This window comes from Aythya marila (genome assembly GCF_965140915.1).
Source record: "Aythya marila genome assembly, chromosome: 10".
In the NCBI taxonomy this organism is placed as follows: domain Eukaryota; kingdom Metazoa; phylum Chordata; class Aves; order Anseriformes; family Anatidae; genus Aythya; species Aythya marila.
This window is the reverse complement of record NC_139051.1, coordinates 810,540-880,850: the sequence shown is the minus strand read 5'-3', so window position 1 is coordinate 880,850 and position 70,311 is coordinate 810,540. Positions and strand designations below refer to the sequence as shown.

At 49.9% G+C, this 70,311-nt stretch overlaps 2 protein-coding genes across 3 annotated transcripts in view; one reads left to right on the top strand and one right to left on the bottom strand.

Annotated features, from left to right (window-relative positions):
• Positions 1-21,034: 21,034 nt before the first annotated feature.
• On the top strand, positions 21,035-48,286 carry LMCD1 (LIM and cysteine rich domains 1). Its single transcript, XM_082768394.1, has 6 exons — positions 21,035-21,080; positions 34,702-34,790; positions 35,550-35,805; positions 39,685-40,020; positions 45,651-45,866; positions 46,087-48,286. The coding sequence occupies exons 2-6, from the start codon at positions 34,702-34,704 to the stop codon at positions 46,243-46,245; spliced, it is 1,056 nt and encodes a 351-aa protein (XP_082624520.1). The 5' UTR covers positions 21,035-21,080; the 3' UTR covers positions 46,246-48,286.
• Positions 48,287-65,050: 16,764 nt separating this feature from the next.
• SSUH2 (ssu-2 homolog) overlaps positions 65,051-70,311 on the bottom strand; it is a 12,086-nt gene continuing 6,825 nt past the window's right edge. For both annotated transcript variants that reach the window (XM_082768485.1, XM_082768486.1), the window contains 4 exons: positions 70,099-70,191; positions 69,026-69,131; positions 68,232-68,339; positions 65,051-66,532 (listed from right to left, as the gene is read on the bottom strand). In XM_082768485.1, coding sequence (XP_082624611.1) covers positions 66,386-66,532; positions 68,232-68,339; positions 69,026-69,131; positions 70,099-70,191 — 454 coding nt within the window. In that variant the 3' untranslated portion in view covers positions 65,051-66,385. The remainder of the gene's footprint in view (positions 66,533-68,231; positions 68,340-69,025; positions 69,132-70,098; positions 70,192-70,311) is intronic.

Genomic DNA, 70,311 nt, shown 5'->3' with positions numbered 1-70,311 from the left:
AAATGTTGTTACATTTTTGTTCTCTGTAACACAAACAGCTTTTGTGTGTGTGTGTGTGTGTTTTTTTGTTTTGTTTTTTGCTTTAAAAGTAGCATGTAATTAATCATGGATAAGCATATGTTGCTGACTTCTATCAAGGCACTTGATTTATTTTTTTGCTTCCTTAAAGGCAAACACTGTTTATGCCAAATTATAGCAAAAGTTTATGTTATAAAGCATGCAAAGTAACTAGATAAATCTGTAAAATTAATAATATATCTGCCCATGTTTTGACATTGCCAACTTACAGCTTGAGCTAATTTCTGCTGAGGTTAGTGGACACTTCACCCACTGAAAACAACAGAAGAATTACTGCTGCCTCCACTGGAACAAACAAAACCCCAGTCCCAGCATATGTGGTAGCTGCTGTATATCAGGAATATCACAAATCAGCGTGAAATTGAAGCAGTTACACTGAAACTGTAATTTCTTATCCATGGTTTTCCTCGTATATTTGAGTTGCATGTCAGGGCAGGTGGAATCCTGCTCGCAGCAGCAGAGGAGCAGTGCCGGCTGTGTGTGATGACAAACTGACAACCTCAGCTGAACCATATAGAGGAAAACATCAGTTGTACAGCCCTGTAGAGACCATGAGTGCACAGATAAACCCCTTTCACCCACACCTGTGCCTCAGGGACATCCTGGAGTTAAAGTACATGGACTGCTGGCATCGACAATGCACGCAGTCTAAAACAAAGTAGAAATATGTATGTAAAAGTTCAATATATAATGTGGACTTCTGATTTCTTAACATTTTCTCTCTTGAGGTCTTGGCACAGCTCTGCTAGGTACCCGCAGGAGCTCTGTGGAGTGCTGTGCCCCAGCAGCCCGAGGGGACGCGTGGCTTGGGTCATTTCCCCTCCGACACATGGGGCATAAATCAGGAGGGGGACGTCTGCGTCCAGCTGGAACGCCGCTGCGAGAACATTTCTCCTCTCTTCTATTTTTAAGGGACAGAGATTGTTCTCTAAGGAGTGAACAAGAAATATGTAAAGAATCATCCAGGCTCACTTACGGAATATTTTTTCATTACTATCTAAGGCGAGGTCTCTGTATGATGTTGTCAGATAGTCAGATTTTCCATCTTCTGAGCCAGACCTTTCACTACTTTCTCAATCAAAATTCCAATTGATCTGTCATTGCTCATTTTAAGTAAATACAATCAGATTAAGGCCAGGTTTCTAATATGAGTGAAAGCTCTTTGGAGGATGGGTTACCATGTGCAATGCTTGCCCGTGTTTTGCTGGAGAAATGCTCCTGCTGATGGCAAGTCCTGGTTCTGCTTTCAGAATGTGACTGGTGCAAAGAAGCGCTGAGGGAACGTCTCTGCGGCACACAGTGTGCCAGCCCTGGGGACCCCCCCATTCGCCCCAAGGCACAGCACCCCGGGGAGGGGGCTTGTCACAGCCTTGGTAGTTTACTCGTCTTCTCTGCGTTCTTCAGTTCTTTCAAAAATGAGGGCAATACAAGCTCACACAAGTTCTCCAGACAATGCAATCTGTTTTGACACGCATGGCATGACAGGGTGATATAAAGCCTTTCCCTTACTGCAGAGCTGTCAGTTCTCTTCTGCAACCTGTGATTATTTTTACGGAGTATATTTTAATATACATGTTATGCACCCCAAATGCTTAGAGATCACCTGCATGCCACTCTGCCGCAGGCATTTCCAGGCTGTGGCACCCAAACCCCCTGTACCTGGTCACCTGTGATCCTGGTGTGCCCCTACATCTGCCCGGAGGTTTGCATAACTGGAATTAAAAATGTACGAGGAGCAGCCCTGGCATGAATGTTAATCACCAGTGGTTCATCCTGAGAAACATGCTGCAAATCCCTTTGAGCCCTGCCTGTTTCAAAGAATAAGAGAGGATTAGGGAGAGACTTGCTCAGCTCAGTTTGTTTTTACTGGAGCAAAGTTCCCCACTGGCTGCCGGCAGCCGAGGAAGTGAGCATCACATTTACATACACAGTCTTCCATGGGGAAAAAATCCCTGATATCGCAGCACAAAGTCGTAACACACCAGATGGCACTTGCTGCTGGCTGCACAGCCTGTGCTGCTCGCTGGGGGCTGCCAGCAGTTGGGGCTGAGCCGTGGAGCCCCCAGGCCAGCAGCACAGGTACCAGTGTGGGCAGCTGCCCGGCCCCCAGCTGCTGCAACAGGGGGTGTTGGGTGCCAAAGCCACCACAGAAACATTCCCACTGAGAAGGAGTAAAGGGCTCGGGTGTTTTCACCTGAAAGATGACTTCTGGTGGCTTTTGAAGAGGTGCAGATGCAACCAGAAGCCCTCATCCCCCAGAGGAAGCACACTGGGTCAGATCTCAATGAGAGTTTTGCCTTTGTCTTCAGGGCCACGGGACTTCACCTGCAGGAGATGGTGTGGGAAAAAAAAATAAATAAATAAATAAATAAAAATAAATAAAAAACATGTATTTTAAATAAGGCCTTTATTTTCAGACAAGCCCAAGGGTCAGAGAATTTTGCTGAAGGCTCTGACAGAAAGAATCTCACTTTTGTTTTTGGCATCCACACAGAGGAGTCCACGTCTCTGACAGAATGGCTTAAAAATCAATGTAGGAAGATTTTTTACAAGAAACTGTAGCCTGGAGCCCCCCGACATCAGGACCAGTGAGCAACGAGTGCAGGTGCACAGAGACCTTGGTCACCCTCCACTCCTCCAAGCTCCCACTCGTGGGGCCAGGTGGCGAGGAAGCAGCCAGAAGAAAGACCCAGACCCAGCTGGTCCCTTCCATAGCCTACACACCTCTCTTCCATCCAGAGAACAAAAGAATTAATATTTCTTTTCTTCCTGGTCCACGAGGCTTATAGGCAGCTTGCTTTCTGCTTATGACACCACTGAATTGAAACCAATAATAGAGCAAAGGCCACACGAGGTGAACCAGCGTGTTGTGGTCTTGAGCCCTTACGTGTCTGATCCAGTGAACTGTGGCCCTGTTGTAATTGAGATGGAGGAATTTTAACACCAGCTGAGGAAAGACCTAAAAAATTACAGATACCGGGCTAGATTTAGCTGGGATGCTGACACAGCACCATGGGGTCCTCCTGGGCAGGACAAGTGATGGGTGGGCCTAGGGTCCCACCAGCTTCCCTCGCCTCCCAGACAGAAATGGCTCCCCAAAATATTTGGCTATGTGATTTCATGTTTGCTCAGAGGTATTTTATACACACTTCTCATGAATATTTAGCAATTTACTTGGACATTTTTGTAAATCAATTTTAACCAAGTGGGGAATATTTTCATAAAACTAATTTTGAACTTGCAAATCCAAACGTTCATGCTGGAAGCCTCATTAGGAGAATTACAAGTAATATGCCATTAATGTGTCCAACAAAAAGAAATTAATTCTGCAGATGAACTACAAATGAACTTCAGATCAAGAATTGTCTGCAAAAATCACACTGTGATGAATAGAAGAATAGTGAATACTGGCAACGCAGGGCGAGAAAATGAGGTAGAATTTATTGAATAAATTACTTCTGTTTTTGCTGGAGTTGTGATCAAGAGATTGTTGGGCTGAGTCTGCTATTAGAACTTGTTCTATTACCGTAGGAATGAACAGTTTTTGTTTTCATTTCTTGACCTAGCATTTTCAGCTATGATTAATTTATTTTTCAAGATAGTAAGGATGGGACAGGGATAGATGGGACTGAGAGCAACATCAGGCTAAAACCAGATAGCAAAAATTAAGATTATTAATTAAAAAAAATGAGATCCAGCAGTGTGTTTTTGATATCCTGATATGTGCCTCACTCAGGTGCAGCGGGACAGCCCCTGCCCTTCCATAACTGCCTCCCTGTGTCCCCCCACCCGTGGGTTGTGGCTGGTGCCCTTTCTTCACTCAGAGACTTCAAGTGATAGAGCATCTCCTTCATTGCTTCACTCAGTGAGGAGGTGAGGAGTTTCTTGTTGAAATGCTGAAAAGCTGAGACGTGTGTGCGCTGCCCACCAGAGAAGGGAGCCCTCACCAACAGCCATCCCCAGTGGGTTCCAGCACACAGCTCTGTTTTGCCTCAGACACCACCAGGAACGTGGGAGCACAGACCTCTGCACAGGGACTCACCACGCCACTTCTGTTCCTGTCAGTGGCAAAAGAACAACGTTTGGCTCAGGAGCCCGCTCTGTGCCCCATTGGGGTGTGTTTTCGCTGGGAGGTCGGCACATCCCTTCCTCGGTGGCAGGGCTGCAGCCAGGGGCAGGAAGCCTCACTGCGGATGCAGGAACACCAGACAGCTCAAAGTGGGCACGAACCCTCTGCAATCAAGAGGAAGATTTTGTCTACAATTTTAATTGCTATCACGTGTTTCCCTGCATTTCTTGCACAACTCTCTAGATGGCGGGTGCTACCTTGCCTAATGGAGTTATTACAGAGTATTTCCTTATTACTTGGGTGTGTGCCCCTTGGTTCTAATTTACACCTAAAGGATGAGCATCAACGGATAGATGTTGTCATTTGATCCATACAGAGGAGTACATCGCCATCCATATCTCTTCCTCCTTTGGCCAGACACCCTGAAGAAGGGGTGCTCCCCACTGGCAGCATGCAGGTGGCGAAGCCAGCCCTGTTTGCAGCTCACGGAGACGCAGCTGAACAGCCCAGCTTTGGGGTTTGTTCGCCTCTTTCTCTTCAGCTGTTGAGGGAGTTCCTGACCATAGTGTTATTCCGCATCGCTGCAAACTTGACTCTTGTGTATCTGGTGATCACCCTACAAATAAGTAACCAGATGTTGTCCTTTCAATTATGCAGTTAAAAAAGAAAAAAAAAAAAAAAGGAAAAAAAAAAAAAAAACACTTTGGTGTTCGATAAAGAGACGGGTGAAAAATAGCTCCAGTTGAAGTTAGTGATGATCCTGCTTTGCTCAGAAGAGTTTGCTAGCCTACAAATGCTTTCATAGATTCCAGTAAGCTGCAATTTGCATATGAACTTTTGTCCAATTTCTGATTTCTCAAGATTTATAGAAAAACAGTATTTCTGAAATACAGAAACAAATCTGATAAATGGTTCTTAGCGGACTGGCGAACAAATCACAAATGACATTATCACAGTTCGTACTAAATACCGGCTTGTTTGACCACCTCAGCAGAATTATTCAGGGGTGAAGGAATTGTACGTCCATGACTGGACTCACAGATTTATGGTCAGTGTCTTTAAGTGATGAAGGAGGACAGGGATGTGTGTAGCAGTGCTGATACTTTTCTGAATCCACTACAATCAGCTGCCTTTTGTTTATTACTGAAGACTACCTCCTTGCATTTCTGCTCTGTACAAAGCGTGTATATACACACAGACATATCTGTGACCTTCACAGACATCACATCAACAAAGAGCAAGGTTCAGTGAAAAACAAAAAAATGAAGATAGTCATTTCAGATCTGGAGTAGATCAGTGTAGGGACCGCCTGTGTTCCCAATGGGGGTGAATCCCCTTGTCCTGTCCAGCCAGCATCACTGTGGGGGGTTGTGGGCTAGGAGCTCTGTGTGCTTGCGTTCATTAAAAAGCAAGGGAAATAATTAGTAATTAAAGAACAGGGAACTCTGAAATGGTCAAGAACATGTTTTTCAATCTTCCCACTTTTCAAAAAAAAATAAAAAATAAATAAATAAATCACTGCAAGTCTCTTTTTGACTTTGCAAATATAAACTAATATTCATGGATGAGGAGATTTCGAGCAAAACTTAGTTTGCTTGTGAACATTTCACACTGTTCTGACCACAACCTGTGCTTTTGCTCTCTTTGAGGGTTCCAGATATAGTTTGGGAGTGGCTGCAGTTCTTCTTTTAACCTAGAAAATACTTGAAAAATGATAATTTAATACATGGTTTAAGATTTTGGACTGTCTTCATATTTCTCATCTCTGAGTTTACTTAGCACTTAGGCTACCAAAATAAAATCATCCATTACATTTGAGATTTTTATTACCTCTTAATCTAATGTCCAAGAGCTGTTAAAAGAAACAGTGGATTACTGCAGGCAGCAGGATCTGAGCGCGTGCCGAGCAGTGCTGGGGTGAGGCTCAGCACGCTGTAAGTCACCAAGATCTCGTGGGGGCATCTCCTGAATATGGCCAGCAGCTCTGCTAGATTTTGAAATAAAGCAGACAGGTGATACCTTGAAAATAATGTGAAACCTTTACAGCCCAAGAGTCCCTTTCCATATCGCTGTGCAGGGCTTCTTCAGCACGGCAGTGCTGAGATGCCAAAGTCTTTTGCTAAAACTCTCCATTAGTGCGTATTTACTTCCAGAGAGCAAAATACATCATTATAAAATAAATCCCCATGCCCCAAGTGGTGGAGGGTTGCACAGGTAACAAAATTCCTTTGACAAAATCACCCTCCAGATGCCTGAAAGGCACCTGGGCCATGTTTTATGCCATGCATCATTTCAACTTTAACCTACTAAATCCCCACCAGAAATTATGAAATATCAGATGTATTAATGCATTAGTATGTATTAGTTGCTCTGAAACAGAGCTGGGATGCTTTATAACATACATTTACTGCTGTTATAATCTGTGTTATTCTCAGGGGACAGAGGACTTAAAAATATCAGCCAGTACAATACATGTGATCTTGAGGATAAATGTTAGAGATCACAGCCAGTGTGGCACTTGTTTTTGGGTTTTTGTAGGCCGGTGTTCAGTTCAAATCGGAACTAAACACCAAGGATGCCACTGGAGTAGGAAAGGAGTTAGCAGCAGGTGGTGTTGGCAGGTAACTTGCACTCACCATCCAGTGTGTTACCAACCTTATGGTTTTCTTTCTTTTAATTTTGTAACCAACTTGTTTCCCTTCTCTTGATCATGACTTTTAAACCTCAGCTTCGCAAGTGTGTTTTATAATTTAGGTAATTAGGTAGTGTGTATGTGCATATCCATATACACGCATGGTTTTATGCTTAGTTTGACTTTAAAAATAAAGACAGAGTTTCCAATGCTGCAAAATTCTACATGCATTTTAACATAGGTAATTAATGCCATGGAGATCACTGGAGGAAAACAAAATGCTTTCCTGAAGAAGACGGGGACAATCCATCTACATTACCAAGTCAAGATTAGGCAGAGATCTGTGTCATGTAAGTGGTCAGTTGAGAAACTTCCAAGTAAGTAAAAATTACTGTTTTTTCCAGTGTCCATTTTGTTTTCAGTACAGGTTTGCTTATGGGATTTTTCAGAGCCCTTCTGGAATACTCAGAGGTAGGGTGTAGATTAAATGGAGTAAGATAAACACAGGTTCCTTCAGTTCTTGTGTCAAAAACCTTTTTGTGTGGAACTCGGTGAATCTGGAAAGCCCGAGCAAACACACGCGCCAAGGGCCTCTGAGCAGCTGCCTTAGCCTTGCAGTGCTTGTTGCCTGCATTAATACTGCAATGATTTATCTCTTGGAGAAGTTAGGTTCTCGATGGATTGCAGAATGCATCTGGACCGGTCTAATGAGCACATTCTTCACCATCAGAGAGGCTGTGGAGGGCTTACAAATATTTTAGACATGATTCACACAGCCAAAAGGTCTTGTTTACTGATATGCTATTTATACCTAGCTCAATTAAACCTCTTTGGAAAAAAAAATAAAATCAAAGATTCCAACACTGGCAGTGCTGTTGAAAGTGAGTATCACCTCATTTAAAAGGTTAGAAAAACACCATTAATAATTCTGATAGTTTCTCTTGGGCATATTTATGTCCTAGTCTTTGTCTAACTGCACCAGGCATCCCATACGGTGTGGTTCTGATGGCAGGCGAGATCAATTAGAGTGTAACTGTGTCCCGGTGGTGCCCAGTCGGCCCAGCCTTCATCCCCGCTCCTGTGGGCTGTATCCAGCACGGAGGGGGGATGTCCGTGGTGCGTGGTGAGAGGTGGCCAGCACACAGACCACACTGTGCTTGGGGCGGCCACATGAGGCTTACAGATGGACCTCGGCCATCTCCTGCAGCCAGCAGCTGGCAGCAGTGGTCCCGCATCAGGGTACTTCCAGGGCAGGGACCTTTCTGGTGCTGAAAGACAGAAGAGATGGAGGATGCCAACCAGACCATTTGGACCACACTCTTGCCAAGGCAGCATCCTTCCTGGCACCTGCAGCTCCACCAGCACGCTTCTGTTTCCCACCTTGACCAGTACCAAGAAACGACGAAGGGAAATGCCTCGTGGGGAAATGTTTGGGGCAGTTCGAGTTGTGCCATGTTTTGCCAGCATCCCCTTCAACTTCCTTAATACATCACATAGATTTGAAATACTGCATGAAGGCTGAGATAGAAATGTTAATCTTAATGATGAATGGGGCAAACGTCAAACTTTTTATTGTCTCACACATGAGATACTCGGGGTGAGCGCACCCGCAGACAACCAGGCGCCTGAAGGCACCGCGGCGCCTGCTGCCCAGGGCTGCCGGGGCTCCTTCGGTGCTCTTGGATTTGGTGCAGTATAAGTAAGGTTTCTTCCCCATTTCACATTAATCTACATAGACTCTTTCTGTAGCATAAACCAAGGTGTCTCCTTGCACGGTGAAGCCATACCTTGTTCAGCCCCACGATGAAGAGAAGGAAGCCTGTGATATAAGCAGGAATGTTCATGTGGCACGTGCAGTGAGCACTAGCAGTGTTGGCATAAAATATTCAGGAATAAATTAGTGGTGGAAAGTAAGGACAACAGCCTTTATGTAACATTTTTAAATGATGCACCCATTAAATAATAAAGGTTTTGATCCCTTAATACACTATTAATAAATTTCAAACAAACATATCTATAAGAAAATATAATTCAGTCAAGTGGAAAGCAGACTAATGTGGATTTAGAAAGAGTGCAACAAATTATAAATTCTTGCTACTTTATCAGCATTACAGAGTAGTATTAATTTTAAAAATAGCTTTTAAAAACATACATGGCATACCATAATGGAGATGGCTGTGTTTCAATTCATCATCCTGATGACTCTTTCCACAGCAATGAGTTATGCAGACGCGCCAAGCTCTGTTTTGCAAATATGGCATGTACCATGCTGCAGCTGAAAGTTAAAAAAAAGCAGTTTTGTCTTTTGATTCAGGATTGTGCTCTGCTGGGACTTCAGAATATGAATGGTTACGGACACGCTCTGTGTGTGCATCAAAGACCAGGATGCTCCCTCCTGCTGTGTCTCTCCCAAGGAAGCAGCATCCCAGCAAAATTTCCATTGTTCATCATACCCGTAGCAAGTCGGAATCAGACCATTTAATACACATTTTGAATGATTAAAAATAAAGAGGTTAATGGAAAATGCTAATGTAACAGAGTAGCTCCTTTAAAATACTTTGTCTATAAAAGTTTTCAGTGCTAATTGGCATGAGCGTCCTTAGAATGGTGCATTATGTCTGTCTCAGTGATGAAGGAGGTAGTTGCCATAGCAAGGAGTGTTTTTATTGACTGCTTAAAGGAAAGAAACGCATAAAACCATAGCCGAGGCCAGAAAATGAATTAGAAAAATCCCTGGGTAGCTCTAACTTACACTCAAGCTTTCTTTCATTCTTTTATTATTATTTGATTGCACAGTTCTCTACTTCTCATAAAATGGCAATTCTAAATACACCAGAACCCAGTGACCCTCAGAGGCACAGGCCGAGTTCTGCCGTCCCCCCGGCTGGGAGGTGCTGGGTCCATGCACCCCCCCTCAGTCCTCGCCTTGCCCAGGTCAGGGCAGCCCCCAGCCCCGTCCCAGCAGCGTGGAAACAAGCAGGGGGCTTAGGGCTGGCCAGCACGAGCAGCAGACCTGTCCATGTGTGAGTGTGGGACCGTGCTGTCTCTGCCTGTCCCTTCCTCCTCCCTCCTCACAGCAACAACTTTTTAATCTGTCTGCCAGTTCCAGCCAAGCTGCACAAAGCAGACAGCTCTCAGTGTGATGATGACACAGGTTTCACAACAATACAGGGCTCAATGGTATTAGGGCTGCTGCTGAAAAAAAGGCTGCAGAATGAACTCACATTGAGCATGAGAAGATCCTCAGAGACCTCCGTCACGAACACGGCTCTGGCCATGCAAAGGGAGCCAGTCTGTGTAAATTAAGGCACGGGTGGCTCCCATGTCACCACGTGGGCTCCAGCTCAAGCTTTTCCTTCGGTTGCATCCTGCCTTACTTTCCTTCCCCAGTATTTAAGTACAGGATAGACTGTCTATTGTCACTTTGTTTGCAGATAAGAATAATACTTACAGAGCATATATTGCTGCCTTAATGTGTTCCCTGGTCACATTTTATGTTATTTAATAATATAAGAATACTCCTAAATGTAATCACCATTTACTGGGTACCTAATTCAACCAAAAAGACCAGGACTCACTAGAAGGCAGATATTTTTCTCTATAAACATTAGAATAATGCTCAGACAGTAGATCAAAGTATAATGGTAAGGTTAGCAAAGCCATTTATTTTATTACCTTATCATTGTAAAAATGAAATTTGTCCAGCTAGAAATGGCAAACTCCATTTACCTGCATACTGGCCTCTTCAGCATCCTTCCTTCAGACTTCTGCTCTTGCCTTCCTTTCTGCCTTCCTACTGGTGTATTATATAGAGCTAATCAGTTGTTGTCACCTGTTGGGAACTACAGCAATTTAATCTGTCTTTATGTTCTTTTATGCCAATATCCATTTACGTGGATTGCAGGCTGCATTTTCATACTCTTAGTCAAATGAGCATCAGTTGCAAAATCATCTTTCTTCATAATGCTTATGTAGCACTCTGTTTCCTCTGTTGTTTAGGTGATTAATAGACAAATTCTCCTGGAACTGCGCTGTATAAAATCTATATAATGACAAGTTTGGGGAATCTCCTTAGACAGATCTTAAAATAGATTTATTTCCACATGCTGTTATGCAACTGGGAGCCATAAATCCGGCTTCCCATGTGACTGGTAGCCACATTTTGAAATCACACTTTCAACGTGTATGCATGGCAGGTTGTGATTGCTGCACACACCGTGGTCACAATCAACCATCACAAGCAATTCATTTTCTTTCATTCTTTATTAAATTTTCCCAGCACTTCATATGCAAGTTTAATATCACTTGCATATCACTCCTCCATATTGCAACTCAGCCATCATTTGATAGTTCCGTAAAAGGATCTTTAGAATTCCTAATCCCTGATAAAAATGCCATGGGCACATGGTACACCCACTGATTATAAATGCATTCTGCAGGTCCAATTCTATGCCACACCAGCTCTATAACAGCTCAGATACTGTCTGTTATCTCACATCCAGTAGAAAAGCCTGATTCAACATCAATATCATTTTGTGCACGCTGGCTAATACAACAGGAGTTTAACTGTGCATTCACCCTTGCTCTATATCAAATCTATATGCTGGGTCCTGTGACAGGACACAGACTCTGTATTAATGGTCGTGGAGCCGCTGCCTGAAGAGCACATTAAGTCTGTTTGCATAGCATCTGATATGCTTCAAGCTGTAACATCGTTCTCTCATTTTTCCTATTATATTATGATCAACTGCTATTATTTGAGAGTATTTCAACTCCATTCATGATGCATACACAGAAAAATGTTCTGCACAATCATTCTGAGGGTAAGCTATCTAGCTTAAATGAAACAAGATCATTGCTGCTTCAAGCAAATGAGAAGAGACTTTCTATTTTGCACATCACTGAGCTCTACATTTTGGCATTGTTTATTTTGCTGAGCCTCCTTTACAGAATTAAAATATTAATATACTGGTGCTATTTAGTTAGTAACCAGAGTATGTCTCTCATTTATATTAATTTCCCAGGAGGGAGATGTTTCAAAGACCCAATCAGAGAACAAAAGTAACTTTATCTTTTAAACTCTTGAAACATCCTCTCCCACCCAGCCTTATCCACAACTACGGACTTCAGTGCTGTGTTCCTCAGAAGGCACAAACACTGCACTCAGCTTGCAACCTGCCCACAAAGAAACCACCGGGGAGGTCACCTTGAGATGCCCAAGATGCAGGGAATGGTGTCCCCATGAGAGAAGTAGGTCAACAGCTCAGCAGAATCCCACACCCGGCCTGGACACTGCTCTGCAGCTGCAAAACCTCAGGGTTAATGTCACCTCCTGCAGCCTTCTGTGCTTTTGTCACCACTGCTGTGGGACCAGGGAAAGAGTCTGTGCCCCTGTTGCCAGTGTGTCACCACAGCAGCTGGCCAAACCTGGCTGAAAATGTGAGGGCTCTCACTGGGACGTGTCATTTCGGATGCGCTTCTCTTGTCCAGACTCACTTTGGACAGAGATGTGTTTTAACAACCCGTCCATCCTGATGCCGATGCCGACCATGAGCTCCTTACAGCAGCCCTGAGCCAAAAGAAGGCATATTTTCCAGTGACAGCTCTAAAGAGTTACAGCGCCTTAAATCAAATTAGCAGACAGCATCTGAGTGGGAGCCTCTACAAGACGAATGAGCCGGCATTTTTTAAAGAGTAACAACGAGGCAATAAACAAGATTAACACAGAACTAATGGATGAATGGAGACAAATTCGCAGAATGTCCATGTAATGTCAGAGGGGGTTGCATGCCAGACTTTTGGCGAAGTGTTTGAGACAGGAGTAGGTGGCTCGTACCTACTAAATCACAGGCATAAATCCTACGCTGCATTAGCGGAACATGAATGATCTACTCCAAAATGAACGGGGAAAAGGAAGGGAATTCACTGTTAGGGATAAAAAGGGCTGCTAACCTAAGCTGCTCCTTTTTATTTCAGCCAGGTTGTGAAAGGCACTTTATTTGCCTAATGAAGCACTTAGGTCCGTGCATGGCACTCAGTCCCCCAGCTTCATAAAGATGCCCACCAAAGGTGTCCATACACTGCAGTTGCCACAACAAGGGCTCACATAGCTGGCTTTGGAAACAAACGAAGTTCATACCAGCAAGTTGATTCCAAATTTCATACCAAAACCAAGTCAAGGGGAAAAAGGCCTGCTCCTTTCCTTCCACGCAGAGCAGATCTTTGCCTATGCCAGCCCATAAACGATCGTAGCAGGTTTAAGAGGAGTTTTCAGTGTGTCAGATCTCCAGGTATGGCCACGGGCAGTTCTTTGTCATTTTTGGCTAAACATTAGTTAAACAAAAGAAGTTATTGATTAACAGGTAGAATTAGTGCTACCAGAAGTACAAAAGCCTTTCTGATGGAAAATATTGCTTTGTCACTATGGCGTGAGACCCAGCCTTTGCAGCCCTGATGCAGAATTTCCCGGTTACTGTAAGCAGGACTTGCTCAATTCTTTGCCCTTCAAATTAATTTGGACAAGACATGGATACACATGATACACATGGAAAAATCAGAGAAACTTTTGAACTCGGAGACTTCAGAGATCATAGCTGAATCAACCCTGCGTGCTCCAGTTGTGCCACTGGCTCTGGAGGAAATCAAAACTTCTCTCTGTAAAGCTGGCTGCATGCTGCCCTCATCTGTCAGATTACAACCTGAGTATCTGCCTGCTCCTCTGGAGTCACTGAATGTGCCAGTGTAAACATCTGGTTACAGTCCTGCTCTTCACAAATAAGTTTCTACTAGCTTCCACACCTGAAGAACGATAAATGAAGAGCCATGAACAGCAAGCGAGGCTCACTTTTTAGACATGTAACCTCATACTTGAATTGAAATCCTTCTGGGCTGTTTGGTGCTCTTACAGCCATTTGAGTAAATAATGGAAACTCTTACATTTGTGACTTTTTCTGCCATTGCTTGGAAACAACCCATATGGTACAGCGATGCCTTTCATTTTTAAGTGGTGCGTGGAATCAACTTGTAAGTGCATTTGAAAAACTAGCTGGAAATACTTGAAAAACTATATGGAAATAAATGCTTTCTTTTAAATCTGTACTGTTTTTTGAACTTGTAGAATACCAGTTAAGCTAGATGGATTTAGAAAGGCCCTACAGTGTTTTTCTATTGAAATACCAAATGATAAACACCATTTTTCTTGTGTCCCTGCAGAAACAAGACAGCCTAGGGTAACATAAAATTTTCTTTTACTTCTTTCCAACAATGGTATACTTCTTGTTTTAGAGGCTGATTAATATTTATTACTATAGTAAATGGCAACTTAAATATATGCTAGCAGTTGTGCAGCATATCATTAATTTAAGAAAACAGGACACCTACTATCAAACTACAATGGGTCCTTCTGCAATGAATAATGGGGGTGATAATGGTGGCCTTTTAAAAGGAATTACTGGAACGCTGTGGTACGGATTTAAGTGGCAGCACGTTATCCCGCAGAAGCAGACCTTTCCAAACAGTGCCTGTGATTACACACATATTCGGTAAGTGAGGCGTCTTGGGTTACACACTGTGAGTGGCAACCAAAAAATAAGAAAGTGGGAAAACAGTCATAACTCAGCCATGAAAACTAGCATTCTCCTCATAAATGATACCGAGAGAAGTGCTTCGTCCTTTGCTTGTCTTAGGGTGCAGGGATGCATTCAGTGGGGCTGGCAGGCACTAGTGCATGTTTTGTTAAAAGCCAACCTTAAATTCTTTCAAAAGAGGGTTTGAAGTTGGAGCTGGAAGAGAGACCTGTGGGTTTGTTTTTTGATTGGGAAGGTACTTTGTAGAGGAGAAATCTTTGCTTTGAGGTTTCTTTTTGTTTGTTTGTTTGTTTTTTTGAGATTCCTGAGTTGTCCCATCCCCAGATGTGACCTTTAGAAAGTCAAAATGAAAAAGTATTTATTCCATAAAACTCAATGTCAGACTGTAAAGACTAGCATCAGATAAGGTTAGTTCTAGTTTTCTAGTGTTTGTATCTTAACTACAGCATTCTTCAAAATTACTTTTGTTAGTTTAATATTCTTGCACTAGTAAGATTTCTCACTCTGATAGCAAAGGCCTACATGACATAACATTTTGGTCTTTAAATAAAAACAGCTCCACAGTATGATACAGACACTTACACGGGGGATGACATTTGGCACAGGACTGAAGGAGCAGACCGCTGCTTTATTTACATGTACTTACTGTGCACAACAAGAAAGCAGGGCTGCTGGATCAGTAGGTCTCTGCCGTTTGAGGGCTAGAAGATTTACAGCCCCAGACCAAACCTCTCCTGCTCCAGGAGGGCCTCGACACGGCTCAGGCACCACCACTGGTTCCCATGGTCATTTTCGCTAACAACTGGCCTTGTTCTTGCCACCCTCATCCTCTCCAGGCATTTCCCACCACACGAGCAGCCAATGCCCCCTGCATCCATCCGCTGACCCTTTACAGCCACATACGTCACTTGAAAACAACTCTTCACCCTGGAACATCTTTACTAGGACATTTCCTAGCTTCTTTGTGTACGCCCACGGCTTTCTCAAGAGATTGTGTCCCCTCCAGATTCAGTTTCCTCCTTCCCAGGATTTGTCTTCACACCAGGTGAGATAAAGACACCCCTTCCCTGGTGGCACAGCCAGCCAGACAAAGGTTGCAGCCACCAGCACCCTGGGCTCAGCCACAGCACTCCTGCCTGGCAGGGCAATGGGGATGCAGCGTGGCAGCCCTGTAACGCCTTCAGCCAGAGCTCTGTCCCGGGGATCCCATCCATGGGCACAGCACAGAGCTTGGCCCCAGCAGGCGCAGGAGGAGGCAGGGGCTGGGCACACAGCGGGTGCCCCCCCGGGTGCTCCCGGTGGCTCCCTGGGCGCAGCGGTCAGGCTGGCTGTGCCAGCAGCGGGTGCCAGCAGCACTGGAGCAACTTTGTGCAAGTCCCTTGGCAAAGACAAAGTCAAAAAAAAGTCTTAGAGGATTCAAAGTAAAAAGGCAAAAAGGGTGATTCATTTTCTTTGTAAATGCTACATGTCGTTTTCTTATGGATTTTAGTATGGCTGAATTCAGAGACTTAGACTGATACATGATTTTAAGAGCTTTACTCACTACAAATAATCTTTTGATGATGAAACTGACTGCGTAAATCTTTGGAAGAAAAACCTTGCATGAATATAGCCAAATTAGGAAACCCATATCACAACAGCTGTGTCCGTAACCACATGCATTGCCGTTTTATTTTTTAATCTGCATTACTGGATCTATTTTTGACTATAAACTAGATGACTCATTTGATCACAACCAGTGAAAAAAACATACTATGTTGCCACAAAATATTTCTTCAAGCTGAAAATGAAGGGTTTTTATTTGCTCTCTGCTGCAATCATGCATCTCTTTACAAATAACCACGGGTAAAATCAATACATACAGGAACAACAGAAAAAGAGCTGCCTGGCTTTAATTGTCATTTGTCTGTCTTCTTGATTAGTCTCTTCCAGTTATTTTTCTGTCTTTCTCCTTTGATCAATTTGTTCCGATTGAGCGTCCAGGAAATGAAAATTTCTTCAAAAATATTTCAACCAAATCTGTATTTTTACTACTATGTTCATGGAAGAGGGGCAAAAACTTAACCAAAACCAGCTGTAGAACAGTACTTTCTACCTCATTTATCCCTTTATGTTTGTACAAAAGAGAAAAATTGAAAATTAGCCAAGAATGTAATACCACAAATTCTCTCACTAGAAAACATAGCATAGTTTGAAGTAATCCCTTTAACCATAGCACTGGCTTCTTGGTTTGCAGCACACAAACTGTTCTCTAAGAGGCAAAAGACTCAAGCAGCTTGCACAGTGCCACGGAAGCTGCAACACCAGCCCATCCCAGTGCGTTCTCTAACTGGAACTAGTTCGTGGCATCCCGAGTATTTATGGTCGTTGTCCATTTCTGTTGTCTCTGGGCCAAATTTTCACTTGCATCAGTCAAGGAGTAAATCAAGCAGCAACTTTATATTAGCAGTATCACCGTGAATCTGCCCGTGGGACAGCAGCAGTGTTGACTGCTCTGTGAGGATTGTTTGTCAGGGTCGTCTGGCAGCCCAGTGGCACCAACCTTCTGGTTAACATACAAAAATCCAGCTTCAGAAGCTGCAAGGCTTCGTTCCTCTTTCTGCAGCAACATTTTTTATTTCTTCGCCACAAAACAGGTCAGCATAAATTCCGGGCAGAAATTTGGCCCTTTCCTCCATGTGGGATTCCTGAAGAAATTGAGAAATCCTTAAGAAAGGTCCTTCTGCTCCCCCACCACCGCTGTTCTCCTGCAGCCTTTACAGTCTGCTCCATACGGGTCTGGTCTCTGAAGTCCCCCACTCCTCTCGTGCCAGGGCTGGATCCTGCCAAGGTCTGTGCCCATGCTCCCGATGTGCCGCAGCGGTGGGTGGCGAGGGAGGGGACACAGGGCAGGCTCCGGGCCATCCCCCACCTGCAGCAGCCGTGGGGACGTGCGTCTTGTCTGGGCAGCTCACGGCCACACTTCAGCACCCGATGGGCTCTCTGCTTTTTTCATTCTCCCCACGTCCAGGCAGGTCTCAGCTCCAGGAGACGATGGCTCTCCGAGGTGCCCATCAGGGTGCGGGAAGGGGCGCTGAGGACCTGGCTTTAATTATCCAGATGCAAAAGTCAGAGGGCAGGAGAGCTGCTGCCTTCTTCAAAGTCACGGCTGAGGCAATATGAGCAGCAGGCACATCAGTGAGGGATAAAAACACACAGTTGGACCTGGCAAAATCCATCTTAGAAAGCACTGATCTGCCCTGAGAGATGTGTACTGCTGAGACATTTTAAATCACAGAGTGAGGCACTAGGAACGACAGCTCTCCGCAGATGGCCCAATACATCTTTCCTTCCCTGTCCTCAGTGATCCCAATAAACTCCTGACCTTACAGACAAATAAAGATGAACTCAAAGGAGACGGGAAGTCTGGCTTCATCTGCAGCATCATGTCAGAAGAAGAGCTCTGCTTGGTTAAGAAATGATTACTAATTCCTAAATTTTACTGACATTATTTCAGCCAGCAGCTATTTTTGTCGAAGCCATAGTCCAGTGACACCTCTTTGGGGATCGTTTTGTCCTGATACACACTGCTGGTGAGTCAACAGGAAGCCCAAAATCTCTCTTTCTCATAGTTGAGCATCTTTCCCTTTTGTCAATTTGTCGTCAATTTATGGGCCATGACTACTGCAGAGATTTAGCTGTGTTTAGTCATGGGATGATTTTGTCTCTTCCTAGCAAAGAGCTAAGTATAGCACAGACTCATTATTCAGAGGCCGTCAGTGATAACTGGCGTTGGCGTCTGGCCCGGCTCAGTTTGAGCGTTCGGGTCCTCCTCGGTGCTGACTTTAACTTTCCTTTGCCTCTCCCCATCCGCCCTCGTCTCTGCTCCGCAACCTGCCGTGACGCAGAGGCAGCTGGCATCCTGCAAGGCAGCAGTCACGCTTGTGCATTCCCGATGACAGCCAGCATCATTCAGAAAACTGGAGACTGAAATATGCAAAATCCGTCTTGGTCCAGCTTCCCGTCCCTGACAGCAGCCACTGCCAGGTGCTTCACCCGGTGTTTCCGAGCACCAGAAGTAATCTGCCCTTGATGTTGTATCATGGTCTGCCTAGGATTAGCTACAGCTTATCGTGTTATTTTTCTGTGTTATCATCAATTACAACAATTCCAGATGTATTTTGTTGTAGATATAAGCATTTTGGGTGTTTCTGAAACCTGTTCAGATCTTGGTTTGATCCTCTTCCAACAGTAAGCCTAATTACACAAGGTGCCAACCACTGTTTCCACGCCGACGGACAGCCTCCGTTGCGTGGGGGCAGGTCAGCCACCTGGGCACCTGGCACTCTGCAGCTCTTGTGGAAAACCACACCAGGAAGCAAAACTTGTGCTTTTTCACAGAATGCATCCTCACCGCCCGGGTTTGCTGCCCACGAGCAGGCTGCCCCCCTCCACACGTGCAGGAGGCGCACCTCGCCGCGGGTGAGCGGGGACCGGAGGCAGCGTTCCCGAGCAGGGGGGCCTGGCCCGTGACCCCGTGCCTCGCGGGGCTGAGAAATCCCTCTGTAAGTTCTTTCCTACTCCCCAGGTTGCCATGTGCATGTGTGGATTGGGAAAGTGAGTTAATGTCATCCCATTGCCATTTCAAGTGTTTTCTGTGGCTGCCAAGCCCTTGGTGACACGGGCCTGAAAAACAATATCCCCGCGCTGCTCCCGCTGCCGCTCTCCACATGCCTCTGTAAGGTCACGCTCACGCTGTCCCCGGCAGGACTGTGTCTCTCCACAATTTCTCTTCTGCATTTGCTTCTTAGCCCAGATTGTTCTGAGGATGTTTAAAAATCTCCTCTAAAACATGTAAAAACCTCGCTCTGCTATCAGGGCACGTGTTCCCTCCCCGGGAGGCTTCCCAGCCCCGGTGAACACGGCCTCTCTGCTGGAGCAGGCTGCTACCACCTCCGTGGGTTTTTCTCAGAGCAGGGAACCCCTCTGCAGGGCAGGACCTTGCGAGGAGCTGCTGGGGGGCAAGCACACGGCCTCGGCAGGGCCGCAGGGACCAGCCCAACGATCACAGCCACTGCCCAAGTGGGACCCCGGCTCCTGGGGCACCGCTTGCAGCCCCCGGTGGCAGCCACACCTGGGTGGAAGCTGCAGGGAGCCCTCGTCTCCCACGGCCTGCAGAGCCATGTCAGGACCACGCAGAGCACGGCCAGAGCATGGGACAGGAGCATGGACCCCACCCTGCCTTTCTGTCCCCCTGCGGGCACCTTTGCTGCCCTTTGTGCGTTTTCACACAGCCGCTGCAAATTGCAGTCCCTCGTTTTGGGGAGGCGTATCCAGGCACTGGGGACAACAAGCAACGTGAGCTCCGATGGCTCCTGCCGGGGTCACGTGCAGAAGCAGGTGAGCAAAAGGCACTTTGTGCCCTCAGAAACTGAATCCTGGTGAAAATGACCCCCTCGCTTCCCTTCTTTGCGTGAATATCTGAAAGGGATCTCAGAAAATGTAACAACAGGTGAGGTATTGAATCAGTATAAGGTCATTTAGATTCTTTTTTATTTTAATTACACTAGTAAAGAAACAGTCCAGCCTGGAGCTGTGCCGGGTGCTGCTGGCAGCTGTGCTTTGCTTGCAGGACGTCAGGAGGCGGTCGGGTGCAGGTTCCTGGTATTTCAGCACGGTCCCGCCGGCGCCAGCAGGAGGAGGGCACAGCGGGGGGACAGGGGACAGGGCCAGCCGCCAGCCTGCGCGTGTGGGCCCTCGCCCGCAGCGGGACAAGGGGGCTTTGTGCTGGGCCTCCCTGCTAAAGCCAGAGCAGGCAGGAATGTCTGTGGGAAACTGCACAGGAGACCCTACTCTTTTGTGAAAAAAAAAAAAAAAAAAAAGAGGAAAACAGAAAAACAACACCCAAAGGCTATAGGTCAGCACTTAGCATACGCTGAACTAGGAAGAGGAACATGGTTCCAGACACTTTTTTCTGCTCAAAACACACCAGAGTGGCTGCTGCAACAAACTGCCCCGGCCCGATCCTGCTGGTCCCTGCGCTCCGGGCGGGAGCTGTGGTGGCTGGGGGGGCTGGTGCAGAGTGGTCAGAGGGGATGGGAATGGGATGGGGATGGGATGGGATGGGGATGGGGACGGGGATGGGGACGGGGATGGGGATGGGATGGGGACAGGATGGGGATGGGGATGGGATGGGGACGGGGATGGGGACGGGATGGGGACGGGATGGGGATGGGGACGGGGATGGGGATGGGATGGGAATGGGGATGGGGACGGGGATGGGGACGGGGATGGGATGGGGATGGGGTGGCAATGGGGATGGGGACGGGATGGGGACGGGATGGGGATGGGGATGGGGATGGGGATGGGGATGGGGATGGGGATGGGGACAGGATGGGGATGGGGATGGGGTGGCAATGGGGATGGGGACGGGATGGGGACGGGATAGAGATGGGATGGGGACGGGGATGGGATAGGAATGGGGATGGGGTGCACCCAGCAGCGTTGCGCTGCGCCCCGCACCCTGCGCGCCTGTCCCGCGCACACGTGCGCGCAGCACCCTGCGCGCCCCGCCCCGCCCTGCCCCGCCGCGCGCCCATTGGCCAGGAAAGTTTGTTCCGGCGGCCGATTGGCCGGGGGCCGCCGGGGGCCGCCAATGAAAGGCGCCGGGCGGGCGGCGCGCAGCAGGCGGGCAGCGGGCGCTGCGCGGGACGGAGCCGGGCACGGAGCGCGCAAGGTGCGGGACGGGGACGCGGGACGCGGAGCGGAGCGGTGCGGTGCGGGACAGGGATGTGGAGCGGTGCGGGACACGGGACGGGACGCGGCTGGGGGAGCGGGACCGTGACCGTGCGGTGCGCAGCGGTGCGCGGCTGGGGGAGCAGGGCGGGACGGTGCGCGGTGCGGTGCGCGGCTGGGGGAGCGGCACCGTGCGGGGCGGGATGCTGCGGTTCAGCCCCGCGGGCATCGCGCCGGGACGGTGCCGGTGCCGCCCCGGAGCCGGGCGCGGCTTCCCCGGTGCTGCCTGTGCCGGAGGCGCCGCTCGGCTCCGTGCCCTGCGGCTGGGGGCGGCTGAGCCGCGTAGTGCCCGGGGAGCGCCGCTGCCGGCCGGGACGGCTCCGCAGGGCTCCCGGCTCCGCTCCTGGCTGCGGTGACCCGCGGGGGACGGAGCCGCGCCGGGACGGAGCCCCGGGGGTGTCCCGGCCCCGCTCCTGCCGCTGCGCCCCGAGCCCCGTCGGTGCGGCTCTTTGGGAAGCCGCTCGGGGCCGTTGGGGTCAGCTCGTGTCGGGCCGAGCTTGTGCGCTGGGGGATTCGTCCCAGGCTTTTTAGGGGCTGGGAAGTCCTTGTGCCCCTTGGTCGGGCCGCCGAAGGCTCAACTTTACCTGGAAAATCCAGGTCTCTGTCACAGATGAGCAAACGAACCAGAATAACTGAAGCCCTCCCTTGGCACGGTGAGGGCTGAGTGGAAGGGGCTTTAATCGCTAAATAAAAACGTGTGGAACGGGTCGTCAGGGAGCAGCTGCTCTTACGGCCTTACTCGATGTACCTTTGTCACCGCATAGTTAGGGGATGAGTTAAATGCCTAATGTCAGCACTTCGAGGCTTCCACACTGTTGTAATCTCATCTCCCGCTGCCAGATGGCTGTGGTGGGGCAGTGCCAGCGCAGGGGCACCGCGGGACCTCCCCAGCCAAGGGATGGCAGCTTCCTGAGCTTTGTGCCAGTGCTGGCCTTGGAAACCCCTCCTGGGACAGGTCAGCCTCAGTCCCAGTGGCTCTGAGCAGTGCTGCTGCTCGAGCTGTTTGCTGGGTTTTGCAGAAGTTGGCTGCTCTGTGCGGGTTGCCCTGGGCGGTGTTGGTGCTCGGCAGCAAGGTGTGCTGGCCAAGGTGTCTGCTGTTCAGTGACACCTCAAGGGCTGGTGCAGCTGAGGATTGTGGAGCTGTGGTCTGTTGGTTTTCCTCAAGCACCACCATGCTTCCTGCCTTGGCCAGGGCTTTGCTCGCAGGGCTGGGGATGCCCTGGGAGCAGCAGGGTGAGATGTGGGCAGCGAGGAGGGCTGGGCAGACTGCACTGTGGCAAAGCTCCCTCTGCACTAGACCCATTGCCCAGGAGCTTCTTGATTGTCATCCCCAAAGGGGCTGGAGCCTGAGGCTGTGCAGCAGTAGGTCAAAGGGCTTAAAATCCTCTGTAAGGTTTCTCTGTGCAGAAACCCACCAACCCTTCCAAAACAGGCAGCCTGATGCTTGGCTCCCTTTGGTGGAAGGGTGAGGGGCCGTAAAGATCCACCATCACAGAGATGACATCTGTAACTGCAATTTCACTTAAATCTGTGGAAGGAACAGCAGAAAGTGCCTGCAGTGGAAGGGTGTGCTCCTGCAGGATGTGTTTTTCTCGCAGTCACTCGTGACCAGGCAGTGTGGAGCTTAACATCTCCTGCATGGAGTCTCTGTGTACCTCTTCTGACAGGCCGGCTGTCCCAGTTCACCTCAACTGGCACTGGGCACAACAGCACACAAAGAAAAGTCCCAGCTATTCTGCCCTTCGAAAGGGGAAACAAAATGGCATAAAAAGAACAAGAAAAATACTGAACCTGGATCAGTCTGGATAATACATGTCCAAAGACAAATGGGCGTCTTTGCGGTAGACGGCTGTTTAATTTCCTGAATCATGAGAAGGGCACTTTTTCTGGGCAGAGGGTGAAATACTGTCAAACTTTAATTTGGCTTGGCAGCGTCGCGCAACCAGTTTGAGCAAGTCGGGGAAGGCGAGTCTGGAACTCATTAGGGCTTGCTGCAAGGCCCTGAAAATTTGATTTTCAATCACTGTTGGGTTTAATTATTGTTGATGTCTTGCCTAGCGTATTATGGGATTCTTTCTGAGGAAATTAAAACAGCATGAGCAGGACGGCATTCTGTTTGGCAAATGGGTTGTTTAGATTAAATTCTAAATGGAGAGTTAAAGCTCAAAACCAAGATAAAGCATGATGGCTGGCATTTTGTGCTTTCCTGGAGCTATTTCAACTGGACTGTGAAGGCGGAAGGCATCAGGATTTGTGTACTGTTCTCACTAAATTCAGTCGTCTTTTTTCAGGAGAAGAAAATAACCCTCTAAGCTAAAAGTGTTGTTAAAAGCCAAGGTAAAGTTTACTCAGTTAATACAACTTTTGGTTCCGTAACTCTTTATTTCTTCAGTTCTCTAGTGTGGATTTTTTGCAAGCATCCAAAGCAGACAAACGGTAGGACAGGAAGAAAGCGCTGCTGTTGCTGTGGCGAGACCTGCAAGGTGCAGAGGTCTGGATGTTGCTGACCCTGGGAGGAGGCAAAACCTCTTTGCCATCAGCAATGTGTCTGGACACCTGAATATTCTGTGCACATATCTGTAGATGTGCGTGGGAATGCTATTAAGGCTTGGGATCTTGCCCCTTAAGCCCAAAATGTAGGGCATTTAAAAGCTAGAGCGTATTGGAGCCTCAGCTTTTTCATTCATTTCTTCATAAACTGTGTCCCTGGATGAAGACGCAGGATTTTTGGGCTAAGTCCACAACTGTGCTTTCCCTTCAGAACGTCTGCTCTGCAGCTCTCCGCAGAGCTTGGGCAGATTGGGCCTTTGTGGTTAGACACTGAGCTCTCAAACAGTGAAGGTTACGCCTAAAAGTAGTCTTCCACAGAACACATCTGTGAAATCTATAGTCTGTCCAAAGCCACTCCGAAGCAATCTGAGCGTGCAGCAATAAAGATAGTAAACACTAACTGCAGGGATCGTGCATGCGAGGCAATCACATCAGTCACTTAAATGCGCGAGTGCTCTCTTGTGTAAACACTGTCAGGGACTGTACAAGCAACTTCATCCTTGCTGTTGGAAGTTGGACCTCATAATTCTTAACAATTAGACCATAGAAAGTTATTTATCTGTTGGAGACTTCTTGTGCCCATAGTTCCCAGTTCTGCTCTGTTAATAGAAGTGCAGTGTTTCCCTGTGAAGGGCTGATCCCTTCTCCGTAAAGCTGCCTCGTCCTGGCGAGGCGTTTCGCCCTAGTGTAGGTACAAGAGGTTACACATGGCCTGGGGAGATGACCATTGCCCTGCATACCCTCTGAAAGGTGGTGTGCTGCTGTGTCTAAATCCCCGCTCAGAGCTGCCAGCGGCATTGTGTTGGAGCCAAAGGGAGGAAATGCTGCTGCAGCTGTCATGGAGAAACAGATGTTGATCTTAATGCAGAAACCTGCTTGGCTCTGTGAACAAGTATTTATAGATATGAAATCATAAAGCACACATGGGTTAAAGAGCTTATTTTGGGACTTGGACTCAGGACTAAACCTAGCCCCATAAAACACAATTTACAAGTTACAAAATCCTTCTCATCCTGCAGGGAGGGAGTGTCTGGAGTGTTTGTTTAGGCTGAGACTTTTCTTTTTTTTAAATATATTAAAAAAAATATGTATTTCAGCCATTCAGGAAAAGCAGTATTTAGCTGTCCTAGCTTGAAGCTATTGCTTCATTTAAGGATGAGGCTGAAAGAAAGGGAAAGGTTTTGGGGAAGCTATTTCCACTTTTGGAAGACAACCTGGAAAGAAAACATCTACTGTCCTCTTAGCAGGAGCATGTGACTGCAAACCTACCCAAAAGCATGGTGCCCAGGTGCTCAGGCTCTGCCAGTGGGAGGTGGCACAGCTCCTCAGCTTCTGCAGCAGGGCTGTGGGCAGCCCCAGGATGAGCTCTGACTTCCCTTGCTGCCTCTGGACACCTGGAGAAGTTCTGCTGTACTTCATGTGCTCTGCCACAGTTCCTTCGGGCATGCCTTCAGCTTTATGTCTCAATCTCTGCAGCTATAAAATATGAATGGTCAAGCTGAGAAGGGATTTAGGAGGACTAAATCAAGGATGTTGTACAAAATCCCTGATGGGAGTAGCTCCTGCAATGCAAAATGTCAATGCAGTGATGGAAAGCCCAGCTCCTGATGATGGCTCCGCACCGTTTCCACTGCTGGAAGTGGGAAGGACAAAGCTGGCTTGTGGGAAGGGAATTGATGGCTAAAATGAGACACTTACCTGAGCACTTTGGAACTTATTACAGCTGCTGTTTAATTAAATTTGGGTGGGTTCTTCCCATTCCATACACCTACTCGCGGCTTGTTTTGTTCTTATAGTTGAGACCAAGTGTCTGAAGCACTGTCTTGTTTGTGGAAAAATCTATTCATCGTATTTTTTTTAATTTGCCCTTCTCTTATCGTTAATTCACACATTGTTAGTGGAGAAAGGAATCCTGCCAACAATGTGCTCTTGGAAGAGCAAGATATTTGCAGAGGCTCTGGTTCTGTTATCTCTGTCATCCTGTAGGTTGAGATCTGGCAGCTCTATTGAAATAGTTTCCTCAGATATCAGTGCCTTTCCCTGGTCTTTATGCTGCTAAAATAAAAGGCAATAAACTTCTTACTTCACAAAGTGTAATATCAATTAGAGCCTCCAGTATTCTAGATAGTACTAATTCATTCACTGACTTCAAATTCTCATTAGGTTTTAAGACAATCTTCATGAATGTCACTTCTTTTTCTGTGAGCCTGGTAATTTGGATAGCTGCTCAGAATCTGGTAGGGAAACAAATAGCTTTTAAGTTAAGGCTACAATAGATGTTTTTCATCTATGAAAAGAAAACAAATCAAAGCTATCCTTTGCCGTTCCAAGTCAAAATTATTATAGATAGCAGCATGTGCAGAACTGATGAATGCACTTCGAAGAGCAGTTGCTTACACTCACACAAGTTTATTCCATTTGCAGCCACTGTCAAGCAACCCCTTCAAAAATAAATCTTGTCCTGAGCTGCCCATTCCAGAGGCTGTCCCTGCTACCTGGCTCCGGCTGCTCAGAGGTCTGCCTTGGGTGTTTTCTGCTCAGCTCTGATGCTCGTGCCTGCCGTGCCAAGGGGCATTGCTCTGCTTCCCTGGGCTCTGCCTGTGCTCTCCAGGGAGCAGTTGGGTGCCCTGCAGGTCCTGCTCAGTGCTGGCTCCTGGAGAACAACTCCACAAGAGCTACTTGCAATCTTTTTGGGGCATTTTTCCCCCAGTTTGAGAGGCAGGCTTAATGAGAAACAGGTGATCCCCTTCCTAAAGGAATTTATTAATAAGGTTTAGACTGGAAAACTATCTAGGAAAATGCTGAGTGAGATGGATTGCCCATCCAAATTACAAATTAAGATGCTTGAGGTCAAGCTTTTGAAAGGGGGCTTCTGCTACCCAAGGGAGGGCTGATTGGGATTCACCTACAATGATGAAAGGATCTTAACTCGCTATTTTAGGAGGCAAATTAAATACTTTCAAAATATCTGTGGTTTTGTGGTTATTTTTTCTGCCTTCCGGAGGTGTCCAGCCTTCCCTTTTGGGGACTTTAAGCCAAGTTTTCAATGCCTCTGTGGTTACCTGAAATTCTGGATCATCATTTAGGTAACACCAAAAAGTGTTTTTTTGACATTCATTTAAATTCCACCTTGTGAATGCTGCTTAGCAGATAGCTCAGCCTTTGGGACTGTCCTGCTCTACTGCTTTGTTGAAAGGCAAACTGCTCAGTACCCTGAGCAGCGGTAACTGCCCTTGCACTTAAATATATGTATACAAAAGCTAATCGAGTGATGCAACTCAAAGGCCCTTATTTAAACAAGCACACACAAGTTCAGATTTGTTAGATTAATGTGATCCTTTTGCCAGCAGTAGGAACCACTGAAGGGAAAAACCTCTCCTGGTAATTGGACCAGGTTACTGACAACCTCATTTATCTGAGTGCTGCTGCTTTTCAGCTTGAATTAAGAAATGAGAATAGAAGTGAGAATATTTGACTTGGGTTTCTTGCTGGCTTAGAGTGCCTATTACCCAGGCTACCTTTACTCTGTACAGCTGTTTGAAGCAGGGGTACCTTGAGGACTCCTGGGAGCATGCAGCAGTCTGTGCTCAGCATTGGAGCAGGGCTGGCTGCTGTACCGGTTGCAGGGAGCAGCAGAGGAGCAGTTTCAGTGCTCATACAGCAGTGTCCTGCTTTGCCTCAGATTTAGGGCAGTCTCCCCCTCTGCATGCCCCGGGGTTGGTCTCTGTTGGCTCCATCCCTGCTGCCAGCATGCTGTGGGTTTGCAGCAGTGCCTGGCTGTGGCTGGGATGTGCTTGCAGGGAGCCTCGGGTCTCTGGGGGCTGCCATGGGCAGCTCACTGCACGTCCCTGGGTGTGCCAAGAAGTTTTTCCTAGCCCCCAGCTGGTGCTGCTGCCGCTGCTGTGGCAGAGGTGGGAGCCTCCAGGCCCAGCCCAGCAGGAGGATGCGGAGCTCACCCTTTTTGGGAGAGGCAGTTACATGTGTGCTGGGGCTGAGGCTGGAGAGGGGACGGTGAGGTGCCTCTTACACCTGGATATAATAGAAATAATAGAACAATCGCTGCAAATCTGCCCTGCTGGACCTGTAGATGGAGGGAAAGTGCAACCAAAGAGGCTTTCTCTATGTACTGAGTCTTAGTTCTTGCCTTTAGCTAAAACCCAGCCCCTTGGACATGGTAATATTTTGCTCTTGGCTGATTTTCCTCCCCTGGCCCATGCAGGACCTCATAGCTCTGACTTGGGGTGTTGTACTTTTGCAGAACTTGCAGCATTCCCCTTGTTGCCGTACAGCCACCTCTTCTGCTGTGTGTAAATGTTTACACCCTCCAGTTACTGGACTTCCTTTGAGGAAGCTTGACTTAGCTCCCATTATGTGAGCTTAGTTCTGTTATAGTCAAATAATGACACAAAATTAATTGCTATCCATCCGTATCCTTGAGACTCCACAATTGCACAGAGCAAACCAGTCCCACCCATGTGAATACGATCTGCCGTTTCCTTTTCTCTTTGTTCGGGGCTTTCTCAAAGCTACAATTGTTAATCTCCGAAATTTGTTGCAGCTGGAGGAACCCCACCCGGGGGGTTCATGTGGTGCCTGGATGGGAATTTTGGGGGTAGGATGTCCGATGCCAAGGCAGTGAGGGTCTTTGGGGCTGCACCAGACGCTTGCCTTGTGTCCTCAGCTCTGCCACAGGGAGAGGTGAAACCAGGACCTCGGCTCTCAGTGCTGTTGTCAACGTGTAGTAACTTTTTGGAAGCCAGCTTTTCCTCCTCTCTCCCTAAAAAGGAGGAGGAAGCATACTTGAGGTAGTTACGTGTCTCCATTGCCGTTTTTAGCCTCCAAATAAGGTGTTGTGTAACGAGTGCTTGCGGGATCCAGAAGGCTCGCTGCAGACACAGGAGGGCCCCGCTCAGCCAGGCCCTTCTGGAGCTGCCACAGCCGGCCCCAAAAGCCCTGCCAGAGGCCGGAGGGTGCAGGATGGCTCATGCAGCAGTGCCAGGGAGCTGTCACGGTGCCAGGGAGCAGTCAGGGTGCCAGGGAGCGGTGCCATGGATGTCACCCAACAGCCTGTCCCCGTGTCCTCCGCTGGCATGGAGCTCAGCGAGCTGCCTCCTGTCCGACTGCTGCACACAACACCCGCTCAGGAAGGCGTGTGTTCTTGGAAGCTTTCAGGGCCTTTGATTAATAACCATATTAGCCAAATTTGCCGTTTGGCTGGAGCTGTCTGGGGCATGGGGCCGGCACTCGCAGCGAGGCCCTGCTGCCCCAGGGAGCCTCCTCCTTCCAGGGCGTTTCCCACCTGCTGCAGTCCAGCATTGTGGTTAGAGGCCCTGTGGGTAGACAGGAGGAAAGATGATTAAAGGTCTCCCAGGGGAGCGTGGTCTAAGCATCCCTGAGCAGATAAGGATCTCCTCACTTCAGCAATTGTCCTTTTGTTGTGGTGACTGACTTTGCAGCTGGAGCTGGCTCTGCCCTCCCGTTTCCACCTTCCTTGTTGAGTCACTTAGCCAAGTCCCCGTGTGCTGAAGCCCCACGCAGTAGCATGCTTCTGCTGGAGGAGAAACGAATTTGTCTTGACCCTGTGCTTGTGCATAGCCAAAGAGAGACAGTGCAGCCCAATCTGCACCTGCTCAGCTGGGTTAGACGTCGGTCTGCTCTTACTGTGCTCAGTTCCCTCATGGCTCAATCTCACGGTCCTTAAAGGAAAGCAAAATACTTCTGTGGGCTCCTCCTGACGCTTGGTTAATCTGTGTATTAGACATTAAGTGGAGCTTCTTGATCCTGCGGTGACATGAGATAAATCAACCTCTGCAAAAGCAGCTATTAGCTGAGGATGGCAGGGTGTTAGCTTTCCCGTACCGCCCTTCTTGTGAGCTCTGTTTAAAGTTTGTATTAATATTAAATTTCATCCACCCATTAGTCCATAAAGCAGTTGGCTCTCAAGGAATGAGTTTCCTGGGAGCAGTGTGCTAGAGCTGCCCTGTGCTTCTGAGGCTAAACAAAGCGGAGGTGTTAAGTACAGCCCGAGGCATTTTTTCCGCCCTGCAGCTTGTATCAGCCTGTTGGTCACTGTCCGCAGGAGGACCTCGGCAGCCACCCCGACTGCTGATGTTTGTGGTGCTGAGCTGTTTATCGCTACAGCGTCAGACTGGATGTGTGCAGACCACAAACCCATGACAGCTAAAGGGCCTTCATGTCCGTATGGAGCCAATTACGTGTAAGGATGGAAAGTACTCGTGTTCCCGGGGATGCAGCTAGCAGGGAGGGCTCGTTTCTGAGGGACCATGCTCACCATAGCTGCTCTGTCTGCTCAGCCCCTTTGTGGTCCTGAAGCTTGGCCGGTTTCCCTGTGGCGATAGCCCAGGCATGGCAGGGTTTTTACTCGAGGACCGTTTGCCGGAAAACTCTTACCCAAGCTTAGTCTGAAGTCTCCTCTTCTTGGACTAAATCTGTGGCACTTAAAGCCAGTGTTGTGAGGAGAGTGGAAAGAAGCTTATTTAAAAGGGCTTTCAAGTCAAGGGGATGTGGAAGCAGTGTTTTTTCCATGTGTCGTTGGGGACGGTCCCCTTGCAACAAGCTCTGTTGTCAAGCTAACTTCAGCAGACCAAAGGGCCGATGGCCAAGGTGTGCTGGACCGGTCAGGGGGTGATGATGCACCCAAACCGTCTGGAATCGCAGCTGAGCCAAGAGCAGAGAAAGCTGGTGGGGCTGGACCTCGACCGGCTCCTAACTTCTAGCCAGGGGTCTATCCTGCTGGGTGGACCTGCCCTGGGAGCTCAGTGCTCCTTTGTCCTCAAGTCTAAACCAAGCAGGAATGAAGTTTTGTTTTGTTCTGTTTTTCCCGAGGCACTTGGCATTATAGGTTCCCTATTTTCCAAAAATTGAGCAAACTTACCAGTGTCTAGGATGGCCCTGCCTTTGGCCAGTGTAACGAACCACAGCATTACACTGACCAAGAAGCTGGCATATTCCTGAGATTGTTCAGAGATGTTTTTGTGGGTAGAATGGCCTCAGTTTCCTCTCATTTCACTGCCTAAGAATTTCCTCTGCCCTGACTTGCTTTCTCTCTCTTAGTAGCAAGAATGCTATCAGACTAAAAGCCAAAACAGAAATCTTAAAGTGCGTTGTATATCTAGTCATGGTGAGCAGAATTTGCTTTTCTTCCAAGCAGTTTGTTGACACAGACATTTTTGTAAAGGCGTTACAAATGTCTTCACTCCTCACGTCTTAAACTCTCGCATCTCTTTTAAAATTGCTCTATCCAGATGGGCTTGGGCATAGGCGGAGTCCAGGACAGTCCGTTTCACAGTCTTACTGGGTTTGGTGGTCTTTGCCATTTTATATGTCTCTTTTTTTTTTTTTTTTTTTAAATGAGAAATCTCCTTTTATGCGTATTTGAGGAGCCAGAGCTGAGCCGCGAGGAGAGGCTCCATATCTGGGCAGGGAGCCCTGCTGACCAGGCAGCCCAAGCAGCCAGCACGGCTCCTGTTGTGGCTGGCCCCTGCACTGCAATGGGAATAAGGAGCCCAGAGCTCCCTGCACTGCTGGGGGAGAGAGAAGCTGTCCCCCAGGTACAGAGACATTGCCGTGCTCCACGTCCTCGCGAGGGCAGAGGCTGCCTGGAGAGGTCAGAGCTCCAGGAGGAAATGTGAGAGGTGGTGGCTGAGTGCCCTGACCCGTGTGGAGGGGGCTCAGGAGCATTTGGCAGGGTTTGCCCCCGCCGTGGGGATGTCCCCCAAGTTCACAGGGCCACTCACACTGCCCTGCAGGCAGTGGTGGGGATGAGCTGCTGTCCCAGCCCCTTCCCCTACAGCTGCAGACCTGCACCTCCAAGGGCAGAGGAACCCGAGCCATCCCAGGAGCTGCACGTTGCCTTGAAGAGCTGCTGGATTTTCATATTTTCTCCATACATTTCCTATAGCTCTAGACTTACGGCTGCCATGCGTGGTGAGGAGCAGTGAGTTGTGCTATGGACACCTGCAAAAACTTCTGTTTCCAGAGAGATCTGGAATTCCTGATGGTGAAGGCATCGGGGCTTGGCGAGAGCAATTGCACAAATGGGAAGGATGGTGGCTGGGTCTTCTCTGCAGGTCTGAATTTGTGTGTGGTGCAAAATAATGGCTGGGACTTCAGCTCCATCTTAAGGAAACAGATCCCCAACCTTCAGTACCTAGCTCAGAGGTGGGGATTTCCCCTTAATGCCCACAGGTTTGTTCTGCGGGTGAAACAGTGGCAGTTCCAGATGAGAGCTGAGAGTTCAGTGTATCAAACCTGATCCATTTTGCTGTATGCGTTTCAGCTGAGTAAATGTGTAACCGGTGAGACCGTAGTGAAGGCTCAAAAGCACTTCCCCAGGGTGGTGTTTGCAGAGGAACTGTGCCAAGGTGGCAGGTGGGGAGGTGCAACCTGCGTTTCAGCCAGTCTGGTAAGCTTCATCAAGCCAGTATCTGCTACAGGGTGGCATCTCAAAGGCCCTCACTGGCATTCATGTTGGCAGAAGAAGCCATTAGCTGAACAGAAGTTTTTAGCCCCTTTTTGTATGAGGTCCTCCAGACTCGTCCTTCCATGGCCGAGCTGGCAGCAGTCCATACACAGCGGCATGGGGCACCTCACTCCCCAGCTGAGCTGTTCACGAGGCTTCAGGATGCACTGGGCAGCGTTTGGAGCTGGAAGCTTTTGTAACAGGAGCCCATGAACCCTGAGGCAGTAAAGAAATACCAGGTTTGCATACCAGCGTGAAGGCTGCAGGCAGGTGGCCACCCCCTGGATGGCCGAGCTCCCACGCTGTTACCTGGGATGCCAAGGCTTCGGGTTGTCTTGTGGGGTGGCTCCATGTGCTCTTGCTGCTGACAGTGCTTTTCTCTTTGCTTCCCCTCTGCATAGGCTATATAATGAGGCTTTTCCAAATTAGTTTATTTAATCCAGATGTTTGCGTTTTGAATAAACAAACATTCATAGTCCCTCGTCTGTATCACAGTCCCTTGTCTGTACTCAGCTTCTGTCTGGTTCATTAAGATTAGAGTCATTTAAAAAAAAAAAAAAAAAGGTAGATATGTAGCACTCGGTTCCAGAACTGACAAGATTTACAGAGGTCTGTGTGTCGGAAATGTAAATGTGTGTCTGTTCTGGAGAGCTGGGTCAGGGCTGAAGAATCAAAAGCATCCTATTTTCTGCATGCTAGAGGCAGGGGGAATGTGTGTGCATGCACTCAAGTGCATGTTAAGGCTGTTTAGAGATGTATTTTTATGAATTCCCAGGATGAGAGGTCTGGCCTTTCAATGGCTTCAAAATGCCTGGAAAGACTGAAGGTGAAATCTGAAATGAAAAAGAAGGTGAAATCAGAGACACAACTGAGATAGCAGTCCCTTGGACAAAGGGAGCTGGAATGGGACCGTTTTATACAGATGGGGCTGGGTTTCTTAAGGAAAAAGAAATGGGAAGAGAAAAAAACAAAGGGGAGGTGGGGCAGGAGGAGCAAAACTATTGCTGCTTTAAGTAGCGTGTGGTCGTGTGGCGGGACGAGCACAGCTCGGAAACACACGTGGGCTGAATTAAGATTGCGCAGGCAGCACCACCCTGCTCGAGCACTGGGAGCCTCTGCAGCCTTCGCTGTGTTGGGAAGGGCTCCGACTGCACGCACACCAGTGCCTGGCTGATGCTTGGAACGAGCTGCTACTTCTGGAAGAATAAGTGTACATGGACTGCGTGCATGGGAGCAAACAAAAAGGGCAGGGTAGTGCAAGATTTGTACGCATTAAGCGTCAAAGGAAAATGAGCTTCAAAGTGGCCAGGAAATTGCAGGAGGCTGGCATTTCACGATGCCTCCCAAGGACTGGCAGTACGGGGTGTGCTGGTGTGGGTGGCAGAGCAGAGAGCTGGCTGCAGCTTTGCTTGCAGACAGTAACCCTCTGGGGCTGCCACTGCTGCTGGAATTGTTTTCCCTAAGCCCATTTTTACAGGGAACAAAGGTGTCTTTCAGACAGGAGTCTGCGAGTTCCTGTAAAAACAGCCAGGCCGACGAGCCCAGCACCCGCCGCGTCCCTCCCCGATGCTTCCTGCAGCCCTTGCGTCTTGGCTCCCACTGTACCCTCCTGCATTCCTCACATTCACACAGCCATGTTCAATAAGTCTGCGGCACAGACACTCAAATAAGTTTATTCTCAGCGTTATTGGCTCCTGCTGTGACTCCTTGCACTTGCCTGCCTGCTGCTGGGAGGCTGTCAGGGCTGTCTGTGCGGCAGCGAGCACCCATGTATGTAACTGCTGCGAGCACAGCAGTTTTCTCCTCCCGCTGCCTTTCCTCCCGGAGCCCTTCCCTGCTGCATTTCCTCTTCACCGTGGAAAGCACCCATAAAGCACAGCACCCGGGATGAGGGGATGTATCACACCCCAGATACATGTGAGCGCCCGCGGGACAGACCGAGGAGGTGCAGGCTGCGCTGCAGCTGGCAGCGTCAGATCGCGGCAGCCTCAGGTTGCCCTAACCTTGCTGCACAGCGGTGCTCCTCAGCCAGGGCTCTGCTGCTGTGTCATGGGGTGGGCATTCTGGGGCATCACGTCCTCTGGTAGCTTGCACCCAGGTATCTGCTGCTGGCTTTAACAGCATGCCGTGAAATCTCTCTGGCTTGCACAGATGCATATGTGCGGTGTATGAGTTGACTGCAAATAATATTGTAGTAAGCCCACAAGGGGGGCTGCCCAGCACCGTGTGCATGCTGGATGTGCCAGCTCGAACCCACCTTCCTCACAATGTTCCAGGCCAGTTATGACTCTGGCATGTGGCCTTCTCTCAATTTATGGTAAAAAACTTCAACCCAGGCATCCCTGTGGAATCCCATAGCCAGCCTGCATGGACAGGGATTAGACAGCATCTGGGAGGTTTGGGGCATCACAGCGTGTGAGGCATGGCCAAAGAATTCAGCATCTGAAGGACTGACTGCGGGGCTAGCACTCAAGCCTTGGATGGTCTTTGAGAAGCAAACCTTTCCAACTGGTGTTCTGCTCTTTTCCAGATGTCCGTGGGCCAGCAGCAGTCGGGAAGAGGTGTGCCATGCTTACGCTGCAGAGGGTCATGCACGGGCTTTGAGCCACATTCTTGGAGGTAATGTCTCTGCTGGGATGGGCCCTACCTCTGAGGCTGTCCTTTCGGGTCCTGTTGATGTTGTATTGGTGGCTTTGAGGGCAAAGAAAAGCTGCAGAGTCCTTGGGCACTGCTGCAATGGTGCAGGAGGCTTGTGCTCCCTGTTCTCCGTCCCCCTTCCTTCTCTGAAACTGTTATTTTATTTTAATTTGGTTCATGACTACTTCTTTAATTGGTGCAATTAGAGAATGGTTTGACTCCTACTTGTTCCAAGACCCTGCTGAAATACTTCAGGTTGCATCAGAGTTAGTCTGTCCTTTTAAAACTCGATGGAAAAGTTGTCCAGCAGAGAATGGTCTTACAGAGCCAACTTTGGTTTACAGCCATTGTGATTAGAATACCCTGAGCTGGGAGCGGGATCCCCAAGGATCACCAAGTCCGTCTCCTTAAAATGGGGGTCGTGTGGCTATCAGTTCCCCTCCCAGTGGTCACCTTTTTAAAGGCGCGTAAAGCCTCATAGCAGGCGAGGCTCGTGCTCTGCAGGGGGAGGCTGGTGAGGCTGGGGGGCTCTGGTGGTGCCTTCGTGGGACAGCGCCAAGGCTGACAGCTCTGCTCCAGCCCCACGGCTCGTGCCAGGGAAGCCTGTTGGCCTATGTCACCAGCCCAGTTTGCATTTACCCTTTTAGCGTGGCTGGATCTCGGTGGCAGAGCCTTTGAAAAAGCGCGTGCCTCCTGCCACCACGGTCGTATCAAAAGGACGATCTCGCTTGTCGCTCGCAGGAAAATATGCAAGTCATGCAAATGCAGCCAGGAGGATCACAGCCTGAGCTCCGACTTGGAGGATGACCGGAAAATTGGCCGCCTGCTGACGGATTCCAAGTACGCCACGCTCACTGCCCGGGTGAAAGGAGGGGACGGCGTCCGCATTTACAAAAGGAACCGCATGATCATCACCAACCCCATCGTGTCACGGAAGGACCCCACCTTCGACACCATCACGTATGAGTGGGCTCCGCCAGGGCTCACCCAGAAGCTGGTAAGGGAACATGGCTCGGCTTTGGAATAAAGTTACTGTGAAAAATAGCAAAGCAGGTGGTTTGCCTCCCAGAGCAAAACTGAGCATGACGTTTAGTATTTTGGAAAGCCATGTTAATAACCAAAGCAGGTAGAAGAGAGGGATGGGTTGCCTTTGGGTTTGTATAGGCTTGCTTACATTTCTAGAAGTTGGTGCATGTTTTACAAGAAGGCTCGCTCCTTTGGTAGCATTCACGTCCAATGAAACACTGCTGAGGAGAGATCCCATCTGGGCTGTCCCGTGGGGAAAAGAAAGAAAGCCCCCAGCCCCGTCCCAGCTTCCTGTGCCTGGTTTGCCTGGGTCAGCAATAACGCTGCTGTGGGAACGCATGGAAGTGGTTTCAGGCGTGTGGAAATCAGTTGCCCAGGAGGGGACGGCTGGAGGGAAAGCACTTAACTGCACTTCAGCTGTGCTGTGGTACTGAAAACATTACACATTACACCGTCATTAGTGGACAGCTTTTGCTCTTCAAATTAAACAAATAGCTTAAAGCTGCTTAAAATTGCAACCAGATTTTTTTAGAAGATGAATTGGGAAACAAATGTGGAAATTGCAGCTGCAGACCCGAGTGACAGACCTGTTCTTTACTCTTAAGCTCAGTAGTCCTTGCCCCGTTGGGAAGGCTGGAGGGGAGCTGCCACGAGGTCCGCACTGGAAACGCAGATGGGCACGCAGCTCTAGAACCAGCTTGTGCTGATGGGAGCAGACCCCTGGGCTTCAGTAAGGGACCAAGACTCCCACTTACTTGACTGTCTGGCTGCTTAATCATAGTGCTACTGCTTGTAGTTTCCTTTCCTTTACTTTTTTTTTTTTTCTTTTGGTAGGAGCTAGCAAAGCAGGAATGTTTGTTTAACCAGTGTTTGCCTTCCATGGGTCCCAGGGGGAATTAGGGAACTTGTTGAGGGATGGGGAGAACAATGATGGCACTTCTCCAACGTAGCATGATTTATTAAGCAGCTGCCCAGCCCGGGATTTATCAGAAATTCAATTTTCACTGCTAAAAGCTGGCTGCAGAGAGGTGCTGCTGGCAGCTGGCACCTTGGGACAGGGTCAGTTCCGTACAGCGAAGGAAGCCCAAAGCCTGCTGTTGCCGTGCTGCTTCCTTCTGTGACCCTGAGCCCAGACATGCCTCTTGCAGGCATGCGTCTGTGATTGCAGCCTGCAGCACTGAGCAGCAGGGCACAGCAGGGCCGGGTCCTTGACAGCTCCATGACCCAGAGCATCGCATTCAGTCCCTGCAGAGCCAGCAAGGGGGGAGGCTCAAACGCAGGCGTTTCGTGGAGCTTTGGAATTTCTTGCCTTTCGGAGTTGAAGTAGTGCCTGAACAGGCTGGAAGTTATCTTAGTTTGAGTAAACAGTGCTCAGGAACTTTGAAGACAACCTTGATAAATTTTGGCTTAATGATCAACTTGACAAACTCAGGAAGAATATTGGATGTCAACAATTCTTGATTAGTTCAAAAGGGACTTTGGCCAAAAAGCTTTTAGTGCATAACTGACTCGCTCCAGTGATTTCCTTCTGAAGGCAAAGTGGAAGCTGGGGATTTTTTTTTTCCCACATTGTCCTGAAGTGGATGGTCCAATAACAGGGGAAGCTCAGAGTACATTTTCATTAAGCCATGTCTGGATAAGTTATGAAGTAGATATTCAGGGTCTTTGGGGAAAGTAGAAAGAGCAGTTCATAAAATATCTCTTAAAAAAAAAAAAAAAAAAAGTAGTTAACAGTGCTGAAAACTTAAAATGGTCTTCCTCAAAATCATCTGTGCTAAGGCACCGTAATAAAGCATTTGACAACAGTAATACATGATAGTAGCAAAAGAAGCAGCTTTTTATTATTGTTTATTTCAGTTTTTGGTGTCAGGCTGAATTATTTTTCCTGGTCTATTCTCTGGACACATTTTAAGACATGTGCAGTTATAACCTTAAGCATTCCCTTGACCCGGGGAGTGAAGTCACACTGAATGTCTGCACAAATGCTGAGAAGTGCCACTGGCCAGTACAGCTGTCCTTGTAAGAAAGCCTGGCACTGGAGAAGAGCACGATGCTTCAGATGTACGTGCTGGCACTTTGCTGCTCTCGTAGCTCTGGTGTAAGTGTGCATTGGTGCTGGTCCATTTGTATTGCATTCCTTCTTCCACTGAGGTTACACCAAGCTGCTGTCCGCTAGTGCTCCTGCTGCAGCTGAACCAAGCCAGCAGGCTGCATTGTGTACTCTGTCTTAAAGTTCATCACCATACAGCAGCGAGATATCTGGTTTGCTTTTCTTTCCAGCTGCCGAGTAGTGATGGCAGTATCTTTATTTTTTGAGGCACGCTGTGTGAGGCCTGGGATGAGCTTTAAGTAAATTTTTGTCTTTTGCTTCTGTAGTTCCTATTAGGCCTTTTGGCTTCTGTGAAAACCCTCTTTGTAGCAAGTGGTTTTTACTGCATCCTCTGGCTTTGTAGCCCATTTTTCCCAAGCAGCACCTTCTCCAGTGAGGCTACCACTGTGCCTCTGCAAACATCCAGATACCAATCCTACCAGTGCACAGAGGCACAATAGACTGAATTTTGATGTCTAATGCAATGTGCAGCAACATTAGCATATGCTCCAAGACATGGGGAGGGAGGCCCAACTCCATTAAATCATTTGTTTTTTGCTGTCACAAACCTTCAGGGGGGAATATTGCCCTGAATATTGCTGTTTAGCTGCACGTAGCTGAAGTGGAAACTGCCTTTGAAATTTACACAAGCATGATGAGCTGTTCAGTGTCACATTTCTGTATTTAAAAGGCTATATTGAGCTAGACTATGTACAGTGAGTAGTTAATCACTTCTCCATTCCCTTAAAACTCAATTTTCAAATGCTGACCAAGTAAGAAACAAATCTAATGCAGCTGGATGCTGGTCTTTAAAACTCAGTGGCAATGAGCCAACTGGCTGCCCGTTCCCTCTTCACACTACAATAGGAAAAATGTCTTGAGTGGGAAACTCCCTTCCCTTTAAGCACCAGGCCAGAAAGAAGTTAACTGCGCAGCCCCCCCTTCCTGCAGATGTTGATCCAGCCTGGGACAGACCTCTCCAGGATCCGTTTACTCTGCTCTTATGGCAGTGGCTGCGGGCCAGCTGAGTAGGAGACTAAACTTCAGAGACAGTTTCTTGGCATCTGCTTCCCACTTTGCAGGGCATCAGTGGCAAAACACCTTCCCTTTACTGCAAAATCTGTAGTCCAGTAGTGTGGGTCTTGGAGGTGCAGGCTCAACAGACATCTGATTACTTTTTTATTAGGATTTTACGTGAATTGTAAAGGGACTTTTCACTGTGTGCATTTAGTGGGGGGCTGTGGGGTGCTGTTCTCTGTTCCTCACTGTAAGGAACGTGTTCTTCAGGCTCCCAGTCCCTATGGCAGGGTGACACTGGCTGGTCTCCAGTTTACAGATGAACTTTGAGTTTCTGGTCTTTTCAGCAGCCTTGTTGTCTGTCCTGCTGCTGGCAAGGGAGGGTATGGTGGGATCTGGATGCCAACCAGCAAACCCAGCAGGAGCTGGGGGAGCTGTCAGTAGGTCGTTGTCTTTTGGCACTGCCCGAAGTGCATGACATGAGGAGCTTCATGCAAGCGTAGCCTGCAGTGTCTGATGCTGCAGTGATCTGGTTTGGGTGAACACAGCGAGGTGTGCAGCAGAGCAAACCCATTTCTGCCTGTGTTTTCTGAGGATGAAAACTGTTGCTGATCAGCAATAGCCTGGCTGCTACCTGCATCCGAGTAAATTTGGCCTTTTGTTGCTAAATGGCAGGTTGGAAGTTGAGAGGGGGAGGCGGGCAGGGGGTCGGTGATGCTGACTGTCACCTCTTGCACCCTCCAGGCCATGCAGTACATGGAGCTGCTCCCCAAGGACATGCAGCCGGTGGCGGGCACGGACGGGGCCTACCAACGCCGGCGGCAGCTGATGAGGCAGCTCCCGGTGTACGACCACGACCCGTCCCAGTGCCGCGGCCTGGCCGAGGGCGAGGTGAAGCTGATGGAAGATTTCGTGAAGAAGTACAAGGCCGAGGCGCTGGGCGTCGGGGAGGTGGCGCTGCCAGGCCAAGGCGGCAGCGGGAAGGAGGAGGGGAAGGCGCAGGACACGGGCTCGGCCGCCGGCAAGACCCCCGAGACCACCAACGGGGCCCTGGAGGGCGCGCCTGCAGCAGAGCTCTACGTAAGTGCTGTGCTCTGAGGTGGGACGGGCTGGCAGCATTGCCCTGAGTCTGGGGTGCTTTGGGGGGCAGGTACGGTGTCAGCTGAAAGAAAGCAGTAGACAAACGTGCCAGCAGGAATTTCCTTTCCTTGTTTACAATACTGCTCCTGCTCGTCCAAGCCTGCTGTAATGCCTTTCCAAACCGGACGAGCAGTGCCGGGATGCTTGGTGGCGTCACGGCGTGCTGCAGTGCAGTGGTGGGAGAGGCACCGGTGGGGCCCTCGTGTGCTCCTCCATCCCAGCCGCGCACAAGTACCCATCCAAGAGCCTCGAGGAAGGGTTATCTTTCCTCCCCATCCTCATCCCTCCACAGCAGCTGCCTGTTGAACCACTAGGGCATGAAAATGCCTTTTGTTTCCTGCTTGCTGTAAGAACCAATGATTTCAACGTTGGATTCTTGGCAGCTCTGAAAGATTGAGCTTGATATGTTCCCAGGTGATTGTGTAAAACTAAGATCAGAAACTGTGTGTAACTGCAAGTTCAAGTATTTTCAGCTAAGCCTCCAGAGCAGTACAAATAGAGAGAATACAAGTGACTGTAGGTGGTGGCTCAGCCTAATTAATGCAGAGCTATGAACATGGAGATAGTACTGCAGGGGCCCTGATTACTCTGGAGAACTTCGAACAGAGCACGCATGCCTCTGGACATAAAAACACATTTCCACAAGGAAGCAATTGAGATTCCCTAGCACCCTTTTAGATTTATGTTCTCCAAGTGCAGTTGAGTGGCCATGGTGACTGCTGAACAAATGCTTATCATAACATATGTTGAGTGAAAATATTTCATACTGGCCCTTGTGAGGGTAACTTGCAGCAGAGGATTTAAAGCTGAAAAAAATGGTATCTGAATGTTTTTAAGACAAGATTTTTCTAGCAACTACTAAACTGAGATTGTAACATGTTAAGAGCAGTTTTCATTTTCATTCCTTATTGGGTAATGTCTCCCCTCTGCTATGTCCTTTTCTATTAACACATATCTGACTTTCAGAGTCCAGTGATGCAGCAGAAGTTTTTCAGCATAATAAAACATTGATTTGGACAAAGAATTTTAAGCTAAAAGAAGCCAAAAAAGGAAGGTTTCCATTAAATTCATTAATAAAAGTCATTTGAGCAATGAGGGTTTATTTAGACTACAAGTTTGTCCTTCCAAATAAATACATAACTGTGATGTTATTCTTCTTAGACTTTAAAACATTATTTTTCTAGAGGCACAAGCTGGAAAATGGAAGTGCTGCAAAATCAGTTGTAGGAGATGCTCTCTGACTAGCACGTGATGCAGCTCAGCTCCCAGCAGACAGCAGAGGACTGTGGTTTCCCACCATACCAAAGACAGACCTCCTATTTCCCACTCCTATTTCACCCTCCTATTTCCCACCAAAACACCCATCATTTAGTGTGATCTCCGGTGCAGGAGTTAGAGCAGCTGAGCTAAAGTGGATGGGCTACGTCCCAAAAAGGTGAAATGCACTGAACTTCCAGGGGATCTGCTGGTTCTCACAAAACTGTGTGGAGAGGAAAGTTCTGCCATGGAAAAATAAGACAGCAAACTTTTCCATAGTAGCTTATGTCTGCGTTAAATAGTACCAAGTTGGAAGAGGAGGAGGAAAAGGAGGGCACCTGCCCTGCAGAGCGAGGAAGGATGGCAGCCCACCTCAGTGTGGACTGGGCTGGCCCAGCCGGTGTTGGGATGTTTCCCATTTCCTCTGTGTGTTCCAGGCCTGCTTCTGCGGGTCACACTTGCATTGTGCAATACTGTACAGTAGGTGAAGTTGGTTGTTTCATAGCTACATGGTAGTAATTTTTGAGTCCTTGCAGTTCTTGCTAAAATATCATAATTTCCCTTTCTTCCCTGCTATCATATCCATGCATGTTTCCTTCATTCTGTTCCTGAGATTTCCCATTCCTTGTGCCCCTCTAACAACCTGATTCTGCGTGCTTTAGTGCAGACTGCACAACAGATTTGTCAGTGCTTGAAGAGACAGTCCAAGATGAAGATGCTCTTATTATGTAGCACTTTGCAGTATGTGTGAGGCTGAAAGTCAAGATGTGAGCAAAAAAGAGCTCTATAAAGACTCAGAATAGATGCTAAGGGGACTGAGAAATGAGGTGCCCAAAGGCAACAGCACTGGAAGTGTTCACGTCTGTGTTCAGAGCTGACATGCAGATCTGCACACTCCAGATGTGGAGGTTTAGATGCTTCTAAGCTTGTGTGACCAGCTTCTATGCCTCTCCCAAAGCCTGAGTGTTAAACACAAACCCTGTCCCCAGGGCTCCTGAAGAAGCTTCCCCAGGCTTCCTTCCACTGTTGTTCTGCAGGACACCAGAGGTGATGCCCACGAGTGCCATCAGGCTGTTTAGAGCCCTTTCAGGGCATAGTGTCCTCGACTGAGAGGTGTTTGTGCTGACCCTCAGGGACCTGCAGGACAGCAGTGATGAAGCAGGCTTTTTGAGAAGACCTGACTGCCTTTGGTTCAGGGGTACACCTGGGGCAGTGTGGTGCTCAGCTGCACATTTTGGAGATCCTGATTCTGAAGCGCTTTGTCACGATTCTTCATTGAGTCCATTAAAAGTAGGACACGGATACTGGTCTGTTTGATACCAACCCTTTTAGCCAGCTCCAGCAGCCTGATTTCACCTCCTTCAGTTCAAGGCGTCAGCCTGAGCTATAGATTTATGAAGGCTGGGTGTAAAATATCCTGGCTTTAGAAGACAATGAGCCAAAAAGGCATCAAGTGCTGCACCAAGAAACAGGCAGGAGTGATTTCCTCGTGTTTGTGTGGTCCCTGTGTGAGGGCAGTCAAACCTCCTGTTGCACACTCTGGCCAGCTGTGTTGAAATGGTGTGAAAAGGAAGGCACCGGGCCAACGTTAATCACCACGGGCAAGGCATCTGAGCTCAGACAGCTTTCTGAACTCTTCTCACCTGCAGAGAGGGGCCCCGTCACTGCAATGTCTGTCCTAATAGCTAAATGTTTTCCACCGAGCACAAAATCTTTAACCTTCCCAAAACTGGAAAATCTTCCAGCATCGTATTGGAATCAAATCAAATCCTTAAGCAGTTGACCAAAGTTAGCCGTTGTCCCAGTATGTTTGGGGCCAGCAGTCTCACACGTACTGGGCAGAAGCCTCATGGCATCCAGGGAGCCCCCTCTGTGGGAGCTGCAGCTGCAAAACAGCAGCAAGGGGAGAGAGCAGCCTGAGAAAGCTTAGGGCAGAGAGGGACACTTTCTTGGCTAGCACCTCTGGTAACTGCACTAATAAAGTCTTCACTCATCTTCTACATGATGGAGATGTAAAGTGAGTGCTAAGCTGTAATCCCATCTCAAATTCGAAGAGCCACTTTTTAATTAGTGTGGTACGTGACAGGAGAATATGTTATATGATGCTTAGGAAAAGCGTAGTGAAGATTTGCCACAGAAAGAAACAGCAAATTAAGATTTTATTTATTTATTTTTCCCCTAACAGTTCTTATTGGCAAGAAATTTGAGCTCAGACTTGGAAAGCTGCTCATGTTTGTTCTTGCTGCTAGATCTTGCAAGATAAGCAGGGCTGGGGAGGGTGAGTGGAGGCTGCTGGAAGGGTGGAAGTGTAGGGGCAGCTGTGGGGCCGGGTGCCCTGGGGAAGCGAGTTGCTGCTCAAGTCTGATGCCCTTGGGAGTTGTCGGGGATGTGGGGACACCGGTCCCCTGGGGTCAGCATGGAATTCATCCTGACCACACTGCCCTTGTTGGCACGCCGTGGTGCACAGCGAGTCACGCTCTGCCGGCCACAACGCTCTGAGTGCTGCCACTCCACGGAGTTGTTTTGTTCTTCTGTCTCCTACAAGAACAGAAATAGCATGGCTTCTGCAGCATGCTGGAAGTTTATCTGTTCACTTGAGTAGTTCTTGGGAGCACTTGGAAATGCTGCCGGAGCCCGTCAGGGTGGAAGCTGTAAGCAGACATAGCCCCTCCGGGCTCGCAGGAAAACCAAGCCAGAAAACACTGAGTGGCTTCTCTCACGCAGCCTTCCCCAAAACACCAGACTTGCTGGTAAAACAGGAGGTGTCCCTCGCATCAGTGGCACCACAAAGGCTGCATGGGGCAGTTCCCAAAAGTCTGGGCTGGACAGAGAAGGCAACAGCAAGATGTGTGGCATGCTGGAAATACTTGCCCTGGTGGTGTGGTCAGGGCGTTGCTCCGCCAGGCACACACTGCAGCATCCACACAGCAGCTCCACCTTCTCCAGCCCCAGGGCAAGTTGCTTAATGCTGCTGTATCTTGTTTGTATAAACGCTTCAGCCAGACTGCTGCAAATGGCTGGCAGAAGCCTGGCCTGGCAGCCAAGGCTGTGCTGGAAGGGGCTGCAGCCCTGGAGCATCCCCCTCGAGGGCTAACCAAGCATCACTTGGCCTGACCTGGATTACTCGGATTTAAATGGGAGCTAAAGTGGCTGGCCCTGGGCTGGGAGAGGAGAGTTTCAGAGCTCCCTTTAACTAACCACTGGGTCACCCTGCAGGCACAGACAGTAAGCGCCGTCAGTCTCATCTACAATATGCACAGAGGCTAATTAATCTTCAGATTAGCCAGGTCCAATTCTCTTTGGCCTGTTGTAAATTGAGAGCACTGTGCTGAAATCTGCAGAGTGACATCTGTCATAGATAGGCATGTATGTTAAAAAACAGTGACAAAAGACCAAAGTTCCTAATCTCTGTACAAAATACCTGTCTTTGACATGCCACATTTTTCTGCGCTGTCGGATGTCTTAACTTTTTCTCAGAGAGTGTTTTGATTTTAGTGCAGGTTGGTTTTTATTTAGGGGAATACCCAAGGCCACGTATTCAGCTGATGGGGGCAGTGCCAGCCTTATCCGCCTGAGGACCTGGCTGGAAGAGAGTGAGCACTGCTCCAGATGAGGGCTGCCAGATGCATAGTTATAATGACTTTTAATTACGATTTGGTGCTCCATCCATGCTGAGCACTGGTCCAAATGTTTCCAGAGGATGTGGGGCAGTGGATTTGGAGATGTTGCTCCTGTTGGACATGAGCACCCTGTGGTACTGTCAGTGTTTGCTGAGTCCTACTGCAGAATTAAGACATTTGTTCCCAGCACCTCTCGAGCTGCAGCCCTGGCTTTCTCTTCAGTTTACTGTTTCTTTCTCTTCCACCTCGCTGCGCTGTTTCTGTGCCCTCACTGCAGACTGTTTTCTGCTTGCCGTGCCTTCAGGCTGATATAGCTGTGAAATTTGGCTTTGCCGTTCTTAAATTTATCTCCACAGAACGAGAGCTAAAACAAAAACAACCTAAGCCGAGCAGGCCTGGAATTACACGCTTTATTTCCCCTGTCCTTCTCGGCGCTATGGGACACCGAGCAGGAACACAGAGGGTCCCTTCAGACCGCTTGGAAGCAGGAAGCGTTGAGGACACGCTCTGAGATTACAAGTGTTGTTCTGTCTTGCTGAGCTTCTTACCGGCTGCCTAATTAAGAACGATGCATTGAAAAAATGCCATAAAGCAGAGCCCAAAAAAAGTCAGCCAGCATGGGCAGCAAGCCCCGTGTGTTTCCTTGTGCCCTGTGCCATGTGGTGTGAGCATCACACGTGCTCTCTCTTGCAGCACTGCGAGGCCTGCAAGCAGGCGATGCCGGCAGACTGCCCCGTGGTGTACGCGGACCGGGCCGGCTACACGCGGCAGTGGCACCCGGCCTGCTTCGTCTGCTGCCAGTGCGCCGAGCCGCTCGTCGACCTCATCTACTTCTGGAAGAACGGGGCCGCCTGGTGCGGGCGCCACTACTGCGAGAGCCTGCGGCCGCGCTGCGCTGGCTGCGATGAGGTAGGGACGCGGGGCCTCGCCACGGCCCGCTTGGGGCTCATCAGGTGGCACCACAGCGTGCTGGGCCGAGGCAATGCCAACCGTGGTGGGGAGGAGGGTGGTGGTGGCCACATGCATGTCTCGGTGGTGTGTCAGCCATGCTCCTGGGGTGCTACAGTTCTTTTCGTGCCACTACGGGGCCAGGGTTGCAGAAACGAGCAGCGGTCTGTTTGTCCTGCAGATCATCTTCTCGGAGGACTACCAGCAGGCAGAAGGGATGGCCTGGCACAAGAAGCACTTCACCTGCCTGGAGTGCGAGACGCAGCTGACCGGCAAAGCCTTCAGCCTGGACAAGGGCAGCCTGCGGTGCGCGACCTGCAGCAGGAGCAAGCGCCTCTGAGCGGGGTGCGGCTGCGGCAGGCGCTCGAGGCCGAGACGGAGTCGGGGTGATTTGACAAGAACGTGAAAAGTGGACAGTAAAACAAAACAAAAAAATTAGAGCCTGGCTATTCACTCTGCAACTAAGTACCCCCTTGCATCCAACACAGTTCAGAAGGAGATTTCCCAGGGGAGGAAACAAAGGAAATCTGTATGCTTGTGGGGTGGGAGGTCCCGGTGTGTCCTATAGGAGGGGACTGAAAAGGAGGGTTCTGTGTTGGTTTACAAAGTCTCTCAAAGCTTCTCATGACTAAGATCTTGCGATGTTGTTTTAGAAATAACACATCTCAAAAATAATTTTTGGCACACTAAACCTATGGTCATGGTTAAAAACAAGGGTTGCTTTTATTTTTGAAGTCCATGCTGGAAGTTTTACACTAACAGAATGCTGACAACTGTACTAAATCAATGGTTTTGAGCAATTTGATTAACCCGAGTGATTACTTTCTGAAAGCAAATGATACTGAATTGCAGCAATGCATAGCCGTAGCTTTCTCCAACGTGTACAATAATGTAAAAATAGGTAACGAGGTGGTGCACAGAGTGATCAGTTTAACCTTACTGAGAAGGGAACTGTGCAGACCTCCCCAAGGGCAGGGGGTGCTGGGCAGCCAACTAATTCAACCGGTCTGGGTTTTAGCCATGGAGCTGGAATGCAAACATTCCTGGCAGTTCTCGCCCAAACCCTGTTCCCAGTTTTATCTCGCTTGCCTCCTACTGTCTGTTATTTCAAGCGAGTGTTTGCACAGAGAGGCATTGTGCTCCCACCGTTCACTGGAGGTAGTTAAGCATTTAAAGTATGGAACTTTTTCAGCTGCTTTCTGAGCAGGAGTTTTATGGAAAACAGCTTTCCAGCTTAAGCTATCCTAGTTTTTTTTTTTGTGCCTGAAATGCTGCAATGTCAGTTTTTTTCCCTTTAGTAAGTCAATGACCCTCTCCAAGAAATAGGGACATGCTGTCTCCTTTGGAAGCCTGCAGCATCCATGTCCTGCATGGTGGCACAACTGCCCCAGACCCCGGTCCTCGTGGTGCAGTTCTCCAGCCCCGAGTGAGGTCAGCATCGTGCGTCAGGTCCCATGGGAGGACATTGTCCCAAGATCTGCACTGCATCTCTGCTGATGGTGTTTGTCCCCTCCATCATGCAAGGCTTCTGTTAGTCACAGAAAATGTCAGATAGTCCAGGCTGGCAGATGTCTGTGTGCTCAGTCTTTTTTCTTATACTAAATGGCTCCATTATTTGCCAGAAAGAACTGGAATATTTTTTGCAGAGATAAGCATATAAGGAGCTCACCATTGCTAGGTTTTCATTCCACTGCAGAAATTGCTGGTTTCTCTCCTTAAAACGAACTCCATGCTGTGGATCTTTGCTTGCTTATGTTTGAGTAACTTGCAAATGAGCTTTGGTGGAAGCCATCCCTGCTGCTGCATGTGAGTCGCGGACCAGACTCTGCCCCTCTGCCATGTGCAGGGGGACGCCCAGCTCCCCAGGTGCGAGGAGCAGGCAGTGTCGGTCACTGTTTCACTGCAGGTGAGGCAGATGTGGTAAGATGCATCTGTATGTTTGCTGGGGGTGGTGTCTAACGCTTTTTCCATCCCTGTGCTTTTGTGTGGTTGATTTTCCTGAAAACACTAGGGTGTTTAAGAAGAGTGCATAAAACCCTACCTCCAGAGCTGGAGCAGAGCATGAAAATCCCGAGGCAGCAGTGTCGGCCATAGCTGTGGGGTGAGGGATGTGTGCTGCGGGGTTCTGCTGTGTGCGTGTTCTGGGGGTCCCTGCAGCCACCTTGTCCACTTGACGCATCCCAGGCCCTTTGGTGGGCACACCGAGAGTCTGGGGAATCACTGCTGTCAGCTCAGGAGGGTGCCACAAGCCAACGGGGGACGTGTAGACGTAAAGTTTTGAAGTTGTGCTAGGAATAATAAAGCTCCCTTGGAACAGCCTTAGATACAGGCACTTTGGTTAAAAGCAAAATGGGACTGAAAAATAAAACCCAGTGCTTAGCTTTATTGCCTCTTCTTTCTTTTGTTACAATGGGAATGTTCGATCTTTGTAAATTATTTTTAAAGGCACAGCATAGTTCTAAACCCTATGATGTTAAGGCAGCCAAAAATGCATACAGTCAGTGTAAGCAGTGGGAGAAATAGCGTGAATCACTTAGGAAACGTTTCAGCAAAGACCTTAGCATCCAAACAACATTCCTTGATGGGAAGTCATTGTCTATTTGTGCATGCAGCTGGTTACCTCCAGAGTGATTTGCCTGTGAGGTAGGTGCACAGCATTACCCACATTCAAAAAAATGGGAGTGCAAGAAAAATCAATAAAACTTTGAGTGTTTAAAAGTGAAAGACAGTTAACTGGATAACTGCTGCCAACAGGCTGCTGATGCCTCTTGCCAGGCGTTTTGCTCTGTTTTGCCATGGTTGGCCGCACTGACCCTGCCAAGTGCTTGTGCTGAAATGAACAGGGAGGAAGACGAGCCCCAGCAGGGTGTTTCTTCAGTGCCAGTGTCTGATCGGGGAGCTCAAAGTCCCCGACCAGAGCTGCCTCACCCCTATTGAAGCTAGGGTTGGTGTCGGGGTGTGTGCCAGGCAGGGTGGCCGAGAAGAAGCTGCAGGGGGTGGTTAGGCTGTGTCCCTGGGTTGGGGGTGCTTGTCTGGGCCCCACCTGCATGTGGAAGAAGGGCTTCGAGCATCAGCAGCTCAAACCTCATGGACGGGACCCTCTGGCTGTGCCCATGTGCTGCAAGGGGTGGCACTGCTCCCAGCTTCCACGGCAGCACGCCTGGGACAGGCAGGGTGCGGGTGCTGTGTCCATGGGGCAGCACCTGCTCCGAATCCTTCAATGCTAGTGCCTTTGGCATGGGCTTGTCCTACTGGGCTCTGGTCAGTCTGCAGCTGGTAGCACCAACTTTGTATGCAGCCTGTCCACATTAATGCAGGCCTCGTCACTAATGGCTTTATTTGGCTACGTGGAAAAAAGATACCCCTGTAGCGTGTTCTGGTTTGGGGTTTGATTTTGTAATATATGAATTGTAATTCTTCTCCTCTGAAGCCCCTCTTTCAGCATACGTATACTTGCTTCAGGCTTTTTGGACTGCTGGCATCCACCCAAGCCTTTTAGGTATTCCTATAGCTTGTAAAATACTGTCTGCTGAAAAATGTACTGCAGTTAAACAGCTTAACAAAATCCTGTGCCTCTCAAGTGTCAGGAGCAAAAGCGTGAAATTAATGCATCTAACAGCTCAAACCATATGTGAGTCTTTAGTTTCGATATTAAAATTGAAATTCGGAGTGAGCATGAGAAGACGTTCACCCCAAGCGGAGACGCTGCCTTGTTCCGCTGGGGTTTATCGCCTGGAGCGAAGGAGGCTGCTGCAGCGCCTTCTGTGTGTCACGAGCTCCAGCTACCAAGAAAGTTCAATTTGTGTGGGTTTGCTGCTCTGTCTAACCAGGAGCCACCGGTGAGCAACACAGAGAGGATCTTTCCAAAATTAATAGAAGTGGAGGTGTCTCACGGGGTTACTTGGTGTGATGGGAATCGCCTGTGGGCAGGCTGTGCTGTGTGACTGTTGCAATGTATCGTGTAGCACAGCTGTTCCCAGTCCTTTGTTTCAAATAAAAGCTCCTGTATCAAGAACGCTGTGCGGCGTTGGCTGCCTGTGTGGCAGGCAGTAGGCACAGGGTGCCCTGAGACGCCAGCTCAAAATGTCACCGCATGGTGCACCAAGCCACCGGGCAGCTAATGTTATTTAACCTTGTTTCCTGCCCAGCCTGCAGCAAGTCTCTGATGGAGGGTGCTGTAAGCGAGCCCCTCTGCTGACGGAGCTCGGCTGCATCTTGCTGAGGCCTGATGTGCCTGCACCCTGACAGCGGTGCCGGGTGCCCCTCAGAGGTCTCAGCTCACGGCATTGCCAGCAGCGCTGCGGCTCTGAACAAACGAGAGTCTCTTCTCATCAGACAGACAGCTGAAATAAGAAGGAAGGAAGAAGCAGGCAGCAGGACTGGGCAGGCCACCTCGGGCACCCCCAGGATGCTGGGACCATGGCAGCAGGAACGGGCCTGCAGCGGGAGGCCGAGCCATGGTTGTGCAGACCTGAGCTCAGGAAAAGCATCTGGTCTGGCTGCGGGCGGGCACCTGGGAGCACGAACAACGTAAGGGTCCTTTCTCCGTGCCCAGGATGCTGCCTGGGGGTGACTTTCAGAGTGGCTTTGGTCAGAAAGGCATTCCCAGCCTCTGCAGCTCTGCCTACTGCTTCTGTCCCTATGTTTCTCACCATGAAAACATTTCTAAAACTTTATAAAATAAATTGTTTCTCAGTATGAGAGCCTCTGGTGTCCTGCTTCGGGTCCCTTCCTGCCCTGGGGGTGGTGATGTTACCCTGGGGGCCTGGGGAGCGTGGTGCCCGCTGCTGGGCCGCAGCGGGGCGAGGAAGAGGAGGGCGGGAGGAAGGGCCGCGTGCTGCTGCTCTGCAATGTCCCGGCCGGAGCATGCCGTGAGGCGGTGGTGAAATGTGGCACAACAGAGTGAAGGCAGAGCCTGAAACAGCAGAGAGCCTGGGTCAGGGGGCTGGGGAGAAACACAGGTAATGGAAAATCACACTTTGGGGCAGAAATGCCCACACACGTGTGGCGGCCAGGAGCTGACTGCCAGAAGAGGAGGAATTGCTGCGAGCCTTCCTGACAATGTCGTGTACTCAGTGTGGTCCTGCTGGTGTTTGAATGTTTCTGTGGGCATGAGGCTCACTCGCTGCCTGGTGCCGTTACTTGGGGTGAGTCATGCAGTGACTTCAGTGAGCGCAGTTACCTGCAGCACCTCCTCGAGGTGGTCCCAGGGAGGAACCACTCCGACAATACTCACCATCACTGTGCAGAGGCAGTGAGAGGGCTCCGTGCCCTGCCCTCCCCTGCCCCAGCTCCCAGCTCTGCTCCCAGTGCCGGCAGGGAGAGAAAATCCACACGGGCTGGATGGGAAGCCACAAACCCCATGTCAGCAGCTTCTGCACGTTGAGTTTTCACAGCTTAACTGCTCTGAACCTACAAATATTTGCAGGGCTGTCTTATTTGACACCCCTTTTTTTTTTTTTTTTTTTTTTGTTTGTTTGTTTGTTTTAATATTTAGGAAGGGGATGGGGCCCTGTGCATGACTCGGCAGGGTTTTGCTGGCAGAAGGGTGCAGGCTGCTGGAGGACACCCACTGCCCAGCTGCCCGTGGTGTCTTTGGGGATGGCACCGAGCGAGCGGGTGGCTCTGCCCTGCACCGGGCATCAACGTGCCCAAAACCAAGCCCCTGGTCAGGTGCACAGCATTTAACCCTGGCTGTGTCTGTATCAATCAAAAGCATCGGTTTCTGTGGTCATTTGGGGAGTGTAAGTGAATAATATATCACTTTTCTATTTTTCCTATTTTGCTTTTAGCCAAACAAGCTGCCTGCAGCAAGGGCAGAGAAGCTGAGCTAAGGATGGGCTTTTCCATCTTATCTGACAACACGGCTGGTGAGCGTGCCCTTCTCGTGGCTGGAGCCCTGCAGCAAGCCTCGCTCCCACCACGGCTCTGCACAGGCCCCCTCCGACCAGACACACGGGGCAGGGAGCTCTGGAGCTGTTTAACAATTTCCCCCAGAGCTCTGTGGAAAACACCTGGGCCCTGTGATTTATTTACAGGCCTTGAACCCATGAAGGGGAACCTCTGTCATCAGGAGCAAACGGGTGGTGAAAGGGTGAGCGCTGGAGGCTGCCAGGCAGGGATGAAGCGTGGGCTGGGGGCCAGCTCTGCACCCGCTGTGCTCCAGGGGTCGTGCAGAAATCACGGCTGGTGATCCTTCTCTGCCGGGCATGGTTCAGCACATAACAGGAGCTCTGCTCTGCAGGGCTTTGGTTCTTAACCTGAAAGAGGCTGGTTTGCCCTGGCTCCAGAGGTGACGTTTTTGATGGATGGTGCTAGGGCTGCATTTCATCTCATTCTAGGCAATAAAAGCTAAATAGCATTCTCTGCAATGTATTCCGGGAAGAACTGCGGTTACTTGGGTCTTTTTTCCAGCGAGTTGACTAGGTCCTGATTTGTTGGAATTGGTGGGGGTCTTGTTATTTACCCTGGTGGTAGCAGACAGCCACAGAAAGCTTGTTGATCTCTGTTATAACTCAATAAAAATCAGATACTTGGTTGCAAGACCATTGCCTGAAACAGAACCTTTGAGTTTTACTATTGCAATCAATTCTTGGAAGAATGTAATTTCAGATGCCTATATCTAAAAACACTCAAAATTCAGTGGCTTCGGGTGAGAAAAACATAAACCAAAGGCAGGCTGAGGTGGCTATATAAACACTACAATAAAACTTGCTTAAAAGCCCCAGAGAGGAAAAATTTAGAGGTGCAAAAACAAGTATTCATGAAGTGTTCGTGTGTTTCAGTGGAAAAGCTCTTCCAGAGCCTTGCAGCAGCTGCTGCTTTCGTCAAGCTAAATAAAGCTCATATGGATATGTGTTATTCGGTAAAAAGTGAGGTTAATTATGCCTATATAAATCTAATTTGAGATTTTATTTACTTTTTAACTCAACTTCTTCAGCCAAATCACCAGAAAAGTAAATCTCTCCACAGTCAGGTTGTTATGGGTTGTTTCTTACTTCGAGGGCTGCTGCTCAGGCGCCTGCCGATGCCGTGGCCCTGCTGCTCCCCCCTGGCTCACGCCCTGCAGCAGTGCTGGATTTATGGCTTCAGATTGCCACGTGCTGCATTGCACTGCTAGCAAAATAAAACTGCAGAGAAATGGTTTCTGCCTGCCTGGGAAGCAGCGCACCTGAGCAAATAACGATGTTCAGCATTCAGGTAACCACTCATACCCGTTCACTGCCCTCCAGGTGGAAGCTGTGCTGCAGACAGGTACCCTGACCGAGCACTGAGGGGTGCTGTGGCAAGTCCACCCCTGCTTTCTGCGTTTTGCTTCCAGCAGGGAGGACAGTGCCCTGCTGCCTGCACCCACCTGGCTGCAGGCACACTGCTGTGCCAGTCAGACACATTATTTTCAATCCGATTTTTTAAAGCCGGGCAAAGCGCTGAAATATTTCCCTGGGGGCAGCTGTAATTCTCCCATTGCTTTCCTACTGCCTTTGCTAAGAATTTGCCCCACTAAATCACCTCTGTGCTTTGCACCCATGCCTCTCGGCTAGGCCAGGAGCCCGCTGCAGGCTCAGCCCCGTGGCTGCCCTGAGGACGTGGTGCTGGCGGGGGGCTCCGAGCAGGACGCCTGGCATTACATGGGTGCAGGGTGTGCGGGCACGGTGCCTGCCTGCGGTGCTGAGGAACTGGGCAGCTCACGGGTGGCTCAGCAGATTCCTCTGGAGCCCTGCACCGAGAGCTGAAGCACCGAGACTGTCAGAGACAGACGTTTTCTTTGTGCGTGAACTTAAATAGCCTAACAAAACCTAGGCCAACTTAAAGAGCGGTGAATAAAGGTCTCCTTTGTAACACAAGCCTATTAATGCTTTGCCAGGGCCTTCCCTTGAGACTGCCTAAATAAATTTCCTCGGATTGACAAGGCTGGAAAAGCAGCCCTTTCAGAGAACCGGGACGGGAAGGCTGCTCTGCGGCGGGGCTCCAGCTGTTGGTGTTGCAGCGCTGACTTCATGCAGACGAGAGCTCATTTTTCACACCCAAGGAAAACCTGTAGCGATTTTTCTTTCCTTTTCTGGTGATGGTGCAGGGACTGAGCAATTGCCTCCTCCAGGAAGCTCTAAATTCAAGTAGCCTTTAATTAACTAACCTGCTAATAGGTCATAGAAATTAAGAGAGCCAGGTTGTGTGCAGACCCCTTAAGGTGTTTGCATGGCCCTAAAGGGGCCTGATCCTGGAGCTGTAGCTTCCCTTTGGGGGGAGGCAAACCAAAGCCCTACACACACTTCCTGCTGCCCTCGCACATTCAGGGCCACAAACCAAAATGAAACGTTTTGTTCCCCAGCCTTTAATTTGCCTGAGTTCCCTCTGCACAGAGGGCTGTTGTGTGAGCGGGCATGGCCGGCACAGCGCCGCGCTGTCCCTGCACTGCTTTTTCCAGGGTGTCTCCACGCCCCGCGCTGCCAAACCACATCTCCTGGAGAGTGCCAGGAGCAAAAACCCGGGGAGGGCGTTGGGAGCATGGCGAGGTTGGGCACAGTGCCCCCGAGCAGGCAGGCACGGGCCGGGCAGAGCCTGGGAGCCAGGCTGCCGGGGAGCCTGGGTTCGGGTGGCAGGGGTGTTCCTCAGCTCCCTCTGCTTTGCTCTAGAAAATGTGCCTTTTCTGAATAACTCCCTGTATTTCCACCTGACACAGTATGAGTAATTCCAGCAAATCTGCTTTGTTTGGGGGACAAAGTTTTCTATCTTTGAAGCAGCGATCAAATTGCAGGTTTGCTTTTCACTCTGGGGAGGAACATCCTGCTTCCAGCAGCACGATCTCTGCAGCACCGCCCTGCGTAATGCCACTTCCCTCACCAAATAACCCGCAGGTAACAGCCCGCGCTGGGCACCAGCCCGGAGAAGCAGCTGCACGAGGTGACAGCAGGGAGAACTGCGGGAGGGCCTGGGGGTGCTGGGGGGCAGAGCCCAGGGAGAACAGAACTGTCCCAGGGCTCTGCCCAAACCAAAAGGGCTCAGCAGGACCCGAGTTTAGCTCCATTTCACCAGACACTTATTGGACTGATACGCCATGACTGCCGCTGGATTTTTTCCATAGCGTACTAATGTGAGAAGTGAAGGCTGAATTGCAGAGGTTAATAGTTTGTGCCCTTCCTTATCCTTAATGCAAACAAGCGGTGCCTCAGGACCAGTAGCACTCCATGAATATTCAGAGCACAGCTCCAAGCAGCCTCAGAAGCATTCTTCATTTCCAAGAGAGGAATGGGGTGTTTGCAGAGGTGCTCTCTGAATATTTTGGCTGATCGCATTAATTGTTTTTCTCCACAGCCCACAATGTTGCCTTGTTCCTGCGGTTACTATTCAGGATGACTCCCAGAGACATCCATGTGTGTTTTGTTTGAGAGCTGAGTGCCCGTGTCCGGCCCCAGCCCGGTGCCGCGTAGGGGCAGGCAGGAATCCAGGCAGAGCCGCGCAGGTTGGCAAGGATCAGAGCACAGGGCAGGAGTCTAAACTAAGAAGTGCTGCTTATATATTAACGCTGTCCAAATATTAACACTGCCCGAAGGATGTGGAGGTGCTACCTTGACATATCAGCGTGAAGGATGTCATCCTCTGCGTCCAGCTGTTACGTTTGTAAAACACCTCTCTGAGTGCAGGATCTGGCCACGAGCGGCCTGGCAGCAGGAAAAGCCCTGGTGGGGATGGATGCATTCACGGGACACTTGTCATCCTGCGGTCTCCCATGTAGACTTGGCTGAAATCACTGCAGATTTTAGCCTGGGGCTGCAGGAGCAGCTGTGCACAGAAGTGAAATCCCAGGTATCCTCGTGCTGCCTGCAGGACAGGGCTGTAACACGCAGCTGGGAGCGCGGTGCCCCGAGGCCAGAGGCAGGAGCTGCTCCTGGGCACGCCAGCATGTGCAGGCTCCAGGCAGCAGCCAGCAGAACAGCCCTTCCATTTTTCAGTACAAACAAGATGAAAAAGTTACAAATATCCTATGCTTTAAGACTTTTTTTTTTTTTCCAAAAAAGGAGAAAAGTTTAGGCAAATCAAATCCCGGTGTTTACTTTTTCTCATCAGGAGGAGTAGGGTGCAGCTTGAATACCCCCGTGGCCCAAATTGTTTTGGTTTGGTTTACTTCTATCAGTCCGACTCTTTCATCTTTCATAATCTGTGGGTAGTTTGAATGTACCTCATCTATCTGAGGCTGCACCTACTCTTAAACCTCCAAGAGCAAACCTTTCTTTCACTGTACATTATTCTGTTTGTTTTCCTTCTGTCTGGCTTTAAGCACTTCGGCAAGGCACAGCGTTCAGATTTTGCATCGGGTCTCTGGTCATCACACCTCAGTCAGCAGTCCCTCAGGTGACTTACATCTTTGAACGAGCACAAAAGCATCTTTTGATTGAGATCATTGTTCAGATTCTTCATGGGTGTAGGCATTTGCAGCAGCAGGGAAAAACCTGGACACTGGGCTGGGACTGGAAAGTTCTGGCATCGGGTTTTGGAGACTGAGGGCCTGCCTGAAGAGCCCAGGCTGCCAGAGATGGGGCTGGAGGCAACACCTCCCATGGCACAGCACGGCGGATTCGGGGAAGAGTGTTTACTTACAGCAACAGAAAATTTGCCCCTGGACTTTTCACTAAAAGAAAGCCAGGATTATTCAAAGACTTTCCTACAAATGTTGTTGCCTGGGGTAAAAATGTTTTCATTCCTTTTTCAGGATAAATTTTGAAGTGCCAGAAGCTCCTGCAACACTCAACAGCTACGTTGCAGATGATTTCGGTGACAATGTCATATTGGGAGAAGTGTGTCTTCCCTGAAGTAGCTGCTCTTTACGGTCTCTTATTCATCAAAAAGGTACGGGAAGGCTGCCATGGAAGCGAGCATTCATCTGCTCATCCCCTGGCAGAGGAGTGAGGAGCAAGCCCTGTGTGCTGTGGGCTCAGAGGCAGCACAGGGACCAGTCCTGCTGTGTCCATGTGTCCGTCTGTCCGGCGCCTTGTGCTCATGTGCATGCTGCAGCCACCATCCTGCGGCCAGGGCGCTCTGTTGGCAGCTGCTGATCCCTAAAATGCCCCGGCCAGCAGGTTGACATTTAGTGCTTTGGGCAGGGTTTGAACCCCATCAGACTTTCAGCCCCTACCATCTGTTTTCAACTGGGAAACAATAGGCTGGCAAAGCATCAGCCCCTCATGGCACGGATTGAGGGGATAAATTGGAAAACTCAAACCAGATGCATTTGGTTGTAACAGGAAGCAATTGTATTGCTCTGGGCCTCTGATAAAATACATTTTCAAAGGGCTGAAAATGGCCTCAGGCAGCAAGCCTCTCCGTATTAGATCCTCTTCGTGCACCCCGCAGGACCCCAGCTTGCTCCGAGCCCGCTCCCAGCCAGCAGGAAGCGGGGCTGCAGCGTGCGTGCAGCACCAGTGGTCCTGCAGCGGAGCGTGAGGTTTTCACTGCCTTGTCATTCTGGCTGCTTTCAGCACAAATCCACTCGAGACAGATGTGAATGGCTTTTACTGGGAACTGCAGCTTTTTCCTGAGAGGCAGAGAGCTCCAGCTGTGCCAGGGCTGCCCCAGCCCACTCCACGGCCCCATCCCCTGGGAGGTGGCTTTGCCACTGAGGTTGTCACAGCGGGTGTCACAGGAAGCCACCAGGGCCTCGTCTGCCTTTTGCCCTGTCCTTCATGCAAAATGTCAACTCTGGAAGATCTCACCAGAGGCCTTTCCCTTCTCCAGAGGCCGTGGTTGCTCCTACATCCAGTGCTGCTCTCCGCACCCCATGTTTGCTCCCCAGCGCCGTGTGTCCAACACCAGCTTTGTGCAGGTGTTTGTAGCACATGCAGTGTGGCTGCACAGCGCTGAAGACTGCCGATGAGTTTACAGGTACCATCAGCTGGCTCCAGGTTACTCTAGGTTTCATTACATCCGATTATTTCATGCAATTTATCTCCAAGCTGGGCTCAAGCATAGCTGGGTGCAGTTGCTGCTCTTGCACTTTCCAGGACAACGCAACCCATGGCCATGCAGCTGCTAACAGCAGTCCCAGGGCTCAGGCTAACTTTCAGATGGATTTCAGCATTTTCAATTCCAGCTGCAATTTTTAATGTCTGCAAATGTCTGTAGTAGTGATGAAGGGGTTTCTTTTTATGATTTACTACAAAGAACAGACTTTGAAACCCACCGAGTCCCGCTGCAGAGGCCAGCTCCTCGTTTTGCCATGGTTTTATAGGAGTACTTTTGCACCGTGTGCCTCTGAGGATGAAAACAATCCCAGTATTTTCTTTGTGCTGTTTGCTTTAACACAGAAAAGATTTTCCTTCAAGTGGCTTATAATAAAATATATTTTTTATTTTTATTTCGTACGGCTCATAAACCTTTCCCTGCTATTGTGAGCAGGTGTACAAGCCACATCTGAAAGCAGAGGTGAAATGTAACTGCAATTGCTCTGGAGTTTGTAGGAGCTGCAATGGGAGAGCTGGGGCAGGGGAAACACGAAGGCACTGGGAGAGATCGGCACAGCCCTGAGCAGCATTGGGGCCGGCGCTGCCCGGGGGTCCTCGGCTGCTCGAAGGCTCGCAGGGGCCAGGTTGCTGAGGAGCTGTGCAGGCACTCGCACCCAGCATCCCAACGCCACTGCACGATGCTGCAGCCACACTGCTGGTGAATCGCAGATGCTCCTGCCTGCCCTGGGCATCTGGACCCCATTACTGGTCAATGAATTCAGAATCAGGAATTTCTCTGTCCAGACAGAAGCGCCTCATCCACGGTGCGCAGGGTGCAGGAGGGCTGTGCGGGGCATGCAGAGCTGTGTGGGACTCCCCAGGCACCACTGACAGCAGCAGCCACAAAAGTGGGTCTTGCTTTGCATTTCTGCAATTCCTTCTGTTTGTTTTCCAGAATGGCTTTGGGGAAAAGCCAGTGGAAAAATGGAAAAGCAGAGAAGGAACAGAAAACTCCTGTAAAAATAATTAAAAAAAGAAAAAGAAAAAGAAAAAGAAAAAGAAAAAGAAAAAGAAAAAGAAAAAGAAAAAGAAAAAGAAAAAGAAAAAGAAAAAGAAAAAGAAAAAGAAAAAGAAAAAGAAAAAAGAAAATGATCTGCATATCTTTGGACAGCATTTAACTGCATTTGAAAGCAAAATTCCATTTAGTTTTGAAGTATCAAATATAATCAATGTGTGTGAGCCCAAATCACAGCTCTGATTCTGAGAAAACAAATTTCAAATAGTTAAGGGGAAAAAAAAAATGTGGTTGAAACACTTCAGTTAACTCCAGCTATCATATTTTCTCAAATTTGTCCTGGAGCCTCCCTAGATTTTCCTCATTAATCCCCAAATGAAATTCAATTCATTTCATATGTTCCTAGTGCCTGAACCAATTAATGTATCTTCTGGTTCTTAAAAACCCACTCCTGTAGGATAGCAAGCCCTGCAATGACCTCGTGGTAATTCTGAACCCAGGAGCTGCACAGGGAGCTAGGGACATCATTGGCTTGCCTAGGAGAGCAAGGAGCTCCGTGACAGTCACAAAACCTCTCTCTAGATGTTGCCCTATTACTAGTTACTTTTCTATTGCAAGGGCAGCCCTGAAGGAAGAAAAATAGCAGAGAGCAAACGATAAAATTGCTTCTCTTCTATTCTGTGCTTTGACACTGATAAGGCTGTGCAAGCTCCCAGCTACAGCTCATGTAGCTGGGAGCTCAGCCAATAAACATGTCATCCGTCCGGGGAAGCGGAGGAGCGTGGCCAGGAGGAAAGAGAAGAGAAGGGGGAAAAAAAATAGAAAAGAAAAGCAAGGGGGCTGAAAATGCTGCACTTCAGTTGGTTACAGAATGTGTCTAATTGGTATTTTCTTTGCAAAATATTTGCTCTTACTGCTGCTCCATCTCACTTAGCAGGTGTGATGAGGAAAGCTTCGTGGTTCACTGCGGCCCTGGGGGTGCTGCCCGTGTCTGCCCACAGGCACCGAGCCGCCGATAAGGCAGTCTCCGACAGCCAGAGCTCTGCGTCAGCTGCAAGCCTAAAACTAATATTTTGCTACAAGGGCTTGAACTGCAAAGCAAAGCAGTAGGGCTCTAGGTATTTGTTTCATAAATAGCGAGCCGTGTCCGGCGCCCTGATCCAACTGCTCCTAGAGGCACACGGTGCAGCGGCCAGCTGCCGGGGCGCAACGGGAGCGCTGCTGCTGGTGGTGTGTGGCCACTTAGGCACAAGTGGATGCTGAGTGTCTTCAGCACATCCTCCAAACCAACACCCCGAGTGAGCTGCATTGCCCTCCCATAGCCTCTTTACTCTAGAGCCAGCTCCTTTGTGCAGGCACTGCCCCAACCTGGGTCTTGCGCTGCCTCTCGCAGTGACTCCGGACATGGCCTCAGGTGGCAGGGAGCAAGCATGAAGGCGTGTTCCTGCGGGCTGATCACTGGGTGGATCCCTGTATTCACTTCCAAGTGCTTTCTTCCTTCCCTTCTGGGCGCGGGGGAGAGGTATTTCCTTGTTCCCATGCACCAGGGCGAGCACGGCCGGCTGATGTCTTCACCATCTGAGCCGCTCCGTGGTAAAAATAGACACGAGAAGTTGAGGGAACTCTAACCCCCATGGAGCTGCCAAAGGGATTGCCACAATTTTTTGCTGCCGTTTCATGAATATTGCCTCAAATATGGATTCCGCGATGTTTTTCCAGTCTCTAGTTTCTCATTATAAACAGAGCAGCTTCCACTGGAAAAATGTGCTCCACCTTCCCTGCTGCTCCCCTGGCTGGGACCCCCGGGCGCTGCCTTCTCCCAGGGGCTGCGGATTCCTCTTGGCTCTATGTGCATCCCCTCGCTGGCAGCAGCCCCTCTCCCAAAGCTGGCCCAGGGCCCAGGTTTGTCCCTTTCCACCTGGGACACCTCCCTGGGCCATCACCAGTACAAAATAGGGTTTCCTGGGGCAGGTATGATGGATCCTCTGTGAGCGATGGGCACCAAGTGCCACCACGGCCCCAACCTGCACAGTTGGCAGTGCACCTCCCAGTCCTCACCCTCTTGTTTGCTGGATATACCAGCAGCATGAGCTGGCAAAGCCACTTCTTGTAACAAAGTGAGTCAGATTCATTCTCCAGTGTTGCAAAATACATGGGTCTATCTCTTAGAAGTCATTAATATGCGAGTTTCATTTTGTTTGGGTTTATGTAATCGGGAAATACCCCTAACCCAGAAATATCCCTCTTCAGCTGATTTTTCAGAATTATTCTCCTTTTTATTTCCAATTAGCTCTTGGCACAGATTTCTTGTAGTGGGGTTTCAGCCAAAAGGAGATTTATAGAGGCGGGCCACGCGCTCCCGGCACGGCTGGGAGCAGGGACCAGAGCCGGAGCAGGGCAAGGGACGGCAGTGGGGAAACCTCGGCGTCGCCTTCCGACACGGCTGGAAAAGGCCCCTGTGTTTGAGGGCACAATGAGGGCACAATTAGCTGGGAAATAACGGTTTAAGGGGAGAAGGATTCAGAACAAAAACCTTGTGCAAGCTGTGAAACTGGCTCCTTGTTACTGCAAGGGCAGAAGGGACCCAGCTGCACAGCAGGAAGCAGCTCTCCTGTCCTCCCGTCCTCCCGTCCTCCTGCCTTCTGTCCTCCTGCCCTGCCGCCCTCTTCCTCAGCCTGGGCACCAGGAATGTTTCTGCAGGAAGGCCCGGAGGACCAGAGGGACACCAAGGGGACACCGCTTGGCTGTCACCATCCCGGTCCCTGCCATGGGGACACTGCCTGCAGGCTGGCCCCGCACCCCCCCCACACAGCCCGTCTGCAGTGCTGGGCAGTGATGAGCTGGGGCAATATTTATTTGAATCGACTGCTTGACGGGTGATGTAACCGGAATCGGCAAAAGGAAAAAGCCAAATAAGGCAGCATTTTAGTGAAAATATGTCCTAAAATGGGAGTTGGGCTGATGATTAGGGAGAGCAAAACACAGATATGATATTACCATGTTGAGAGCCCCACACAGCCTCAGGCTGCTGAAAAAAAAAAAAAGCCTCCAGGATCCGGAAAGAAGAGAGGAAAAACAACCTAATTCGGAGCAGTTTTCTCCACAAAAACGAGCTGTGTCAGGAGGTCAGTATGTGAAGAATTTCTGTGCTAAGATAGATGGACAGATCAATGCAGTGGAGATTATATTTTTCTGGGAAAATACTGTTTTTTCGAAGAGTTTCTGCAGTATGCTTTTGGCTTTTCAACTTAAATCAGCGAGCTGCTCTAGCAGATAGGAGGAATGGTGATTTAAAGGTGCTGGAAGCAAAAACTCCCGGAGGAAGCTGACAGGTGCCCAAGGAGGAGGGGGGAGCAGCACGCAGCCCCTCACCTGTGGGCAGGGGACAGAGGCCAGGCAGCACCGGTGGCTCCGGAGGACCTGGGGGTCCTGGGCAGGCACCAGGGAGCGTGAGGGAGCCGGCAGCCTTCGGTGGGAGACCCCGGCCCTGCTGCCTTTGGCAGCTTTGCACTGCTCTGTCACCACGATCATGAGAGCACGAGTCTAAAGGGCAGCTGCTGTGGCCAAGTCTTTGTATTTGTTGGATGAAATGGCATTTAGGATGATTTACCGGCTGTTTAGTCGAAAGGTTGAGCTTTTTTATAAAACTTCAAAGACTGAGGGGTGGGGACAGCAGTGAGAAACCTTGGCCGGCCTCACCGGGCAGAGTTTGCACCTTGCAGAGATGGGCCCACAGCAGACACGTGCTGCAGCAAGGGAAGCTGAGTGCCTTTAGGGGAATGTGCAGCTCTGCCAGGCCTGTGCCCTTCTCACCAGGGGAGGCTGTGGGGGCACGTGGGGCTGGCAGGAGCAGATGGCACAAGTTCATGGGCAGCAAGCCCATTAAGAGGTAACGGGGGGCTGGGTATGGACCAGTAACACCCCTCATGGTGCAGGGAGCATCTTTAGAATTAAAAGCCTTTCCCTGGTGCTGTAAAACAGCGTCTTTCATGTTACTTTTTCTGGCTGGTCAGTAGAAATCAGCCAGCACTCAACCAAGGGGCATGCCAAGGGACACAGCCAGTGCCAGCAGGCCAGAGGAGAGCTCGGCGGGCAGCCGGCGCTTCCCCTGCCCTCAGGGTTTGCTCGTGGCAGGCCCTGGCAGCCCTGGCTGGGACGAGGCACCCCAGGGCCACCCCTCTCGCACAGGCTGCCTGGCCAGAGCTGGGGGTCCAGCCTGCGTGAGGCAGCTGGGGTTGTTTTTTAGTCTTTACGTGCAAGTTTCTTTCCTCGTTCTCATGCGGCATTAACAACCAGCATAGTAGCGTGGTTATGAACAACAGCAATAGCCAGGCCTCTCTGCTAGTGAAGACATCTGAGCACAGGCTGGCAGGCGGAGCGGCAGCACGAAGCGCTGTTTTCCTTAGCTCGGGTAGAGGCGAGCTCTCGCCCCGAGGAATTTTATAGTTTCCTGTGAAAGAAGTTCTGGTAATTCATCAGGCATTAAAACTGTCCTCAAGCCAAGAATTTATTTATTTTTGATCTAAATATAGTTGAAGTTCTATTAAAAAAACGCCAGGAATGGCCAAGTTTTCATGACGGGGGCAGGGGAGGTTCGCGCCCCGAGGCTGTCCGCAGGGACCAGGACAGCCCCGGACAGCGGGGACCGTCCTCCGCCAGCACTCCCGCCTGTGGATGCTCCCTGTGGGATGCTCCCTGTGGGATGCTCCATCCAGGGATGCTCCCTCCGGGGACACTCTCAGGGCACAGGAAGGGCTTGGGGCTGCCCAGTGCTGCTACTCCAAGCCCCCCTTTTGGCCAGGTAAGATATCAGTAGCTGCAGCACTTTCCCTGGGCATGAGGATGCAGGCAGGTCGGAGTATCTCACAACCACCAGGTGCTGAAGGCCCAGCGAGGACTGCTTGGAGTGCCTCTGCCTCTCCTGGCAGGGGAACTGCTGCCGGGGGATGTCGGGGCAGCCGTCCCTCTGCCCGCCGGCCATCATGGTGGGATCAGGGCATGGCTCCTTAAGGGACCATGGTTTGCCCTTTTCTACCCTGGCAGCAGCAAAGAGGATGAAGTTTATCTCGTGCTTCAGGAATGACTGCATGAGGACGAAGTGGGTTTTGTATTTGTTTCTGAACAACCATTAGCAACTGCTCAGTCCAGAAGGAATCCGGCCTGATGATTATTTAGGCTATTTGGATTGCTTCTAAAGTTTATCCAAACTGTCTGGTCCATCTCTGTTTGTGAGTCAGAAGAAAAACACCCTCCTTTCTTTCCCCTTTGCCTTACTGGTGCTGTGTGGTCTCCCCAAAGTGCGGGGTCCCAGGTCTCTGCCCGCAGGGACAGGACTGGCTGTGGGGTGGCTGCAGGATGCATTTCGCTGCTGGCCCAGCCACCACCATCCCAGAAGCTCAAGGCCAGAGCAAGCTGCCCCGTCCTGTCCTACCTACACGCTCAAGGCCCCTGCAGCCCAGCGAGCCCCAGCTGCCTGACCTGCAGGAGCCGTTCCTGGCTCTTTGTGTGCTTGCTGTTGTTTTTCTTAACAATTCACATCATGCCCTAGCATTAGCAATGTGCAATGCTGCGGGCACCCTTGTCCTGGGCTTGTTGTGGGTAAGCAGCCAGTCCAGAGTTAGACGCACACAAAAGGACCAAAACCCTATTAAATATGTGGTTTAATAACAAGGCCGTTAGAGCCTGTGTTTGCTTTTGCTGCAGAGCAATCAGCGGCAGCAGAGGAGGCCCCTGCAGAGCAGTACCAGCGCTGCGCAGCCCCTTGGAGGGAGGTGTGCAGATGTGCTGCATCTGCCGTGCTTTTGTGTGGTGTGTTTTACGCGAGCACAAGGTCCCATTTGCAGTTAATGGCAGCCATACACAGAGTGCCATGTGCTCAGTTGTACTGCCAGCATGCTCAAGCCCCCTTTCGAAACCTGCCCGAGACTGCACACGCAGCCTACCAACACTTCCCACCCCAGGGGAGCAAAGCAAAACTGAGGGACTGCGGCAAGGCAGAAGGAAACAGCCAAAGGTGTGCTTTAAAACGCAGCGCTGTCCCCACAGCTCCTCCGAGCACGCCTGCATTGCGCTGCTGCTTGCAAAATCCCATGGTAAAAGTGAGTCTGCAAGGGGCTGGCACCAGCTCTGGGCTGGCTCCCCCCTGCACACAGCCTGGGGCACAGAGCTGCCTGGGTTAGCTCCAGGGCTGGGGACAGTGTGGGGCAGCATCACACCGCTGGCACGGGGCAGCATCGCCTGCATGGGGGGCCACAGCAGGCGAGTGTTTGCATGGCTGCAGATGCTGCCCACGTCTCTCCCCCCATGGCAAAGCCAGGAAAGCTCTTCTCCCCCTCACACGCTCATTTCCTCTGTTTGCACATTACCAGAAACATTTTTTTTCTTTTCTTTTAGAAGCAGCATTAGAAAACACTTCTTTTACAAAGTAATTTTCAACTCACTTGTTTTAAAATCTGTCAGCTGTTAAATGCCTTCCCCCAGTCTTCCTTGCATTCCTCCCCTCCCTCACAGTCCCCATTCAAGCTGACAGTGTGGGTCTTTATCTTTTACAAGATTCCCAGAACTTCAGTGTGTTTTTCCCATGCTGATTTGCTGTGATAAGGTACTAATTCAACTGTCAGCTCAGTGACAGACAACAAGAGTGCCAGGGTGCAGGCAGCACACCCCCATCTGATGCAGCAATCTGTTAGGGTCTGCCAGTGCCACCCACACAAAAACCCTCCATTAGGCCCCCAAACAGCACGAGAACTATGAAAAAATCATGGAGGAGGAGAGGAGGGTTGCTTGCTTTCTTTTTAACTATAAGTGTTGGTGTCTTCCTATTTCCTGGCACATTTCTGAACTTTTCAAGGGTCTGTTTGCTTTATCTTCTCCAGCTTTACCCTGCAAACAAGTGCTGGATTTAGCCTTAACCCAGAGAGATCTGCAGTTCTCCTGCAGGCTTTTGTAAGAGGAACATTGCAAGATGGGTGCTAAAACAGAACAAGAAGGATGAGAAGTGCTGGCAGAACTGCCTCCTGCCAGCACCTGAGGCAATGGCATTGCTGGATGAGGACCCCCACGGGTGCTGCCCCCAGCACCACATGCAGCCCAGGCTCCAAGAGCACTTTGTCCTCACACAGTAACTTCTATATTGGCAGAACTGGCCCTCAGGTGATGTTAGTGGGTATTTTAAAGCGAAATCCTTTGAAGTTAGATTTGATAATTGGATAGATACTGAAACATATCATTATGGATTATGTAGTAACTCAGGAAATCTGATAAATAAAACAGGGGAAGAAAGGCGACAGTCAGAAATGGCGTGGCTGGACTGAAAATGTATCTGTCAATAGGCATCGCTTTAACGATACAGCATTACAGCAAGGAGGGGAAGCATCCAGCAGGGAAATCTCTACCCAAAGGCCTGATGCTGCACCCAGGGGGAGGTCTGGGGCCGTCAGGGCTGGGAGATGCCGGCAGTTTGGGGGTGGCACAGCCTCACTGCGGCTCGCAGCCCCGTATTGCACAGCAGGAAGGCGCCCGCTGGGCCCTCACAGGATGGTGCAGCCACAGCAGCACCTCTCGGGGTAGTCCAGCGCGTACACCTTGTTTTCAAGCCCATAGATGTAGTAGAGGTAAGGCTTCCCCAAGTACTGGTAGTGCACTTCTGTGATGGGGATTCGCTCGACGGTTTGACGCTAGGAAAAGAAACAGAGAAGCCCCAGTTAGCTGTGTGGTATTTGGAGCTGGTGCTGTGTCACACTTTAGGCCGATGTGCCCCAAAACCCCCAGCTTCTGGCCACAAGCCTTTTGGGGCCAGGGCAGCAGCTACTTAGTGAAGGGGAACCAAAAAGCCATGGAGATGGAAGAGCCCAACACTGCAGCCATCACAGCTTCTCCCGAAAGCTCCCCTAGCAGTAGCACCATTATGTTTTGGCCCATATTGCACCACTTCTATTGCATTTACAGCTCTTTAAGCTAATTCCTTAAATCCAGTAAGCCCTGGTGTGCTAGTGCATCCTCCTGCCTCGTGTGCTTGAGGGCTGCGTGTGGAGGCAATTCCCCCATCCTTGCCCAGGGCAGGCAGCAGGCAGCGTGCCACCAGCAGGCATTGGGCTTTGTGGTAGAAAGTCCCCTCTTTCCACTGGAGGAGGCAGGGCGGGCAGTCATAGGATGGTCTGGCAGTGAAAACACCCCGTTGAGGGCAACGATGCCACCAGATTCTGGGCAAATTTAAAAGAAAATGCAAATAAAGGAGCCCCATGAAACCGAATGATGACAGAAGGCACAAAGCCTGCCTTCCCCTCGCAGCAAGCGGGGCCTGGCGTGGTCCCTGCCCACGGGGACATTTTCCCTGCGCCGTGCCCCCAAGCCACTTCATGGCCAGCATCGGGGGAAAGCAGAACAGCACCAGCCAGGCAGGAGGAGATACTTCCTTCCCTCACCTTTTTCCAAAAGATGCTGATTATTTAGCAGAACTTCAGCCAACAGCAAGTGGAAGGGATGAAAAATTAACTGGTGGGGAAGCGCCCCGAACGCAGCCCGGATCGACACAGATGCCACGTGGTGCCGGGGACTTGGCACAGCGGGAGGTTTTCAGCACCTGCCTTCCTGTACAGCTAGAGGAGGCTTTGGGTGTGCAGCAGGCTCTGAACAAACTGCTTTTGATGCTGAGAACTGGAAATTACAGGCTAGAATTAAGTTGGAAGGCAGAAATTTGCCAAAGAGATTGCTTTGACAGACCACATGGAAAATCAAGCCATCTCCCCCTAAGTTTATTTTGGTCTTTCAATTTACTTGCATTTTTAACATGAAATCTTGTCTTTCCTGTGGGCGAAAAGACAGTATGTTCTAGCTAAACTTGTGCATTAGCATTTATAATGGGAGCAACAGCGATTGCCACATTCTAGCAAGAATCAGATGAGTGGAATCCTAACGTTTATTCAAAAATAGCTTCTAAATATAAATAGTGATAATAACTAACATTTGCCAGGGCTCCGGGAAGGTAAAAGGGAAAATAATAGCCACAACTGCCTACATCTTTGAATATGCTCTTGTAAAATTATTTCCTGGGTATTTCACTTGGTAATTATGATTTCTTTTTCATTCACTAAAGGTCACCTCTAAATAAATAATGAAATCTGTTACTGCTCCCAACGTCCTGCTGTGTCTGGCCACGCTCGCTGGCCGACCATAATTAGTTGAACCACACAATTAGCTGAATTTCCAGGGCCGGCTGGTGGGCACCCTCCTCGTGGTGTGTCCCGTGGGATGGGGGGATGCTGAGGGGACGGCAACCCAGCACCATGCTGTTACCACTCCTCAGGGGCTGGCACCACCGGGCACGACCTGTGAGCTCCCCGTGGTGCCGGCCTGGCAGCCCCGGGCCCCCCTTACCTGCCGCAGGATGCGGGACGAGCTGGCAAACGCCGCGCTGTGCTCGGCGATGGCACGCCGCGAGGCCCAGGAGATGGCAGGCTCGGGGAAGTCAACGATGGGGCACACCTGCAAGAAATAAACCCAACAGCATGCCAGGGAAGGTGCTGCTCCTGGGCTGGCAGCCCCAGCTGGAGGCAGGCACTGAGGGACAGGAAAGATGCCCTAAGAGGCCTCACCGTCACCTTCTTCCAGTAGCGCAGCACTGTTAAGTCTGAGAGGGTTTTTTAAGCCTCTCTGTTTACCCCACTATGCGGACAGAAGAAATATTTGGCTTATGGGCAAAAGCAGAATTAGTCGGGAATGCAGCTACTTCTCTCACAGCGTGAGTGATAGCCGTCTGCGTTACAGCCCCACAGACCTCAGCACTCACAGAACTTCGGATCTAAAACACTCACTGAAGAATGAGTCAGATGCTAAAGCATCATTCAGACCCCGAGGGACTCAGCAGCACCAGATGCAAAGTGTTCACTACAGATGCCTGACACTGAGTAACAGCTCTGGGAGAGAGGCAGTCTGTGCCTGGCTCCAGCTCCTGGTACATGGCTGAAATTTCCACCGGTTCCTGCCAGCCTATAATAAAAAACTCCCCCGGGCTTTTGCAGGTATATGGGCCTGGCTCGGTCCTCTTTTGTCGGGCAGAAAACCCAGCGAGGCCAGGTCCCAGGAAGGAGCCAAGGACACCCTGCACTACCTGCAGGCCACCCGTTCCCGCAGCACCCAGGGAGGGATCGCCTCCCCGCACTCACACTCACCACCACGTTTTCATCTTGGAATATATTCTCGCCACTGACTTTGCTGAGCAGCTCCCCTGGGAAGTTCAGGTGATGCTCAGAAACAAATTCAAAAACGTTGTTCCTCCTGCAAGAGTGAGGGAAACCCAGCGAGCGATCAGAGGTTGTGTGCAGGGCACCGACCCATCTCCCAAATCCTGAATGCCTGAGAAATGCTCGAGCACTCCCTGGTTCCTGAGGACAGCAACCATCTCTGCCCAACCTTTGTGCCCTCCGGTGTTAGCTCCTTAATAACCCTGTATATGCAACAACCATGGGTGACTCTTGGATAAATAATCCTGAAATCAGCCCTTCATGGTGATCAGCCTTCTTGCCTTCCAAACCTATCAACTCCTTACTTCAGAAGTATTGTATTCCTCATCCAAAGCCCTGGCTCGTATCAGAGTGAGCCTTTCTGGTCTATGGTTGTGGGGCAGGGCCAAGGCTGGTGCCTGATGCTGGACATCCCACCTGCTGGAGCCTGCCCCAGGCTCTGCATCCTGCAGGACCCCACCAGCACCCTGAGCACGGCTGGGGCAGCTTCCAAGTGCAGGTCACCCTGGCTGGGCACATACCGTGCTCTGGAAAGGGAAGGTCTTCACACAGGGTAACTGGAGGCATTTTGTAAAAAGATGGGAAAGTGGTTAGGACGCACCCAAAGCAGCAGGTAGGGCTTTCAACCAAACCTCTCAAGCTAAGATTTGTTTAGCCCCATCTGCTATCTCTGGCACCAAATGGGAAGTACCAGGGCTGCAACACGGCCATCAGCCTCGTGCCACCGCTAAAACCCCAGGAAAAGGAGCTCAGCCACTGCCCCCATCACCTCTGGCATCCTCAGCTGCCCGAGCTTTGGGTCTGGGCTTTGAGAGTTCGGTACCCATGGAGAGAAATGACCAGCATCATTAAAAGCTAAACCTGACCCTCTCAGCCCCCGTTCCTGCCTGACCAGTGCCAATAAATCTTGTCTTGGCTTCCCCCTACAAAGCAAGCTGAGCTTCAAAGCCTTGCAGGAAAACAAGGAATAAAATTAACAGCCATGAACCCGTGCTGCTTACCAGGTTATCACCAGCTGCCTGAAGTGCTGGAGCTTTTTCTCTCCCTGGCACGTTGTGCACGTCTTGCTGCCCCGGCCGGAGCAGGTACTGCACCTTGGAGGCAACGACAGGGGCTGCAGGGATGGGGATGGGGCTGCTGGGCGCAGGACGAGCCCTGAGCACCACCAGCCACTGCCTGTGGCTCCCCACAGCTCCCCAGGGTTGTGGCCCAGG

What these genes read in the sequence shown, in the direction of transcription:
- LMCD1 (XM_082768394.1), top strand. Translation starts at nt 34,702, where the DNA reads ATGTCCGTGGGCCAGCAGCAGTCGGGAAGAGGTGTGCCATGCTTACGC. An exon ending in CAGGGCTCACCCAGAAGCTG is followed by an intron (nt 35,806 to 39,684) that starts GTAAGGGAACAT and finishes TGCACCCTCCAG; the next exon opens with GCCATGCAGTACATGGAGCT. An exon ending in CGCCTGCAGCAGAGCTCTAC is followed by an intron (nt 40,021 to 45,650) that starts GTAAGTGCTGTG and finishes TCTCTCTTGCAG; the next exon opens with CACTGCGAGGCCTGCAAGCA.